The 60,948-nt window shown below is 42.4% G+C and overlaps 2 protein-coding genes and 2 long non-coding RNA genes across 7 annotated transcripts; 1 reads left to right on the forward strand and 3 right to left on the reverse strand.

The window, feature by feature from the left end:
* Window positions 1-1,602: 1,602 nt before the first annotated feature.
* Window positions 1,603-29,475, reverse strand: LOC129709964 (histone-binding protein RBBP4). 2 transcript variants are annotated; one of them, XM_055656682.1, is made up of 13 exons: window positions 29,338-29,475; window positions 26,891-27,031; window positions 21,097-21,241; window positions 19,358-19,503; window positions 18,662-18,835; window positions 15,582-15,697; window positions 13,648-13,808; window positions 11,626-11,752; window positions 10,591-10,668; window positions 9,744-9,820; window positions 6,756-6,813; window positions 4,633-4,743; window positions 1,603-2,119 (listed from the first exon to the last, which is right to left on the reverse strand). In XM_055656682.1, exons 1-13 carry the CDS (start codon window positions 29,351-29,353, stop codon window positions 2,054-2,056), a joined length of 1,416 nt encoding a protein of 471 aa, XP_055512657.1. In that variant the 5' UTR covers window positions 29,354-29,475; the 3' UTR covers window positions 1,603-2,053. The 2 variants fall into 2 exon arrangements, with proteins under 2 accessions (XP_055512657.1, XP_055512656.1); XM_055656681.1 differs by having other exon boundaries at window positions 21,097-21,244.
* Window positions 29,476-29,541: 66 nt separating this feature from the next.
* LOC129709967 (uncharacterized) lies at window positions 29,542-44,348 on the forward strand. The gene is made up of 3 exons (XR_008725604.1): window positions 29,542-29,679; window positions 33,536-33,665; window positions 44,019-44,348. It is a non-coding gene; the product is annotated as an uncharacterized LOC129709967 (long non-coding RNA).
* On the reverse strand, window positions 37,003-52,480 carry ccdc28b (coiled-coil domain containing 28B). Of its 3 annotated transcripts, none has more exons than XM_055656684.1 (6): window positions 52,261-52,480; window positions 49,932-50,098; window positions 49,153-49,316; window positions 47,294-47,448; window positions 44,645-44,667; window positions 37,003-42,743 (listed from the first exon to the last, which is right to left on the reverse strand). In XM_055656684.1, the coding sequence occupies exons 2-6, from the start codon at window positions 50,081-50,083 to the stop codon at window positions 42,674-42,676; spliced, it is 564 nt and encodes a 187-aa protein (XP_055512659.1). In that variant the 5' UTR covers window positions 50,084-50,098; window positions 52,261-52,480; the 3' UTR covers window positions 37,003-42,673. The 3 variants fall into 3 exon arrangements, with proteins under 3 accessions (XP_055512659.1, XP_055512661.1, XP_055512660.1); XM_055656686.1 differs by lacking the exon at window positions 52,261-52,480 and adding an exon at window positions 51,884-52,251; XM_055656685.1 differs by lacking the exon at window positions 52,261-52,480 and having other exon boundaries at window positions 49,932-50,199.
* A 4,615-nt stretch (window positions 52,481-57,095) lies between these two features.
* On the reverse strand, window positions 57,096-60,301 carry LOC129709969 (uncharacterized). The gene is made up of 2 exons (XR_008725605.1): window positions 60,083-60,301; window positions 57,096-59,080 (listed from the first exon to the last, which is right to left on the reverse strand). It is a non-coding gene; the product is annotated as an uncharacterized LOC129709969 (long non-coding RNA).
* Between the last annotated feature and the right edge of the window lie 647 nt (window positions 60,302-60,948).

The following is a 60,948-nucleotide window of genomic DNA, read 5'->3' on the forward strand; positions in this document are numbered from 1 at the left end:
TTCTATCAGGTCTCCCCTCAACCTCTGACATTCCAGAGAAAATAATCCCAAATTTGTCCAACCTCCTTATAGTTATACCCTCTAATCCAGACAGCATTTTGGTGAACCTTCTGCACTCTCCCAAAGCCTCCACACGCTTCCGGTAATGGGACGAGCTGAACTGCACACAATATTTAAATGTGGGTAAAGCAATATGATATACAGCTGCAACATGACTTTCTAGATTTGCCCCTCAATAACCTGAGATTGATACAATCAGCCCCAGATAATTTATCCACTTTAATGCTCTTCCTACACATCTTCCTTCTTGATCTCAAACTGCCCTAGCCTATTAGTCTACCCACACTGCCCTTGGTAAAGTGGCACCGAGACTACAACTTCTGACTAAGCATAAATTCCCTTCTTTGTAGTTACCCTTGTATCTAATATACATATGAAAAGTTTGTTTGCTCGTGTGTCAGACGACGTTCTGCCAGTGCCACATCTGTGCCTCTGCGGAGATTGTGTGCAGTGCATGCCTTGCCGCTGCAGGTCAGTAGGTAGGTGGGCTATTATCTGTCACTCTCCACAGTTGCACGTCAGTCACATATGAAAAGTCATAACATTTTTTAAATCTGACTTGCCAATGACATTTCATGACCCCTTTTTGCCATTCCCGACAGCAACGGTTCCCAATTTGCACACTCCTGACCTCCTGCCTAATAATGTTGCAACTTGCCTTACCCTCATTTAGAACTTTCCTAATGGATCCACACTATCTTAAACTGATGGGAGCTGTGATCACTGTTCCCAAAGTGCTCTTCCACTGAAACAATCACCCTGACCATACCGTTTCAGGAAACCCTCTGGATACACTTAACAAATTCTACCCCTTCATAGAGTAATACAGCATGGAAACAGGCCCTTCGGTCCAATTCGTCCATATCGACCAAGATGCCCATCTAAGCTAGTCCCATTTGCCTGCATTTGGCCCATATTCCTCCAATTATTTTCTATCCATGTGGCACCTCATTCCATATATCCAACACTCTCAAGTGAAAGCCTTTGAAGTGTGTCTAAGTCAATCGCACTGTGTAAGTGCCAGACGATATTGAGGATGTTAAAGATGCCTATGACACCCCTCTTGCTTTTGCATCTTTCCGTAACCTGTCTAGTCTCGACCCGATTCCTTCTCTCCAGAGATGCTGCCTTTCCCGCTGAGTTACTCCAGCAATGTGTCCATCTTCTGTTCCTCCAAACATCTATGCCAGCTGAACAATACTATATACTATTCTGATAACTGAAAAAGGATACATGTTTACAAAGCTGAAACCCACATGTAAAAAAGTTGAAGCACAATACTCATCATTCCCAACAGGTCCTAGATGAATTATCAATCTGGTCACCCACACTATATTCCCTTGCCTCCTATCCCAGTTTAGAATGTAACTGTAAAATGCAAAACAGAAGGGAAATAAAATGCCCCATAAACAGGACATTGATCCAACGGGTCACCATTAGATTAATCCGTAGCTGAGGAATTGCACTCCAGGAGTTTTTCTTTAGAACATATTTTACTCAATCCAATGCATGAACACAGAAAGATCACTACATCAAAACAAGCTGTAGAACACATGCAAAAAACTTGCATTTAATATTTTTGTGTAGAAAAACATATCATTTTTTATTGGGATTGATGCACATTATATTTAGCAAGACTCTCTCACAGAGAATATTCAATTGGTTTAACTGACTTGTATCTGTGAAGAAACAATGCAAACACTGCAGCATCCAGGTGCAAGCCTTTAAATACGTATTGTACACAACAGTCTGCGTTACTCAGTCAAGTAGAAATGCAGACAAAGCACGTTACTCAAATGGTTGCAAAATGGGACATTAGGCTTGTGGGGGAGAAGCAAACATTTTTTTTTAAAAAAGGTCCTTACTGGAGGACATACTTTTATCCAAACTCCTGCATTTGGAGATGGTAGTTACATACCGACAGCTTCTCCCAAAACATCATTAGCAGAATAGCATGTTTGTATAGAAAAAAGTGTTTGAAAGCAAGAAGCAACTACGAGCCTTGGCCTTCTGGGTCAGGGACTCCCTCTGGATCTTCATCATTGTAAATATTCTCAGCCTGTTGGAAAACAATCTTGTTTAAGCAGCACTAAAATCATGAAAGCAGAAATACAAAATGTCCCCAACTAATGAAACACATTGCTGCAAAAAACATCTACATTGTTCCAGTTTGCCACGAGACTTGAACTGTCAGAATGACAGGCCCAATGGCCAGTATCGCCAAGCCTTGCCCTAAGTAGCACCACATCCTCCACTATGTTGTCTATACTCCTGACGGCCTTCTGTTTTCAGTTACTTATTACTGCCACGATTCCCTTTACACCTTTATCGAGCATTTGATGTTCTTTGATATCCAGTATTACCTGGATTTGCCATCCTTCCCTTTCATCATGAAGGGAACATGCTGGCTCAGAAATGTCATGGTCTCACTTCTGAATGGCTCCCACTTGTCGGAATGACATTTATTTTAGCCCATGTCTGCCAGCTTCTGTAATGATATTGGAATAGGTCTTTCCCCAATTCAGGACTATCCTTATTCCTCTCCATTACTACATTGAAACTTAGATATCTATGAAATGCTTCACCTGCTTGTCCAGCATCATTTAGATGTGATTGACCCTAATTCCTATGATGCTGGTATGATTCCAGAACTTAACCTCACTGTACGAAATGACCTAGAAATATAGAAAATAGGTGCAGGAGAAGGCCATTCGAGCTAGCACCACCATTCAATATGATCATGGCTGATCATCCAAAATCCATTCCTGCTTTTTCCCCATTTCTATTGCTTAATTTACTGTGAAAAAAGCTTGTGCTTGACAGGCAAGAGATGCATGTATCAGATGTATTAGCAGTTTGTGTTTTTGGCAAACAGAACTCCCACGTATAATAATAATATTATTTGCTTTAACGTCAAGGAAAGCCTTCCCTTTGGAATGGGATCGTCATTTCAGTGAGAAACATGATCATTGGACACTAGTTTAGTTTATTGTCAAGTGTACTGAGGTACAGTGAAAAACTAATTCTGGGATCCAATCAAATGAACTGGATTTATGGATTTTATCAACACAAAACAAGAACCTGCTCATGGACCTTCGACAGGAACTGGGGGCCGAGTTATTCCCAGTCCAGAGTTGTGGAGAGTGGAGAGAGGGCGTTTTGGGAACAGCCATGGCCAGACTCGACAAGGATAAGGTGAAGGCTTCAGCAACAGGACGCAGTTCATGTTCCTGTCCAAGTGTCTTTTAAACATCTCCATTGCACACACCACGACACAACATCCTTTGTGTGAAGACATTTCCTGTCAAGTCTCTTTTAAATCTTTCACCTCCCACCTTAAAAATCTCTGCCGTCTATTTTTGGATACGCCTACTCCTAGAAAAAGACTATGATCATCCACCTTATCTCTGCTTGTAATTATTTTATAAACCTCCATAAGGTCATCCCTCAGTCTCCCACACTCCGGGGGAAAATGTCCCATAACAAGCCATGTAGTCCTGATAACATCCTCGTCAATCTTTTCTACACCCTTTCTAGCTTAACAACATCCCTCCTACAGCAGGGCTTCCAGAAAGGCACACTGAACCCCAAATGTGGTCCCACTAATGCCTTATACAGCTGTAGAACGACACTCCAACTCCTGTACTCAGCAAGAGTGCTACTTCATCACCTTGTGTCGCCACTTTCAGGGAACTGTACACCTGTACTCCTAGATATCTCTGCTCTACAACACTCTTCACTGCTCTACCATTTACTCATTTACTATGTAATCCTTGTCCTGTTTTGACTTACCAAAATGCATCGCCTCACACTTAACTTACATTTGCCATTCCTTGGCCCACTTCCCTTATTGATCCAGATCCTTTCCCCACTACAACACCAATTTATATGTGCGTGCATATACATGGTTAATAAATTTGTATGAATTTCTATAAATTTAGCATGCAAATTTACTAACCATGTATCCATTAAAAGTAGGATTAAAAAGGCAATGACAAAAAAGTGCTCATCCAAAAAGCAGATGGTGTAGAAGTTGCTGCCTGAAAAACTCATCATATTTAAAAACCCACATGAGCAGCTAAAGAGATACAGCCTGCTAGGTGACAGCCCAAGAATCAGTAAGTAGAACTGGGGTGAGGCTAATGGGTGATCAGTAACAAAATGCCCACATACTGCGCTCGTGACTTTTTAGATTCAGGTGTTTTTATTTTAGTTTTAGAGATACAGTCCAGAAACAAGTCCTTCGGCCCATCGAGTCCACACCAACCAGTGATCCCCACACACCAACACTATCCTACACATGCTAGGGACAATTTACATTTAAGCCACGCTAATTAACCTACAAACCTGAACGGCTTTGGAGTGTGGGAGGAAACCAAAGATCTCAGAGAAACCCCACGCGGTCACGGGAAGAACGTACACACTCTATACAGACAGCACCCGTAGTCGGGATCGAACCTGGGTCTCTGGCACAGTAAAGGCTGCAAGGCAGCAAGTCTACCTCTATGCCACAGTGCCGCCCAGACAAGAGAGAAAGTATTCTACATAAAGGAGAGAAGCATCAATACTCACCATCTGCCACACTTGCATAATGTTGTCTTCAGATACAGAGCAAATTACCCAAGGTTCATTTGGGTTCCAAGAAAAGTCTGAAATTTTAGCTGTGTGCCCACCATGAATGAACTAAAACACAAAGACAGATTATGTTTCATTTAATACATTGAGAAAAATCAGTATACAGTGCCCTCCATAATGTTTGGGACAAAGACCTGTCATTCCCATCTGGTTCACTTATCTTCATTGATGATACAACTGCTGATGGTAGTAACATAATGAATTCTGAAGTGTATAGACACATCCTATCTGCTCAAGTTCAAACAAATGCCTCAAAACCCATTGGCCAGCGGTTCATTCTACATCAAGACAATGATCCCAAACATACTGCTAAAGCAAAAAAAGGAGTTCTTCAAAGCTAGAAAATGGTCAATTCTTGAGTGGCCAATCACAAGATCTGAACCCAATTGTGCATGCCTTTTATATGCTGAAAAGAAAACTGAAGGGGAGGGGACTAACCCCCCAAAACAAGCATAAGCTAAATATGGCTGCAATACAGGCCTGGCAGAGCATCACCAATCAATCAATCAACCTTTATTGTCATCCTGCAAGCAACAGTTGTACAGTGCACCAGAGAAGACACCCAGCAACTGGTGATGTCTGAAGAAGGGTCTCGACCCAAAATGGTGCCTATTTCCTTCATCCAGAGATGCTGCCTCACCCGCTGAGTTTCTCCAGCATTTTTGTCTATCTATGTCCATGAATTGCAGACTTTAAGCTGTCATTGCATGCAAAGGATATGCAACAAAATACTAAACATGACTACTTTCATTTACATGACATTGCTGTGTCCCAAACATTATGGTGCCCTGAAATGGGGGGACTATGTATAAACACAGCTGTAATTTCTACATGGTGAAACCAAAATGTATAAAAAATACCCTTTAATAAAAGCTGACAATGTGCACTTTAACCACATGCGATTTCTTTCCTATTACAAATCTCAAATTGTGGAGTACAGAGGCAAATAAATAAATGATGGGTCTTTGTCCCAAACATTGTGTATAAAAACACAGATCAGTCTTTTAAGACAGATATTTTCTGCTCCTTGTTTATTTTGTTTTACCATTCCCTTACTTAGATGTTCGAGCAACATACCTGGGGGACTGTGAGAGATAGGCTGGTGCTGGCTTATCACAGACTGGCATTAGGGATAACTAACCCTAACCCTAATGCATGCCCCCTTCACCCAGTGACCTTTTCTAAAACAATAACGCTATGCCCAATAAAAGAAAGCAGTGCCTCTGCCCAAGTAAGTTTCAAGCTTTAAAATATTGTTACGTACAATCCAAGCGACTACTTGAATAGGTTGAGAACCAAAGACCTTCTCACCAGCTGGTGTAAATCCAATGAACAAACCATGTAAAATATTTCCATACAACGAAGAGAAACAGAGGACAGGTTTCCATTCAGTTCACATCTTTAATTTAACAAGGGATTTGCTCGCAGTTAGCTGCACATTGTGGAGAAGGTCCCATTGTGGTGAGTTGACAAACATCCTGGGTCTGCTTCATCCCTAGGAGGTTCTCGTCCTTGGTCACCAATTTCCTCACCTTCAGACAGGTTTAGGTGAGAGCACCCTCAGACATGGGAATAAAAAATACAAGGTAGGAATCTACCAGGACATCTAGGTACTGATCCTAGAAACAAGGAACTGTAGATACTGGTTTACAAAATAAAATACACAAAGTGCTGGAGTAACTCAGCAGGTCAGGCATTATCCTTGGAGAACATGGATGGATGACGTTTCGAGTTGGGACCTTTCTTCAGACTTATGTTTTGGGTCAGGACCCTTCGAGACATAGTCTGAGTTACTCCTGCACTTTGTGTCTTTTTTTCATGTAGTGATCATGTTGAAGCACCAACTCTTAGACACTTTGAAGAATAGGAACCTCAGTTCTGATGAGCTCCAGAATCAGACAGCCTGATTGCCCAGATTTTCACATAACAGAGGCACTTGTTACCAATTTAAACAACTGTTCCCGTTGCAGTCCACCACCCACATGGGTATAATTCTTGCAGGAGAATTAGAGATGGTTACAGAAAATCAAAAAGATTGTGCTGATAAATTTGAGACTGACCAACAGTTCTGGAGGACCATCTTCAGCATCTTCTGGTGACTGTTCCTCTCCAATTTTACTAAAAACAAAAATAAACAACACATTAATATTAATATTAACCGTACAAGGATACAAAACCTATAGTGTAGCAAAGAACTGCAGATGCTGGTTTGAAGGTAGACACAAAAGGCTGGAGTAACTCAGCTGGTCAGGCAGCATCTCTGGAGAGAAGGAATGGGTGGCGTTTTGGGTCGAGATCCTTCTTTAGACTGATGTCAGGGGAGGGGGCGGGACAAAGATAGAATGTAGTCAGAGACAATAAAGGCCCTGTCCCACTTACGTGCCCTTGGCACGCAAATTACGCGACCTCGTCGTCACATTGAGTCGCACGGGCATTGTGTGGCCGTGCGGGGCCGGTCCCACTGAGAAGCGCGGAGGGGTATGGAGTTGTGTGTGATATCGCGCGCCATTCCGAAATTTTGTAGCAAACGAAATCTTTGCGCGCCAACGGCCTGTCGCTGAACTGACGGCCAAAGTGGGACAGGCCCAAGACCCTGGCGCGACGCAACGTCTCACCTCCAACAGCAGCAGAAGCAGGCAAACGATCATCGAACTCAGCCTGGGGCTCACGGCCATTGCGCTGCGGATCCGCCCCCACTTCTACTCCCAGAGCGGGGCCAAGAAAATTGAAGGTAGACACAAAATGCTGGAGTAACTCAGCAGGACCGGCAGCATCTCTGGAGAGAAGGAATGGATGACGTTTCGGGCCAAGACCCTTCTTTCAGACTGAAGGGTCTCGACCCGAAACATCACCCATTGCTTCTCTCCAGAGAAGCTGCCAGTCCCGCTGAGTTACTCCTGCATTTTGTGTCCATCGTCAAATGATGTCACACGCTCCAGATGGCTGTGCGGAAGCATGAAGTCGCGCGGGACCTTCGCGCCTCAATTAGCGTGCCAAGGACACGCAAGTGGGACAGGGGCTTAAGACTAGCGGGAGAACTGGGTAGGGGGAGGGGATAGAGAGGGAAAGCAAGGGCTATCTGAAGTTGGAGAAGTCAATGTTCATATCGCTGGGGTGTCAACTACCCAAGCAAAATATGAAGTGCTGGTCCTCCAATTTGCGCTGGGCCTCACTCTGACTCTCAATGGAGGAGGCCCAGGATGGAAAGGTCAGGTTGGAAATGGAAGGGGGAGTTAAAGTGCTGAGCCACCGGGAGATCAGGCAGGTTAAGACGGACTGAGTGGAAGTGTTCAGTGAAACGATCGCAGAGCCAAAATGATTCGGTGTTCGTTTCACTGAACACCTCCGCTCAGTCCGTCTTAACCCACCTGATCTCCTGGTCACTCAGTCCGTCTTAACCCACCTGATCTCCTGGTCGCTCAGCGAGACCAAGCGCAGACTCGGTGATCGTTTCGAGTTGACGAGGGGTCCCACTCTCTATATTTAATCTTTTCCTCCTTATGTATTTATAACATCTCCTGGGATTATCCTTAATGCTATTTGCCAGAGCTCTCTCCTGGCCCCTTTTGCCCTTCTGATTTCTTTTTACTTTGCTCCTTAGTACCCCAAACTCCTCCAGCGATACACTTGACTCCAGCTGCCTATACTTGTCTCAAGTGTCCTTCTTATTCTTGACCAATGCCTCAATTTCTCTCGTCAGCCAAGCCTCCTTGCATTTGCCTGATTTGCCCTTCACTCTAACAGGGACATGCATATCCTGAGCTTTTGTCAGCACACTTTTAAAAACATCCCACTTGGCTGATGTTCATTTCCCCTCAGACAACCTGCTCCAATCAACTTGAGCGAGTCTTTCACTCACACCCTCAAAGTTTGCCTTTCCCCAAGTTAGCATTTTAACACGTGGGCCCTTAATCTTAAACCTAATCGAACAGTGGTCACTGGTCCAAAAAGGCTCCTCCACGAACACTTCATTCACTTGCCCTTCCAAATTTCCCAAGACTAGATCAAGTGTTGCTCTCTCACTTGTGGGACCCTCTACGTATTGCTGGAGAAAACTCTGCTTAACACCTTTGTGAAATTGCACCCCATCTAAACCTTTATATTGATTTTCCCAGTCAATATTGGGATAGTTAACTCATCCACACCACCCAAGATGTCTTCCTGAGTTAGCCTTTTTCTGCTTTGGCCCATATCTCTCTGTAAATTCACTATCCACACATCTGTCTAAATGCTTTTTTAAATATTGTATCTGCCTTGACAGTTTATTCTACATATTGGCCACCCTCTGTGAAAATCTGCCTCTTAGGCTCTTTTGAATCTTAAATCTAAGTCCATTAGTTTTACTCCTCAACCCAAAGAATGAATGACCACTCAATTTGTCTATATCTCTTTATTTTGTATAAGGTGTATGATCAACAAGGTCCCCCATCACTTCCCATGCTCCAGTCCCTTCCAGCTCAAGCCCTCTAGTCATGACTCGTCCATCTCACTGAATCGGCTCGCCAATCAACCACTCTTACAGACTGACCGCTTTTTTTTTCCACCAGTAGATGTAGAAATACAGAAAATACGGGCAGGAGTAGGCCATTCGAGCCAGCATCGCCATTCATTCAGCCATGGTCATCCAAAATCAGTAACCCGTTCCTGCTTTCTCCCCATATACTTTGATTCCATTAGACCTAAGAGCTATATCCAAGTGAAAACATCCAATGAAGTGGCCTCCACCACCTTCTGTAGAGTGCAAGAGTGTCATGAGACATAGCAATAGGTGTGGAAAGACATGCCTACGTAGACTGAGATACAAATTCACCACTTGCTCTATTAAAATATCATTACCTTATTGAAGGGAAATAGATCTGTCTTCACTTCCGGGAGAACAAAAAGCAAGCACTGTCCTCATCAGCATGACATTGTCAGCTGGAGTTATGCAAGGAACTTCCAGTTTCTCAAAACTAATATAAAAATCATTCAGTGGGATGAAGTTTGTGATTTGAACTGAGAACTGAGTTATAACTCAAGAGCAGCGTCACACAAAGAGAAATTCCTACCTCAAATCCCACACATTCAGTCTGCGATCTGTTCCACTTGATGCCAGGATAGTTTCATTGTGAGGAGACCACTGAACCTGATGGTATTAACAGAAATCACAGCATGGATAAATTCATTATTAAATTATCCAATTTTCCTAAAAGACCAGCGTTGTTTTAATTGGAGTTCAGGGAGGATATACAAATAAATCCATGATTTTACAAATGCAAGTAATGCTTGTTCCTAATAACTTCATTTCAGCCCATATCCCTCACTACATGTACACAGTGCAAAGTTGCCTTTGAACGCCACAACATGGCAAGATTAGAACGTGCCATATTAGTCACATTAAATGCTGGCTTGAAGGGACGTATGGCCCACATTTTATACCTATTGTCTATTCAGGATGTAAATGACCATGAACACCTGAGAGGCCAAACTTTAAAGGGACTTCTGCCTGAAGCTATAGTTGCCAGTAATCTTTTACTTCAGAGATACAGCGTAGAAACAGGCCCTTCGGCCCACCGAGTCTGTGCCAACCAGCGATCCCCGTACACCAGCATTAAACTACACACCAGGGACAATTTACAATTTTTTACCAAAGCCAACTAACCTACAATCCTGTAAGTCTTTGGAGTGTGGGAGGAAACTGGAGCACCCGGAGAAATCCCACGCGGTCACAGGGAGAATGTAAAAACTCCGTACAGACAGCACCCATCATCAGGATCGAAGCTGGGTCTCTGGTGCTGTAAAGCAGCAACTCACCGCTGCACTGCCCGAACCCCACCACATTGACGACATGTGTTCTTGGGTAATATATTTTACTATATAGGGTGTGCAAGGTAAAGGTAACAGCAACAGCTTTACCTGGAAAATCTCGTCCTTGTGAGATTCAAAGGAATGCAGTTTCAGTTTCAGATTTCTTAAATCCCACAATGCAACAGTCTGCAAAACAAGGCAATACATTTTAGATTACCATAAACCACAATATAGGCCAAAATTAAATAAAGGATATTTGTGAACAGAAATAATAAAATGACCCAAAGTAGTGCTTCAAGCTTTTCATAAAAAGTGTAACTAATAGATAAAGTTTGTTTTGAAGTAGTAGCAGGGGGTCACCTGGCAAGATGCCACAATAATGTTGCCATCAGAAGCGAAGGCATGGAATTAAAATGACATGAAACAAATGGATGTAAAAGGTCACTTTTCAAACATGAAAATCCATGTGGGCACTATCCAGAATTACTGCATTTATGAATAACTTGCACAAGCGATCCACAACTCTTCAAGTTTATATATTACTGTTGACATGGGAAAAGATAAATGAGTAAAACAATATGTTTTTTTATATAGCAGTCATATATACAAATCACCTGCTCCTTCATTTGCTAATTTAAGAAATCTGGTTGATATGGATCAGAGGACGTGGTAGAGGCCGGATTACTTGAAACATTTAAGACATTTGGACTAGATACATGGATTGGGACTGTTTAGGGGATATGGGCTAACTGCAGGCAAATGGAACTAGCTTAGGAAGACACCTTGATCGGTATGTAAAGTTAGGCTGAAGAGCCGTGTTGTACTATGAACATAATGGTGTTCATTTACTCCTTCAAAATGACACCACCTTTCTTCATAAATCACATTTTACCAAAACTTGTGTACAAACCCCGATTACTCACTTTCCCCATTACTGTTGGGGAATGATGAACAATTTGATGCACTTTTATTTACCCATCAAATAGAAAGGAAATCTGCATTTGGTAAATTCATTGATGCATAAGCAATTCACCATCTAAACAAATTTGAGAGTTATTAGTACAGAAAATATAAAATGTTTCATCTCGCTATCCTGTGGACTTTAAGTACTAAATAAAGCCAGTACGACCTTTAAAATCCCACCTTATCAGCAGAACCAGTTGCCAAGATGAATTCACTATAAGGATTGAAGGAGAGACAATTTACTTCTGCGGTGTGTGCATCAACTGAATGACTTGGTTTGGATGTGTTGTTAGATCTGGTATCCCAACTGGAGACAAACAAAAAATTGAAAGCCAAGTCAAATTTTATAATTTCTCCCAAATAGCAGAGCATGAAACTATAAATGTCCATTTATCTACAGGGCTAGCAACTTGGAACATGATACACAGAAAAGATCCCAAGCCCTTCGCTGAAGACAAAATTAAGCACGGGTTTTTAAAATGTTCATTAACTGCAGCACTATCAGATTTCTGTCAATTATTTTAGGTGAGCAATTAATGCTGCTGGCACAAACTTTATGGGCAAATACTTACCTCACTAAAACGTTTCAAATGTAAACAGAATTTTGGTTTTGACAGAGACAGGTGAATTCATAATGGGAGACAAAGAAATGGCAGAACAGTTAAACAAGTACTTTGGTTCTGTCTTCACAGAGGAAGATACAAACAATCTCCCAGAAATCTAGTGGGGACCGAGGATCTAGTAGAAGGGAAGAACTGAAGGGAATCCACATTAATCAGGAAATGGTGTAAGGTAAATCTTTGGGACTGAAGGCAAATAAATCCCCAGGGCCTGATGGTCTGCATCCCAGAGTACTCAAGGAGGTGGCCCTACAAATTGTGGATGCATTGGTGATCAGTTCCTGTGGACTGGAGGCAAGCCAATGTAACCCCACTTTTTAAGAAAGGAGGCAGAGAAAATGGAGAATTATAAACCCAGTTAGCCATATATCCGTAGTGGGGAAGATGCTCGAGTCGATTGTTAAAGATGTTACAACTGCACGTCTGGAAAGCAGTGAGATGATCGGTCAAAGTCAACATGGATTTATGAAAGGGAAATCATGCTTGACTAATCTTCTGGAATTTAAGAACAGTTTAAGAATAAGGGGTAGGCCATTTAGGACTGAGATGAAGAAAAAACTTTTTCTCCCAAAGAGTTGTGAATCTGTGGAATTGTCTGCCACAGAAGGCAGTGGAGGCCAATTCACTGGATGTTTTCAAGAGGGAGATAGATTTAGCTCTTAGGGCTAAAGGAATCAAGGAATATAGGGAAAAAGCAGGAACCGGGTACAGATTTTAGATGATCAGCCATCGAAAGGCTTTCTCCTGCACCTATTTTTCTATGTTTCTAAAAGCTGACAAAACAAAACTGGTTGATTGGCAATGACCTCAAAGAACAAATGCACGCTCAAATATTGGTAAATAATGAACTGCATTTCACTCTAGTCAGCCACTGTAATTTTAGTTGCCCTTCTGCTGGGTCTCACTAAATAGTATCCTACACAATCATTTCAGTTACAAGATAACCTATTGGTTTATTCATTCAAGGACAATGTTAGATTTGGTTATTCCCCAACTTTGTTTTTCATTTTCTGTCAACTTGTAGGAAATACCAATTGACTAGAGTGTAGCCAACAGTTTACAAAACGACAATTTCAAGACAGTCTTGAGAAAAGAAACAGAGCAATGGATTCAAGTGTGTGATTCAAATTGGGCCAGGGGCATTATCAAAAATGTCCTCTTTTCCTTATTCAGAGAGGCAAACAGTGCATCAAATGTGGCTCAGAATAAATTATAGCGAGAGATATAGAAGATACAAATAATTATATTTTAATTATTAGATTAACCTTTACTGTACAATACATCAAAATGCCTCAATGTTAATGAATAATCAAGCTATTTTCTAAGCTTAAGGCATACAAATCCACCAGACCCGATGGCCTTCAGCTGGCGACTCTTCACATATGTTACCCGAGGAATTCCAGCATTTACTATTTTATTTCAGATTTTCAGCATTGCAGTACTTTGCCTTCTTTTAATGTGCACTATAGCTACTGTAATTTATTTAAAATTGTCAATCAACAAGAAATAAAACAGTTGCACCATTAATATTTTTAATCTGACAATTTTATTTTAAATGACTCGTAAAAGTTGATGAACTTACATCATTAGTTTTTGATCATCTGCCACAGAACCAAACAGAGACTCATGTAGCAAGTGCCATGACACATCTTCTACCACTGCAGTGTGACCAGTGAAGATGGTTTTTGCATCAACTATTTTTCCTTCCTTAGGCACAGCACTGATGTCCCATAAACAGATGGTCTAAAGATAATTAAAAAAACAGCAACGTTAAACCTACAACATGATAAACAATACGTACAACATTGATAACCAATACATCTACTTCGGTCAGAAGGGTCCCCACTCGAAATGTCATCTATCCATGTTCTCCATAGATGCCGACTGACCAGCTGAGTTACTCCAATTTTTTGTGTCCTTTTTTATAAACCAACATCTGCAGTTCCTTTTGTCTAGATCTACTTCTTCAGACAGTTGAGATGATTTGGCATGCAACAGAAAAATCTATTGAAGCGTACAGCGGAGAGCACACTAACTGGTTGCATCACGGCCTGATTAGGAAATTTAAACACTCACGGAGAATATGGTACTTGGCACTGACTTCCCCACCGTTGAAGGCAGTCCCTCAAGAAGGCAGCTAACCTCAAAGCCCCACGATATTCTGCCCAGGATCTCTTCTCACTGATACAATTGGGAAGAAGGTACAGGAGCCCTTGACCTCCATATTCAAGAACTGCTTCTTATCAACTATTAGGCTCTTGAACCATTCTGCATAATTTTAACCATAATCCAATCTCGGCACCGAACCATAATGTACTTTGCACTACCATGTCTGCTCCATATAATTTGATCTTTGACTTTAAGCTGGTCAAGTTTACTTTGAATAACTGATAATTTATTGTAATGTTACTGTTGCAGTTAATGTGCCTGTAAGGTTGAACCAAGTAAGAATGTGATTGTTCCAGTCATATGACAAATAAACAGACTCTTGATTTAGTGACAACAATGATTTACGCTCTACATGTTGCATACAAACTTATATTCTTCAATCTCATTAAAGAAACAGAACACTAAATGATAAATGGCATTAAAATAAGCAGCTGACTCATGCCAGAGTCAGCTGCTTATTTTCACCCAGAGGGTTGTCAGTCTGTGGTAGTCTCTGCCTCAGAAGGCAATGGAAGCCAATTCTCTGGATGCTTTCAAGAGAGAGTTAGATAGGGGTCTTAAAGATAGTGGAGTCAAGGGATATGGGGAGACAGCAGGAATGGGGTTGTGGATGATCATCCATGATCATAGTGAATGACGGTGCTAGCTCGAAGGGCCAAATGGCCTACTCCTGCACCTATTGTTCATTGCACTGTGCAGATATTCAAGAATCAATTCTTTTCGCAGCAAACTATAATAGTCACATTTAAGAACCAAAATTAAGATGCATGGTCAGTAAATAACATGTTAATATATTTGTGGCTCCTCACATTAAATACTTCTGTAATTGCCGAATTGTGTAATAAAAGAGCAACATTATTTAGGTAGGAATTATTAGCTAACAAGAATTAAGTCATTGAATTATATGGAATATACAACACAAACAATTATTGAAGCATATTTATATCATTAGTATGAAGCACCCTGTAGTAGTAGCAGTTGAAATTGAAAGATACAGAATGGAAACACCGAATCCTGCCAACACTTTCACACTAGTTATCCCATCTTTGCATCCACTCCCTACAAACAAGAGATTAATTTACAGCGAGCAACAAACCCACACATCGTTGGGATGTGGGAGGAAGCCAGAGCACCCAGAGGAAACCCACAGTCACAGGGAGAACGGGCAAACTGTACTGACAGCATCCAAGGTCAGGATCGAACCCAGGACTCTGACGCTATGAGGCAGTGGCTCTACCAGCTGCTGCACTGTGCCACCCCATTACTAACAGCTATTCAAAGTAATATTATAAATTGATTACACCTTTTGCTCTCCATAAATCACCAAAGTGACAACGTAATACTTACATGATCATCTGAAGCACTAAGTAAATGGCCACTAAGATTCGGATTCCAAGAGAGCCCGTAGCCTTCCTTCTGATGTCCTCGCAACCGAAGATCTGGGTTGCATTCACCAGAGGGATCTATGTGGTAATAAAGCACAAATATTCTCCTAATAAACAAATCAAACACTAATCAAAGCATACAATTCTAATGTACGAGTCCATAACTTATGTAAGAAGGAACTGCAAATGCTGGTTTAAACTGAAGATGGACACAAAAAGCTGGAGTCACTCAGAGGGACAGGCAGCAACTCTGGAGGGAAGGGTCTCGTCCCGAAACGACACTCATTCCTTCTCTTCAGAGATGCTGCCTGTCCAGCTGAGTGACTCCAGCCTTTTGTGTACATCTTCGGTTTAAACCAGCATTTGTAGTTCCTTCTTACATAAGTTATGGACTTGGTACACTCGTTACTCAAGCTTTGTATCTATCTTAGCTTTTAACTTATTGAAATAAAGTTTATTTACAAGCGCAAATATCTTCGTGTTCTAATATCTGTAAATGTTAAAATTGTGCTAACTTTACGGAGAACAGCAAAGATGGATTGCTTCAGAGTTCTAATAAATAAAAGAAACAAAATATTATGAGCAAGGCCCGCCTTTACTGCCTGTCAAAAGGTGGCAGCCATAAAACACCTTGAACCACTGCAGCTCTTCTAGTTATTCTTATGCTGTTGTTGGGGAGATGGTTGCATGATTTAGACCTGGCGACAATGAAATACAAGCAATATATTTTCGAGTCAGGATGGTGTACAACTTGGGGAGCAACCAGCAAGTAGTAATGTGCTCATGTATCTGCTGCTCATGTCCCCCTTGTTCCATGAAGCAATGTCACAAGATCCACAATACATTCTGTCAATGGTGCATACTGCAATTATTGGGTTTAGTTGGGGTAGGCAATGAAATTTTAGGTTGGTGGTTGAAGGGTCCGTGAAGTGCGCTAATTTGAGCTTCGAGTGCTGTTGCAGCTGCACATATCCCGTTCATTGAAAACCATTGTGTCACACCCCGAGTGGTGCTATGATGATGGTGGCCACGAGTCACTCGCTGATGGATACCCAACCTTTCAAATATTATCGTTACACAGTATTTATCCTTTGATCCAATTGATTCATGACCATCGGCACAACCGCACCAGAATGTTAATGGCGGGGAACCAGGCAAAGGCAATGCCAGTTAAATTCACGTTTTGGTGATAGTCACTGCTGACCAAGTTCATGGCACAGATGATATTTGCCAATAATCAGCCCATGCTAGGTGTGACAGCATACAAGCATGGACTACTTCATATGTGGTGGAGTTGAGAATTGAATTGAACATTGTGTTCCCAGTCAGCATCCTTGTGTCTAATCTGAAGCTGTGGTAGGTTCATCTTTGATCACTACTGTGAGCAACTCATGTCCTGGGGCCAAAATGACTGACCTCGGATATCAAGCAGTTTCCTTTGTGCAAAGTCCGACACTGATCACAGGAACATTTCCCCATGCGCTCATTTTACTAGGAGAGTTTGAGTCAAGACTGTGCTGAGGTCTGGAGTTGAATGGTCCTTGAGAAATACTCAAACCATAACAGACAGGTTTGTCCTCCCAGAGGAACAATTGCAATGAACAACTCTGGTATATGGACTTTAGCGCACAAATAATTGTTGGTTAGCATGCAACAAAAGCTTTTTACTGTACCTCAATACACATGACAAGAAACAACTAACTTTTGTGTACGATTCTGAGAGTATGATCGTGTGACGCTATGGATTGATCAATTTGTAGTGCAGCTATCCAATTTAAATATAATTTCCAGAGGCAAACCTTTAAGATAAAGTGGGCTGGGAATTACTTTACCATGGTCAAATTCCATGTGAGAGTCTGCTTGGTTATATTCTTTCTCCTTTTGAAAACTGCAGCAATGATATAACGAAGTGGCTTGTTATGCTACTTTGGACATCATTCAGGCATCCATCGTATATTCTTGCTGGTCATATGATGGCCAGCAAAAATGGCTAATGAATTCCCCTCAGGGATACATGTCAACCAGATGAAATTAACAGCAATCTATATTCATTGTGTTCAGCAATCAGGAAGTTGAAGAGAAATATTACATATTCTGTTGTGCTGCTGCAAGTAAGAATTATTTTCTTCTATCTGGGTAATATGACAATAAAACACAGTCGACGCTTGAAGATACAACTGTGTTTAAAAGGCGTTTGGAAAGATACCTGGATAGGAAAAGCTTAGAGGGACGGGCCTAATGCAGGCAAATTGGATTACTGTCAAAATGGATATATGGCTGAAAGGGCCAGTTTCCGGATCTCTGGATCGTTATTCCAATTGCCTGGATTACCAGTTTGGAAACTAAATCACTACATCATGTCTGTACCCATTGCCAGGTTGTCATGGGCTATGGAGAAAAGGCAGGAGGATGCAGTTGAGAGACTAGGATAAATCAGGCTTGATTGGATGGCAGTGTAGACTCATGGGCAGAATGGCCTGATTCTGCTCTGATGACATGAACTGATGATCAAATATGATAAGGAAAACTGTACACAGAATTACTGTATAATGAGAGTCTACATCTTTAGACTCAGCCTGAAGTGCATATCAGGGTGAAATGACGCACGGCTGAAAGGCCATAAACATTTGACATCTAACTTGTTTCAACAGTGCCCTGTATTTTTTCTGATATTAGCGAAATGGAACACTTTCTACTAGTTATTAGAAACATAGAAAATAGGTGCAGGAGTAGGCCATTCGGCCCTTCGAGCCTGCACCGCCATTCAATATGATCATGGCTGATCATCCAACTCAGTATCCTGTACCTATCTTCTCTCCATACCCTCTGATCCCTTTAGCCACAAGGGCCACATCTAACTCCCTCTTAAATATAGCCAATGAACTGGCCTCAACCTTCTGTGGCAGAGAATTCCACAGATTCACCACTCTGTGTGAATGTGTCCAGTGAATTTGTCCAGTTTTTACTGGACAAATCAAAAAAGAGTTTCATAAAAACTGACAATGTTAAAGGCATCATAGCCCCAAAGGTTATACTGTTTACCTGGTTTGGAAGGATGTTTCGTATAGTCAAAGACCAACACATCACTGGAGGGAGTCTTTGTGGCAATGATACAAGGGTTCTGAGGCATGTAGCGAGCACGATTTACTTCCCCTTCATGATTTATTTTTATTTCGATTTCGATTTTTCCACTAACAGAACCAAATCCACCAAATTCTGCAAAAGAAACAGGTTAAACAGAAAAGACTTGCATTGTCAGTATATTAAACCCAACAGATAGTAACTTAAAGATCTCTTTAAATTAATAATGATGTTATCTTAAGCATCAGTTGATATCCCATAGTTTCAAGTGCCTTTTCACTGCATGTTGGCAAATATTAGGCGAAGACAAGATTAGACTAAGTTGACCTTGCCATTCCTCGACTTACATTTGAACTTGGCAGCAGTGGAATGCCAACACTCACAACCTGACCAAACGCACCAATGGAAAAGTTGCAGTCAACCCTTTTAATTGGGTTCTTATGACTGAACACATATAATACATGGACTTTGGCTACATTTGTTAGTTGAATAGTTGTGCAAAGGAACTAAATTGGTGGGAAACCTCTTCATCTTATTCTGTTAAGAGCATAATTGCAGGTTTTTCGATGTCACAACTCCAAACTCGATAAACACTGTCAGGACTATTTATACACACCAGAAATGACACACTTTGAAAAAGGAAAACAAAAATCATACCTCCCTTCTCACTATCATAATGTGAAGCATCAAACTGAGCATCATCGTTTGGTAGTTGAACACTGGCAATGACTAAATGGTTTTGTTCATCAGATGTATGGGTTCCCAGGACCAACCTGTGAACACTGTAGTCCTTCCCCTCAGGTCTGTAGATCAGTAAATTTTACATGACAGATTATCCAGCAAATTTGAGTCTTTTTAAATACAGAAAACTGTCCCATAAAATAAAAATTCACATGTACCCATACCACCCCTACTTTCAACCAGTTTTGCTAGCTTCAAAGTGACTTGGGCAGCTGTAAAATAGTTATAAACACACAACCCTCATCAACTTCCATAGATTCTATCACTTATCTACATACAAAGGATTTACAGCAGTCAATTAACCTACCGGCTTGCATGTTTTTGATATATCGGAGGAATCATCCCTCCGGGGATGATAATAAGTTTTATCGTATCTTATTAAGGAGAATGACATGGGGTCAGGAATAGAACCCAGTAAAAATAAAGAACTGCAGATAATGGAAATCTGAAGAAAAAAAATAATCCAGATGATCCTGGAAAAACTTAGCAGGTCAGACTACATCTGTAGGAAGGGAAACAGCTAAAGTTACAGGTCAAGGACCACTCATCAGAAGTGGGAAAGGGTCAAAGGAAGCTTGTTAACCTGCAGGTAGTGTGGGGCAGGAAGCGCAGGGTAGAACTAGTGAGATCATGGAGATGACTGGTCTCACACTCACTTGACCTTATATACAATTCTTTGGTCCATGTTTAGACCAAAGGCATGTAAGATTGGCACCAGGAAGTCCTGGTAAAAGCCAAAAAGACTGAGTGTAAGAATCAGGAAGTGATATTACATACAGCTTTACAAATCTTGTTGCCCATATTTGGAGTATGGTGTGCAATTCTGGTTGCCGCATTAGAGGAAGGATGTGGAGGTTTTGGAGAGGGTACAGAAGAGGTTTACCAGGGTGCTGCATGAATTAGAGGGTCAGGCTGTAATGAGCGATTGGACAAACTTGGATTTTTTTCACTGGAGTGTTTGAGAGTGGACATTATGAGAAGTATATTTAGGTAGACGGTCCGAATTTTATTCCACCCAGGCAGTGCATAGCTTTAAGGTGTGAGGGAAAAGATTTAAAGGGGTTATGCAAAGAAAGTTTTCTTCTTTAGCACAGAGCAGTAGCTGCTGTCAGGGATGCGGGTGGAAGCAGATACAATAGTGGAGTTTAAGAGGATTTTTGACAGGCACATGAATATGCAGGGAATGGAGGGATATGGATCATGTTCAGACTGAAGGGATTAGTGTAATTTGACACCGTATCTGGCAGTGACATTGTTCTATGTTCATCTGTCTATTACCGGGCTTTTGAAAGGTTTTTATCATTTCCCTCAAGTTCTCCAATTCATTTGCCGAACTGCTTATTGGGAACAAATTACTGGTGAGAGTACACATTCTACAAGCAACTGCAGATGCTGGACAAAATGTTGGAGTAACTCAGCGGGTCAAGCAGTACCCCTGGAGAGCATGGATAGGTGACATTTTGGGATGGGGCCCATCTAAAGAAGGACCCCGACCTGAAATATCACATCCATTTTGCCTGATCTGTTGAGTTACTCCAGCATACCTACCACATCCTTCCAGAAAGTGGAATCTAAAGATACATAGTGCACATGTTTATTTAATAAACAATGTTTAATACCAAATGACAGTTATTCCTCTTAAGCCACATCCATACCTGGAAACATCAGGTAGCCACTGTGCAGTCAGACTTGGCCATTCCAGAGCATGAGTCATAACCAGGTCATATAAGAAGGGAGTATTTTTCTTCCAGATCTTGTACTCTTCATTAATGACACGTTCTTCCACAGCATCATCAAAAGCTGCTGTAAATGCACAAATAGTCATTAACAGCAAACAAAATTTGAACACACAAACAATATCACTTATGTTGCTGCTATTCTACCACTGGACCACAATTTATTTCATACCAAATAGAAATTGTTTTACTTATAATAAAAGTAGTCACTGAAATTTACATTTTCGTCTCTTGGCTACATTATATAACTTGCATTAGACACATTAGAAAACTGCACATCTCCATTTGCCCATTAAACAGCAGCGTTTCCTCTAAATAATTTAGGATACCACGAGGGACACAGGCACAAGCAAGTGGAACTAGCTAAAGTGAAAGGGTTGCAACTTGGTCAGTATGAACACGTTGGGCCAAAAGGTCTGTTTCCATGCTGTATAAGTCTGTGATTCTTTGAGTTTTGATGTTGGCCAAAGCAACAGTGAAAGGATAGAAAATAGTCAGCTAAATGAATAACATTTAAATGTTAAAAAAATAAACTGGCCTACTGTTCATCGATATCTAAACATGGTGGTGAGGCAGATGCCTGGAGCAGATCATCCAGTCAATACCTTGACTAAGAATTAACTGCATATAAAAACTGGGAGCAAAAGTGTTTAATTTCTTTGCTTCCATTTTTTTTTAAATATAGAGTTAATTTGGATTTGGAAACCTCCCTCAAAACGGCATTTGCAAAACAAATGTTTCCAATCCACTGCACCAAGATGGACATTTGCAGAAAAGAGCCACAATTTATTCGGAAATATGCACGCCCAGAAATTTGACGTTTTTGACCCTCTCCACCATTGTCCCAGGATTGTGGGTCCTCATCCTTCCTCTAACAAAGTCCACAATCAGTTCCTTGGTTTTACTGATGTTGAGAGTCAGGTTTGTTGGTCAATCGGTCGATCTCATTTCTATCCTCTGACACGTCACTATCTGTAATTCGTCCAACAACAGTTGTGTCGTCGGCAAACTTGAAGATGGAGTTCACACTATGTCTGGCTACACAGTAATGGGTATAGAGTGAGTAAAGCAGGGAGCTGAGCACACAGCCTTGAGGTGCTCCCATTCTGATTGTTGCTGAGGATGAAGCTAGTCAATGATAGCCAACCAAAAAAAGCCCCCTTTATTGCCACTCTTTGCCTTCTGCCATCCAGCCAACCTGATATCCATGCTAATATCTGCCCTTTGATACCGTGGGCTCTCATCTTCCTTAGCAACCTTCCGTGTCGTGCCTTATCAAGGGCTTTTTGAAAATCTAGGAAAACAACATCTACTGACTCCTTTGTCTGTCCTGCTATTGCCAGCCAAGACCCCTTCACAAAACCATGCTGACTTTGACCTATTTTATCATGAACTTCTAAGTACTCTGTAACCTCATCCTTTGTTAAGGACTCAATAATTTTACAAACCACCGAAGTTAGACTAACCAGCCTATAGTTTCCACTATTCTGCTTTGCTCGGTTGTGCCGCAGGGTCATATTTGCAATTTTCAAATCATCTGGAATCTCATGACTCTAGTGATTCTTGAAACATCACTGCCAATCTGCCCAACCGAGTCCTTCACTGTCCAATGTGCTGACAGAACAGGAGCATCTGGGAAATCCAAGGGTGGAGGAGTCTGCTTCATGACCAATAACAACTGGTGTAACCCTGGAAATATCAAGATGCTTTCCCATTCCTGCTCGCCGGACCTGGAGCACCTGACAATCTCATGCCGCCCATTCTACCTTCCCCGGGAGTTCGGCTCAGTGATCGTCACAGCTGTCTACATTCCACCGCAGGCGGACACCGACATGGCACTATCGGCCCTACACGATGTGCTATGTCGACATCAAAACAAGTACCCGGATGCGGCTATGGTGGTGGCTGGAGATTTTAATAAATCAAATCTCAAGAAGGTCATGCCGAACTTCTATCAACACATCACGTGTGCCACCAGGAGGGAGAGAACTTTGGACCACTGCTACACACCATTCAGGAAAGGCTACAAGGAAACTACGCTGCCATTTTCCTGTTGCCGGAGTATAAACAGAGGATAGTTCGGGAAGCGGTAGAGACGAGGGACGTAAAGCGATGGTCCGGCCAGTCAGAGGCCATGCTGCAAGATGCACTGAGTGATGTCGACTGGAATATGTTCGAAGTAAGTTCCAGTGACGTCAGTGAGTTCGCGGAAGCAGTCACGGACTTCATCGCAACAGTAACCAACAACATCGTCCCCATGGCAAGGGTAAGCACCTTTCCGAACCAAAAACCCTGGGTAGACAGGTCTGTTCGTGTGGCCCTGAATGCTCGCACCGCTGCCTACAACTCGGGCCTGGCATCAGGAAACATGGACGTCTACCAGGCAGAGTCCTACCGACTGCGAAGGGCGGTGAAGGACGCAAAGAGAATGGTACAGAGACAAGATGGAGTTACAGATGGAGCAGCAGGACACCAGAAGCCTGTGGCAGGGGCTACGGATTGTAACCAACTACTGGAGCAACCCTCCCTCATCCGCAAGTGCCGGCATCTCCCTAGCTGATGACCTGAACTTCTTTTACGCTCGTTTCGAGAGGGGCAACACCACTCCAGGTCTGCCGACTATCGACAATACCGCCAGCGGGCTGGCTACTGAAGCTGAAGGGAGGAATGTGCACACATTCTCGCTGTCCGAGCACGACGTGAGGAGGGCTCTGACACGGGTGAACACGAGAAAAGCTGCAGGCCTCGATGGCATCTCGGAACCAGTACTCAAGTCCTGTGCTACGCAGCTAGCTCCAGTGCTCACTACATTATTCAACCTCTCCCTGGACAAGTCCGTGGTCCCTGCCTGCTTCAAAAAATCCATCATTGTACTGGTACCAAAAAATGCCCTTGTTTGTAGATAGGTGCTCTCTTACATTACTAGGTTGTAAAGCACCACTTCTCCACACAAAGGGAGTAGAAATCTAGAACCTTTGGGGAATAGACGAGATTGTAAAATTGGTTAGGCAAGGGTAGATTTAAATTATAAAGTCAGATGAATTCAAGATACACCAGCAATTATCCAATCCAGTAGCAGAAAAGTATAGCCTCCAAGCTCCAAGTTTTTAAAGAACAAAAAGTCATGGTTACTATCACCAAAGTGAACTCCAATGGACACTCCCTCCACCTGACCAGCTGCATTCCCCAAAATAAAGATCCAGTTATGTTCCTTCCCTCATTCATCTATTTACATATCAGGCTTCTGAACAGTCCTTCCTACACTAGGGTACTGGCAGATTCATTTCTACCCCATTGCTGACATTGGACTTTGGCTATGGAACGGAACTGATGCTCAACAATTCTGAGAACTATATTCTGCTCTCTGTATCTTCACATCTATTGTGAGTTTGACTATTGTAATTATGTAAAGTTTTACCTGATCTGTTTGGATGGCATACAAAACAAAGCCTTGGCACACGTGACAATAACACTAAACTTAAAGGTAGTTCTGCTATGAAGCTCGTTTTCATATCACCAATTGGATTTAACACGACTAATGAAATACTATTTGCAAGCCTAATTGTTTATAATACAACAGACAATAGGTGCAGGAGTAGGCCATTCGGTCCTTTGAGCCAGCACCACCATTCAATATGATCATTGGCTGAATACAATTCCAATCTAGAACTATATATCGAGACGTTACTTTTGAAATTGACAACTGGGGTAGAAAGTATAAAGGGAAAACATTTTTTCCTTGCAAACTCCCTGCTGCAATCAATGTAATTATTCCTCAAGATATAGGCGGCTAGTTTTACCACAGGTAGCTACTGAAATTGACAAGCACTTGCTTCCATTGTCACTTGTACAATGATACTCTATTACACAAAGCAACATACAGCCTTTAGCATTTAGCTGGCAGTATCATAAACAAAAAAAAAAAACTTGGTTCACTCGTCAGATACTTTCCCCAGCAACCACAAGAGAAACAACACCTGCCCTTACACCTTCTCCCTCAACTCCATCCAGGGACCCCATCAGTCCTTCCAGGCAAGACAGATTCATATGCACCTTCTCTAACCTCATCTACTGCATCCGGTATCCCAATGCAGGCTCCTGTACATTGACGAGTCCAAGCGCAGACTTGGCACAGCTTCACTGAACACTTGGTCTGCCAAGTGCGACTGGATCTCCCAGTTGCTGCCCATGTCATTCCCACTCTGATATTTCTGCCTGGGCCTCCTCTATTGCCAGAGGCCAAACACAAATTGTAGGAACAGCACCTCATATTTAGCTTACAACCCAGCAGAATGAACATTGAATTCTGTTACATTATTTAACTTCTATATACACTCCCCTCCCCATTGCACTATAACAAAAATAAATAAATAAATAGAATAGAATATACTAAAAAGACCCGTGGATAAAATAAGTGTTATTATGAGACTAAAGCTTTCTAGCCCATAACCTCCTGTTCCCCATTGACACAATAGTTATAATGCAACATTCTATAATGCTAGGTTCCTTAGGAATGCAACTATCGCGCTATAGCACTGCTATCTGTACTGCATTAAAAAAGCTCTCCTGCACATGATTTTAAAATTCTGCCCCCGCTGAGTCTTTAACGCTAGATTGTTAATTAATTGTTTCCCTGGATTGTTAGTTTTATTGAAGGCCTTGTTGATAAATTGACCAAATTGTCAGCTAACTTGGATAGACTTGGAATCTCCATATATACAAATCATTTTTAAGATAAAAAGGACATTTGCCAACATTTTTACAATTGAAAATTTCTGAAGAGAACATATTTAAAACCCTACCAACCCATCTCTTTCTCAATTTAACAAATCAAATCAGAGAGGGCCATACAACAAATTTACAAACCACTTAGATTTATGGGGATAGATATAAAAAGCTGGAGTAACTCTGCAGGACAGGCAGCATCTCTGGAGAGAAGGAATGGGTGACGTTTCAGGTCTAGACCCTTCTTCTGAAGAACCAGAAAAGTTACCCATTCCTTCTCTCCAGAGATGCTCCAGTCCCGCTGAGTTACTCCAGCTTTTTGTGTCTATCTTTGGTTTAAACCAGCATCGCTGTTCCTTTTTACTAATTTTAAGGGGAGATGCACATCATAGTATAATATATACAATATAAACCAGTGGTTCCCAACCTTTTTTTGGCCATGCCCCACCTAATCACCTCTAAAATCCTGATGCCCCCCCATGTGGTGAAATATAATTCTTATCATTTAAAAAGTGAACTCCGTTTCAGCTGAAGAAGCTTAAAAGGCCAATACCTTGTTGTAATAACTACACAATAAAGACCCTTTTTACCCCCAAAAAATTATTTACTCAAAATAACATCTGAAACATAAACTACATATGTTTACCTGATGGAAAATCCTAAAAAATAAAAATTGAAAATTTGGACCCAGACCTCAGTCGCGCTCAATTGCCCCCCTTAAAAATCAAATTGCCCCCCTGTGGGGCGTACGCCCCACGTTAGGAACCACTGATATAAACCATTTAAAGTACATTTTACAATGCTTAAATCAAGTAATCAATGTCATGAGGTGAATTATAGATGTGTATCGGGGCTTTGACTGGAATGGGGCTAGTGTGGACATTTCACATTATAGCTACTACAAGGCCACAATTTAATGGAGTCTCCCATGCACTTCTCTAATTCATCTCCTGACAGTCTGTTATTGTGTATAATATATACAAGGTACTTTTTTTTCCTCGTTTCCATTCATGACAAATGGCTGGCGTCGTGTCGAGATGAGTGGACTGCACTGGTGAGGCGGCCGTCAGTAATGATGAACAGTGGGTGTGTGACGTCACAGGTGTAACATCATAATGGGCATCTGATGCTAGAGGTGCAAAATTAAAGGAAAATAATCTGAACATCCTGGCAATAGTACATGCAGTTTATAGGGATACAAATTTACAAATTTGCTCTGCAATGGATTCTCATATCCCCTTAAAATAGAGTGTTGCTGAGCCAGAACCCAAAATGCCATTGCCATTCAGTCCATTATTCATGCTCAGGTTTTCATTTCTTTGGAGGAAGTAAGTTGCGGAAATGTGGAGGAAACCAGGGATTATATCTCAGTTAAAGAAACGAGAATGGTTGAAATGGTATTCCTTTCCACATTCCTCAAGGCACCTGCTGATAGCTTAAATAGAGGAGCACTAATAGCAGCAACATGTCACTCTTCCAACTGAGGAAGAAGACAAATAAAAGTGGGGAGACAGAAGTTCACTTTGAGTGGGGAGACAGAGCCTACTCACATTTTCATATTTTAGTTAATCACAATAAGAAGTGAAATGAAAATAAAGGTGATAGTTACCTGCATTGAAATCTTGGGACGCAACTTTAATTACAAAAAGGCAAGTTCTACTTTAATAAACAGACTAATACAAGTTTTGACAGTGAATATATTTTCAACTACCCACTAATTAGCCAGACTCTGGTGCAAGAAAAAAATGACTAATAATGGTCTAAAAGGACACAAGAGCCAATGAGTGCCCATTTCCCAATTTTGTCTCAAACAAAATCCAAACCAACAGTATGAGCATCATATTACTCTATGAGTACTAAGCAACTATCTCTTAAACAATGAGATGGTCCCAGCCTCTACTACCTTCTCTGGCAGCTTGTTCCATACATCCACTACATTTGCTGAACAATTGCATGATAGAACAACTGGAATGTAACCATTCCCCCAATACAAACCAAAACTGTTCCAGAGATGGGGCAGTTGAAGTTCCAACCTAGTTCCACACAACCTGACCCATGCTCTCCCCCTACATCCTCCGTGTACACTCCACCCAACATAATGTCCCAATCCTCACTTTGCCCTACTCCCACTACATACACCAACTTCTCCAAACCTACCCCACTATTCCTTATACTCGCCCCTTCACCAAACTGTTATTCCTGCACCCATCCATCCTCACCTTCCCCATACTTCACTTCACCCAACATGGTCCCAATACCATACTCCCACACCAATATCCTCCACCATATCCCTAACTGCACACCTCCACCCTACATTCCTACCTTCTACCTCCTTATCCTATCCTCAACTTTTCACTTCCTACCTTACCCACGTTCACCCCAATGCACCCACATACTGCCTGATGCCTTGCAGAAACAGCATCCCCATTAGACAGTCAATAGCAACCTTCTTCAAATCTCCACCAATGAATGCCACAGAACACCCACCTACCCTAACCACCCAATAGCATCCCTATGCTCAAACACACTGCTCAAGAACCATCACCACAGTATACCTCAACACACCAATCTCAACCCAATCTCTCCCCCAGCTCCACTGATCAGCAGTCCAGTTCCCAGCCATATCCCACCTTGCTCTTTCCCCAGCCCATCCTACCCTGGCCCTTCCCCAGTCCAGCCCCAGCGTTAACCCACCGTCTCCATACCTCTACTCAACACCCCAGTGCCAATCTTCCTAACCCCACTTTCTGCAGCCCCACTCCATCCTGCGACCGCACTGCTTCCACCACTCTCCCTCCAAGTCCTGCCCCCTCTCCTTCCTCCCAATTCTACCCTACCCCTCCACCCACCCCCTTCCCACTCACATCTCTCCAGCTGTTCATGTCCCCCTCCACTACCCCCGCCCCCTCCACTTCACTCCTCGCCCCCCCCCCCCCCCTCCTCCTCGCTATCCCCCCTCCTCCCCTACCCCCCGCCCCCCTCCTCCTCACTACCCCCCCCCCTCCCCCCCCCCCCCCCCCCCCTCCCCCCCCCCCCCCCCCCCCACCCCCCCCCCCCCCCTCCCCCCCCCCCCCCCCCCCTCACACTATCCCTCCCCCTCCTCCCCTCCTCCCTATCCCGCCCCCCCCTTCCTCCTCACTATCCCGCCCCCCTCCCCCCCACCCCCTCCTCCCTCACTATCCCGCTATCCCCCTCTATTCTTCCCCGCCACCAGGGACCCTCCGCGCCACCACCGCCTGAGCTGGGCCCACCCGCGCTGCTTCCTCAAGGACCAGGCCCGGCCGGTTCCCGCCCCCGGCGCCGCTGCCCACTGAGCCGGAGCTTCGCTCCGCTGACGGTGCCGGGTAGTGCGGGAACCCCGGCGGGTGGAGCGGGGCCACGGGCCGGACAGTGCGGGTGGAGCAGAGCCGAGCCGAGCCAGGCGGGGCCGATTACCTTCTTTATCCGCCATGCCTGCCGCCTTTGTGTCGGCGCCAGCTGCGCGTGCGCGGTCCTTTCGCGCGCCAACTGAACGTCAGGGCCTTGGGTGGCGGTGCGGCCAATCAGGGGGCGGCGCCCTGACCACCTGCCGGGGGCTGAAGCCGTGAAGCAGTGAAGCCGGCCTGGGCGGCGCCATGTTGAGCGTCAGCCTGGCTCCAACCAAAGATCCCATAGCGAAGCAAGATAGACCACACCTTCTAAATGCAACGTGCTGACGTGTAGTGCGCTACGCAACGGAGAGCAGAGCTCCTCTAATCAACGTTGTGGGGGAACAGGTATCAGGGCCGCCAACATTGGGTGAGAGTTGGGAGTGAGAAATAGCGAGGGTCCAAGCCCGAGGGAGCGTACCGACCGGGGGGGGGTGTCGGTGTCGGTGTCGGTGTCCCCCCTCCCATTGGTACCGAGCTTTTGAAATTGTGCAATCTGGTGCATATTGTAGTGAGTATTTTAACTTACACTTGAATGCAATATTTATGCTTTAAATTGGATTAGCTATGGATAAGGTTAGGCTAAATTACATTTCTAATTAAATACCACAGTAGAGCCCAGGCTCTGATCAACAGCACATGAATGATCTTAGTATACTAATGTGTGGAAATCAGATTATAATCAAACACTTGGCCCATGTTGACCAACCTGGGTCTCACTGCACACCTGGTACTACTCCTGACCCTGGCTCCAGTTGCATAACCTCTCTCATTCCTGACCCTGAGCAGCCTTACACCTGGCCCCCTACTCTACCCTGATCATAGCTGCTTACCTGCTCAGGTTCCCAGTGCTGAACACTCCCATTGTCCCAGCTTCGACTGCACACCTATTCCAGACCTTGACTCTGGATGCACATTTGGCCTTGCTCCTAACCCCCCTGTACTGACAATATATCTGGCCCACGCAGAAAGCCCCATATCTGACCCCCTGGACTTAACATATTACGTTAAGCACCTATTAAGTCCATAGGTGCTTATCTAATGTGGTAATCTTTTTATGGGGCACTTCACAGACCAATAACATTTGCTACATCCATTGGCTTTCTTGTTATCTAACATGCTAGTTACTTTGTCAAAGAAGTCATCAATTGGTTGTACACAATTTCTCATCCAAAAAATTATAGGGTGATTTCACGAAAGGTCACTGGAGCGTAGATCCGCACCCACGTGACCGAAAATCTCAAGTGGAGGACATGCTATACATCCGGTACATGTTAGTGAATGGGAAAACATGCACTTTCACACCCGTTAAAAACATCGAAAAAGGCCAGTTTTTGAGCTGCAATTTACTGTGCCAGTCGGGGTGACCGTGAGGCACAGCTACCTAAATTTACAGTCCAAAAAAAAGATAGAAACTGAGGTAAATTCAAGAGGGTGCTGAAGGTGCAAATTCAGCGGAAATGCTTATCGGACATTTGCCGTGGAGATTTAAAATCCAAAATATCGGGAATTATCGCGTTTACTCGCTGCATTTCATCAAAAGTAAGGCATTATTGACTTTTTTATCTTTATTGATGAAATGCAGCGAGCAAACGCGATAATTCCAGATATTTTGGACCTTTAAATCTCCACGGCAAATGTCCGCTGTTCTCTTCCGCTGGATTGGCACCTTCAGCTCCCTCTTTAATTTACCTTAGTTTCTATCTTTTTTTTGGACTGAAAATCTAGGTAGCTGTGCCTCACGGTCACCCCGACTGGCACAGTAAATTGCAGCTCAAAAACTGGCCGTTTTCGATATTTTTAACGGGTGGGAAAGTGCGTGTTTTCCCATTCACTAACATGTACTGGATGTATAGCATGTCCTCCACTTGAGATTTTCGGTCACGTGGGTGCGGATCTACGCTCCAGTGACCTTTCGTGAAATCACCCTATACTCACTTAGCTGAATAAGTATTCTGTTATACATTTCCTTCATTTTCCTAACAAACTGTCATGAAGTAATTTCAACCCACAATATTTTCAGTATTTTGCTGTCTTCCACTCAGCTGGGACTTTTCCCGAAATGCAAAGTCCAATAACTATATATTTAAGCAATATTATTTCTATTAAATGTGATCTTGAGAGTACATAACATTTTTTGTGGTATTCATAACACAACAATGATAAAAAGATGTTCAAGAAGGAACAAGAAACAAATGATAAAAAGATCTTTGTTTGATTGCACCTACCATCATGCATTATATTACATTATATTACCGAGGGCAAATTTTTGTTCCAATGCGTCCATTCCCAATTACTTTTACATTGAAGTGATTGAAATCAAAGTGAAGTTTAAATGGCATCAGATAAATAAAACCTCCAGAATGGATGATATTCATTAAGTGGTTGGTTGAAGTCAGTATCAACACAATCACTATATTAAACTTTGAATCTTCAGATGTCCTGGTTCAAGCTGAAACTAAAGACAAATAATAACCTCCTCACACATTCCCCTGCAAGTATCTCTGTCACTCCTTTAAAATATACTCCTTCTTTGAACAAGCTATTAAACATCACATCTGAATCAGTTTCCATCTGATTACACTCCTTGAGAATGTTCATCTATGTGTTCAATTAATAAAACAACAAGATTGGAGACGTTTCTATTCAACCTGTCAAATGAATTTTTTTTGGGGGGGGGGGGTCAGAAATAGTCAGTGAGGTAAACAAACATAATAATTGAGTGGCAAATGACAATAGTGCTACCTTCCCAATATTTAACTGAAGGAAATAATGGGTTATCGGGGCTGTATGGTGCGACAGACAGCCTGACACCTTGCATGTCATTTTAATATTACACTTATCCCATCCCCCTGGATATTCCGGATTAATAAATTAAGGTTTTGTCAACTAATTACGAACCAGGCTAATCACCATATAACCATATAACAATTACAGCACGGAAAACAGGGCATCTCGGCCCTACAAGTCCGTGCCGAACAAAAATGTTTTTCCCCTTAGTCCCACCTGCCTGCACTCATACCATAACCCTCCATTCCCTTCTCTTCCATATGCCTATCTAATTTATTTTTAAATGATACTAATGAACCTGCCTCCACCACTTCCACTGGAAGCTCATTCCACGCCGCTACCACTCTCTGAATAAAGAAGTTCCCCCTCATATTACCCCTAAACTTCTGTCCTTTTATTCTGAAGTCATGTCCTCTTGTTTGAATCTTCCCTATTCTCAAAGGGAAAAGCTTGTCCACATCAACTCTGTCTATCCCTCTCATCATTTTAAAGACCTCTATCAAGTCCCCCCCCTTAACCTTCTGCGCTCCAGAGAATAAAGACCTAACTTATTCAACCTATCTCTGTAACTTAGTTGTTGAAACCCAGACAACATTCTAGTAAATCTCCTCTGTACTCTCTCTATTTTGTTTACATCCTTCCTATAATTGGGCGACCAAAATTGTACACCATACTCCAGATTTGGTCTCACCAATGCCTTGTACAATTTTAACATTACATCCCAGCTTCTATACTCAATGCTCTGATTTATAAAGGCTAGCATACCAAAAGCTTTCTTTACCACCCTATCTATATGAGATTCCACCTTCAAGGAACTATGCACGGTTATACCCAGATCCCTCTGTTCAACTGTATTCTTCAATTCCCTACCATTTACCATGTACGTCCTATTTTGATTTGTCCTGCCAAGGTGTAGCACCTCACATTTATCAGCATTAAACTCCATCTGCCATCTTTCAGCCCATTTTTCCAAATGGCCTAAATCACTCTGTAGACTTTGGAAATCCTCTTCATTATCCACAACACCCCCTATCTTGGTATCATCTGCATACTTACTAATCCAATTTACCACACCTTCATCCAGATCATTGACATTGACAATTACAAATCAATAACATTAGGCAACTCCGAAACATGAAGCGCTGAGCATTGGGGTCCAGGACAAATAGACTCAGGAATAGTTGTTTCCGAAAATTATAACTACTCTAAATTCACACATGCATTGACTTCACAGCCCAACACCCGGACTTCCATCTGTATATATGTATATAGCGCCGCAGAATTGTGCACCTATCCCCTCCCCTTCTCCCTTCTGTTTTTTGTTTTCTGTTTCTTGTTTTTTGTACTAAATTATATGTATGCACTGAGTACGAGCAGCTTTTAATTTCATTGTACATGTATAGTGACAATAAATAGCATATCATATCATATCACAGACAACTGGCCTCAGTTCCCTGCTCACATCTGGTAATGTTCTCCGTCTGAACCAGGGGCCGCGGAGCGTTTTTGAAAGTGGGGGGGCTGAGCAATCACAGATCACTGGCCTTGGGGGTACCCAAGCTCACGGTAAGGACTTTTTGAAATTTGATGTATAACCCATATATTGTTATATCATATATATATATATATATGACTTGTGAATATGACTGTATATGTATAACTATATTATATAAAAATAATCTATATTACTAAACCTCTGATCTTGACCGCTTTTGGCCGACTGTGCTGCGATTTCCGAGAGAACGCCGCCACCTTTGGCCGTCATTTTTGGCCACCTCGCTCAGAGCCCCCCCTCCGCTGTATGAGTGCGGAGGATTTTTTCCGTCGATGAAAAATGAGAGAGATATTAATGTTTTTACAAAATTCCCCATTCTCTCTGCTGCCCCCGCTGGCAGCAGGGGGAGGGACTATAAAACCAGGAAGTGTCGTGCCTCACTCAGTCTCTGCCAGACCAGGAAGCGAGAAGGTCACGGCTCTCTGAGCTGTGAATAACACTGAACGCACGTCTACTCCACAGTGAGTCCCCTCAATGCGGCTGTAAAGTGGCTGCAGCCCTTTTTAACAAGTTTGTGCTCACAAAATGAATTTTGGTTGTCGGGTGTCTGCAGCCCAATTGTTTGCCTTGGCTTGGCTTTTAAAATCATTGCAACTGTTGGATTCCTGCCCAAGCATCCATACGGCCCACAATGTCTATACTAGACCTCTGGAAACCAGTACCTTCAGCCCGCAACACCCATACTAGTGCAACAGACAGCTCCCCCCCCCCCCCCCCCCCCCCACTGGCGAGCAGTATTGGAATTGGTGGACAGGTGGAATATTGCGTTGGTGACTAGCCCTCCCGTGTGATGCTGGGACCCAACGGGTCCCACTTAGTCTAGTATATTACTAAAAGTCTGATCTTGACCACTTCCTGTTCTGTATATTGATTTTAGAAAAAAGGCTGCCACTTATGGCTGTGATTTTAGACCATCTTACCCAGTCCCCCTCCGCTGTGCTGGACGAGGATTTTCCCATCGATGAAAAATACAAGTTATTGGTGTTTCAAAAATGTTGAGATTCTCTCTCCTGAAGGCCACGTCCCTTCCGGAGAAAGTATAAAACCGGAAGTGTTGAGTGCCTCAGTCAGTCTCTGCAAGATGGGGGAGTGAGAGGGTCACGCCTCTCAGTCTGAGCTGTGAATAACACTGAATACATGTCTACTAAACTGTGAGTGGTTTTACTGACCTATCAGTGCCCTTAATGTGGTTTGAACATAGTTTGGAAATGCTAAAGCTGTGTTGCCTCTGGTTTGGAAATGTTAAAGTTGTGTTGCCACTGGTTTGGAAATGCTAAAGCTGTGTTGCCTCTGGTTTGGAAATGCTAAAGCTGTGTTGCCTTTGGTTTGGAAATGCTAAAGCTGTGTTGCCTTTGGTTTGGAAATGCTAAAGCTATGTTGCCTTTGGTTTGAAAATGCTAAGGCTGTGTTGCCTCTGGTATGGAAATGCTAAAGCTGTGTTGCCTAATTAAAGTTGCCTTGCCTAATAAATGTTGCCTTGACTTCTATATAATTAAAAGTCTAATCTTGACAACTTCCTGTTTTCGCTTTATATTGTTTTCAGAAAAACCGCTACCACGTACGGCGGTGATTTTTGGCCATCTTACTCAGTCCCCCTCTGCTCATCAGGTGCCGAGTATTTTTCCCATCGATTAAAAATAAAAGAGTTATTAGTTTTTTTTAAATGTTGAGACTCTCTCTCCTGTCAATCACGCCATGAAGGCCATGCCCCTTCTGGTGGGAGAGGGGGAGAGACTATAAAACCCAGATGGAGAGGTGGAATATTGGTGGAGAGGTGGAATATTGCGTTGGGGGGCCATCCCTCTTGTGTGATGCTGGGACCCAACGGGTCCCACTTAGTCTAGTATATTACTAAAACTCTCATCTTGACCACTTCCTGTCTGCGTGGTAATTTGTTTTTTCGCCCCCTTCCTCACCATTCTCCTCTGCTGCAAGTCAAATAAGTTTTTTTCCAATTGTTGAAATAGTACAAAAGTTATGAAGGTTTTGAAGGTTCCCCCTCCCCCCCATCCACCCCTCCCCCACAGCCCTCCTCCCCCACACACCCCTCCCTCACCCTTGGGATTTAATCAGCTTTCAATTTAACTAATTTCAGGAGTACTTTTTGACAAATGGTCAGTTTCTTCAATTCCTCACTCTCACCAGACACTTGATTCTTAATATAGCCAATATGTTTGTTGTGTCTTCTGTGAAGACAGATGCAAAGCAATTCTCCCACCAATCTTACTGTCTCCGACAACATTCTATCTCTGTCCCACCTACTCCCCTGGTATCAGTCTGATGGGTCTCGACCCGAAACGTCACACGTTCCTTCTCTCCAGAGATGCTGCCTGTCCCGCTGAGTTACTCCAGCATTTTGCGTCTACCTTGATGCAAAGCAATTGTTTACTTTCAGTTCCACATTCTTATTTCCCATCATTTCCCATTTCCCAATAAGATTGTTAAGGGCTTGGACACACTAGAGGCATGTTCCCGATGTTGGGGGAGTCCAGAACCAGGGGCCACAGTTTAAGAATAAAGAGTAAGCCATTTAGAACGGAGACGAGGAAACACTTTTTCTCACAGAGACTGGTGAGTCTGTGGAATTCTCTGCCTCGGAGGGTGGTAGAGGCAGGTTCTCTGGATGCTTTCAAGAGAGAGCTAGATAGGGCTCTTAAAAATAGCGGAGTCGGGATATGGGGCGAAGGCAGGAACGGGGTACAGATTGGGGATAATCAGCCATAATCACATTGAATGGCGGTGCTGGCTCGAAGGGCCAAATGGCCTACTCCTGCACCTATTGTCTATAAATCCTATCTTCAGCCAGGATAGATCCACATTTGCCTTCACTTTTTACCTCCAAATAAATGTTCTTACAACCTGCTTTTGCATTTCTCATCAGTCCATTGCAATACTCTTTATCAATTGTTTTTTCCTCTGATGCCTAGTTCTAAATTATACCAAATTCACACATTAACTGTTGTTTCTGGCAATTTGAGAGCCTTTTCTTCAGATTTTAAACTATCCTTAGTTTCTGATGTTGGTCATGGAAATGTTTTGTGTCCGAGAGGAAATATTCATTTTGAAACTTGTGCAATACTTCTTTAAATGCTAACTGTTTCCTGACCCGTCATCTTTAAATGTGTTCTCTCATTCAACCTTGGCCAACACTCCACTCATAACTTCATAACGTTTCCGTTGTGTAGATTTAGGAAGGTTTCTTGCATTGAACCATGTCATTTTCATGCTAAATTTTAAATTATGCTCCTAGCACCCATGAACAAGAGCATCAATCTTTCTCATTGCAAGAGAAGGTCACCTATTAAACTAAAGGGTTTTAAAATTTAAATAATGCAAAAACATTATACATTTTATCCAGATCTTTTATTGAGTGTTTCACAGGAGTAAATACACAAGTGTGATGGATGGGTAGTTGGTCAATTGGTTGACTTTTAGGAGAAAATTTAAATTGATGCATTTATGGAGAAAATTCCAAATATGCCATAATTCTCAGAAAAAGAGTATGTAAATAAATAGAAACTATTTGACTCATGAGCCAGAGGACAGGATATGTGTTTGTTTGTAAGAACATCAATCTTTTGTATTAATGCAGTATAAGAATATAATATAAAAAACTAACATTTTAAATCAATTCTACCTAAGAAAGACTTTACAGAATTAGATTAATGCAAAAAAGAAAATAAATTGAGTAGTGTACCTGCTGCTTCTCTCAATATTCAGAAATATATGTAGACATTTTAGTAGAAAAACCTTAACTTTGTAAACCTGAGGGGTGAGAATATGAAACTTGCAGTGAATTGAGGGAAAGAAAAAATGCCGATACTTAAATCATTTTAATAAAAGCTTGAAAACATTTTAAGCACTTTCACAGGAATGACTCTGGATGAAATGTTTTGTGCTGATGCAGAGAAGATTAACATTGTCACATTTACAGCATACTTCCTGATTTGCTAACATTACTTTCTAAAGTTGAAGGTTCCTCTGTTGGGCAACCTTATACAGTGCCCTCCATAATGTTTGGGACAAAGACCCATCATTTATTTATTTGCCTCTGTACTCCGCAATTTGAGATTTATAATAGAAAAAAATCACATGTTGTTAAAGTGCACATTGTCAGATTTTAATAAAAGCCATTTTTATACATTTTGGTTTCACCGTGTAGAAATAAGCGAGTTCGGTATTATAACTCCGCATACCCAAGTCATGGGTCATTCGGGATAAACATCCTCGCCAGCTGAGTCTGTGCGGACCTGCGTATTCATTTCAATGAGATTTATAAATAAACTAGACCAAGTGCAGACCCGTTGGGTCTGCTCCCCCAATGGTGTGATCCCCCAACCCAATATTCCACCATGTACCCGTCTCCTCCAACGGAACTGAACCCGTTCCCAAATGTAAGATTCCAGCACTCCCCTGCCTCCCTCAGCAGTGGATTGGAAAAAAATTCCAATTGCACCTCCCCTGCCTGCTGCAGCAGTTCCAATTGCAATACCAATTGGCCCTCCCCCTCCTGTTGAAGCACTTGCTGTGATATCCCATTGAGGTGAAAAGTTCAGAGTGTTCCTGTCTTGCAACTTTGTTTTGAAGTGTGTTGGAAGCTGATAGGAAGGAGTGTATTGGGCATTGTGACATCACACGATGGAACGAATCAAAAGGCAGAAAGGCAGCCGGACGCCGGACGGCAGGCGGCAGCCACACAGTTTTAATATATAACTAGACCAAGTGCAGTTTTAATATATAATAGAATAGATAGATGTATCCAGCAGTCGGTCAAAGTGTGCTGCAGGCTGCACAAATCCACAACTGTATCTATTAAAATTATTGACTCAATACAGCACCAGCGTTGAATACGCAAGAAAGCCTGGAACGAACAATTATCAAATCTCTGGCATTAGCCCGAGTCACTGCCATTCAAATTCGATATTGATTTACACAAATTACAAGTTGTGTGGTCAACCAATTTGAGACAGTCCTTACACTCCTATCTAAACAACGTTCCTGGATTGAAGGAAACGAGCAGAATGTGCTGTGTGCAGGGTAGGTTGGAAAGTTCAGATTGGATTTGAACAGGCTGGTTAAACCTTCGAGGTGGGTTGGCTTAAATAAAGATGCTGTTGCTTTAACCTTTGGGGTTGGTTCCTGTCTGTCAGGGCACATAGTTGGGAGCCGGGTCCGGAATATAGTCGCTGCCTGCCTCAGACACAAATTATGAATAAAGATAAGAAAATGTTTCAAACACAAGTAATATTTTCTTATTCCAGTAGCAAACACATTAAGGATTAAATGAAAATAATAAATTATTTAACTTGTTGAACATCTCATAGTTGCTGAATAGATTAATGAACTGAACTAGAACTGGGACTGTGTAAGTCGTGTGTGAACAGCTGAACAAGAAAGGAAGCTATTGAGTTGACAGAATTCTAGATTAATTCCTTGGTAGAATTAGTTAATAATTTATACAGTTTATACAGCGCTGTGTTTGCTTTTGTTTAAATCTGAATGACCTTTGACAAATCCCATGATTCCTTGCATTTATCAAGATACCGAGCCTGCTTATTACAGCAGTGTTTATACATAGTCTCCCCATTTCAGGGCACCATAATGTTTGGGACACAGCAATGTCATGTAAATGAAAGTAGTCATGTTTAGTGTTTTGTTGCATATCCTTTCTATGCAATGACTGCTTAAAGTCTGCGATTCATGGACATCACCAGTTGCTGGGTGTCTTCTCTGGTGATGCTCTGCCAGGCCTGTATTGTAGCCATCTTCAGCTTATGCTTGTTTTGGGGGCTAGTCCCCTTCCGTTTTCACTTCAGCACATAAAAGGCATGCTCAATTGGGTTTAGATCGGGTGATTGACTTGGCCACTCAAGAATTGACCATTTTTTAGCTTTGAAAAACTCCTTTGTTGCTTTAGCAGTCGAAACGTTGCCTATTTCCTTCGCTCCATAGATACTGCTGCACCCGCTGAGTTTCTCCAGCATTTTTGTGTACCTTCTGTTTGGGATCATTGTCTTGCTGTAGAATGAACCGCCGGCCAATGAGTTTTGAGGCATTTGTTTGAACTTGAGCAGATAGGATGCGTTCATACACTTCAGAATTCATTATGCTATTACCACGAAGTTTAGGAATAAGGAGGAAGCCATTTAGAATGGAGACGAGGAAACACTTTTTCTCACAGAGAATGGTGAAGCGTGGAATTCTCTGCCTCAGAGGGTGGTGGAGGCAGGTTCTCTGGTTGCTTTCAGGAGAGAGCTAGATAGGGCTCTTAAAGATAGCGGAGTCATTACAAGTATAGTATGGTGCAACACAACTCTGGGAATGAACCGTTTCTGAACTGGATGATGGGTGTGTGGTGAGATCTTTCTACAGGCTATCGCTTGCTAACACTGGGCGGGAGTTATACTCCAGGGGTTTACACATCACCACTTCCTTCACTCTTTCCTTTTCTCGCTTTCTCTTTCTTGTGTTACCTTTCTCTTGCTAAATTAAAAAGTTGTACACGAAATGTATTATGTCTTATGCCACGGTTTATACTACTGTAGACTGCTTCTAATAAAAATACAAATAAAAATAAAAAAAAATAAAAATAGCGGAGTCAGGTGACATGGGGAGAAGGCAGGAACGGGGTACTGATTAGGGATGATCAGCCATGATCACATTGAATGGTGGTGCTGGCTCGAAGAGCCAAATGGCCTACTCCTGCACCTATTGCCTATACCATCAGCAATTGTATCATCAATGAAGATATGTGAGCCTGTACCTTCAGCAGCCATTTATGCCCAGCCATAACACCCCCACTACTGTGTTTCACAGATGAGGTGGTATTCTTTGGATCTTGGGCAGTTCCTTCTCTCCTCCATGCACTTGCCATCACTTTGATATGTTAATCTTCGTCTCATCTATCCACAATACATTTTTTCCAGAACTGTTGTTGCTCTTTTAAATACTTCTTGGCAAACTGTAACCTGGCTATCCTAATTTTGCAGCTAACCAGTGGTTTGCATCTTGCAGTGAAGTCTCTGTATTTCTGCTCATGAAGTCTTCTGCGGACAGTGGTCAATGACTAATCTGTACCTGACTCCTGAAGCGTTTGTTTCTGATCTGCCAGACAGGTGTTTGGCGATTTTTCTTTATAATAGAGAATTATTTTTCATCAGCTGTGGAGATCTTCCTTGGTCTGCCAGTCCCTTTGCGATTAGTAAGCTCATCTTCTTAATGATGTTCCAGTTTGGCTGATGTCTCTAACAGTTTTATTCTTGTTTCTCAGGCTTATAATGGCTTCTTTGACTTTCATTGGCAGAACTTTGGTCCTCATGTTGATAAACAACAATAACATTTTCCAATGGAAAGACTGGAGGAAGGACTAGGTGCTGAGAGCTCTCTTATACCTGCATTGAGGAGGCATTTACACACACCTGAGCAATTACAAACACCTGTGAAGCCATGTGTCCCAAACACTATGGTGCCCTGAAATGGGGGGACTATGTATAAACACAGCTGTAATTTCTACACGGTGAAACCAAAATGTATAAAAATGGCCTTTAATAAAATCTGGCAATGTGCACTTTAACCACATGTGATTTTTTTTCTAGTATAAATCTCAAATTGTGGAGTACAGAGGCAAATAAATAAATGATGGGTCTTTGTCCCAAACATTATGGAGGGCACTGGAGCCGGAATAAAAATTCAAGAACAGTAATTGTCAAATTGTGAATTGGTGCTGACCAACATTTGTGAAAAGCTCTGTCATTCAGTTGTGCATTGAGAGATTTTTGAAAGGGTTGGGCAACGTGGCAAGTCTTTGTTGGCAACGTGGAACAATTATTGCTCTGAACTGGGGCATCCCCCTCAAATCTTTCTTTGTTGCACTCACTAGTGCCTGAATAGTCTACTTGTCATGAGTCTCTGGTCCTCTCATCTCTCCCCACCTTTTCCTCCCATTCTCTGGCGCTTCTCACTACAACTATAGGAGGTGTAACACCTGTCTCTTCCACTCTCTCATGACTATTCTAGACCTAATCGGGCCTTTCAAGTAAGACAAAGGTGTATTTTCACCTCTCCCAACCTGGTCCACTGCATTCAGTGGTGGTGATGTGGTCTCCTTTACATTGAAGAAACAAAACCGTTTAGTCAGCTATTTAGTGGAGCACCTCTATTCTGTCCACAACAGTAATCTCAAAACATCATAGTAACTCTCCTTCACACTCTCATACAGACCTATCTATCCGTGGCTTAATTACAACGGAGAGGCCAAACGCAACTTGGAAGAATAACATTCCGCTTGGATAGCTTATAACCCAATGTTATGAATATTGAATTTTACAATTGCAGGTAACCCATAGCCTCAGTGTTATCGCATCCTCCTGTACTGCTGTATACTGGCTATATTCCCTTTCCCATCTGTCCTGATCCAAAATGTCCTCCTGCACGTTTTGCCTTCACTGATGCTGCTTTGATCTGCTGAGTTCTTCCAGCATTCTAGTTTTTGATCAAGATTCCAGCATTTGCAATCTCTTTGTCTTCTAGGTTTAAGGTGAGAGGGTGGAAAAGTAAAGGGGATGTGAGTGGGAAAGTTTTCCACACCGAGTGTTGAATACACAGGAGGCAGATATAATCCATGGCATTTAGGAGATATCTAGGAAGGCACTTGAATAAGCAAGGCATAATAGCAGATAGGCACAGTGGTAGCATTGACATGGTGGGCTAAAAGGCCCATTTCTGAGCTGAATTACTTTGACTGGGATGTGTTGCAGAATCACGTATAGGTCAGCATGTCCAGTGGTCACATATTGAATTGTATTGCCAAGTGTCACGTGAGTAAAGGAAAACACAAAATACAAAGCAGAGCAGGAGGAAAGAAAAATGACAATAAAAGTATGCATGTTGTGGAATCTTAGCACTTTTAACATCTGCTCCCACCTCATATGGTTTCTTTATAAAAAAAGATGCATCCTATCACTTTCTTCAGGCACTGCCTTCCTTGATCAATCTTCCCTTCGGCCTTTCGTGGTTATTTCTACGATGGAGATGATTTCAACTCTTCATCTTTTGGCAGTTCTTGATTTTCTGCCAAGTGTAGTTTTTGTCTTAATTTCTGTCAAGGATAATTTCTTCTTATCATAGAAAAATCATATACTAAACCCTTTAATCTCTTGCATGACCTCATTCCCACACCGGTAGGTAACTCAGTAGACAATCATAATTCCAGCTATGAAATAGAGCCACAAGAATCAGCCTGGGACATTGATTTTCCCTCAGAAGGAACACAGTAACTGGTGTTAAAATTCCTGCGTGCAGGAAAATAAATATATTTCTTTAGGATTCTTATGGTCATGACAAAGAGATTATTTCTGGAGTAGCAAGAATGTAAACATTAGTTGAGCAGTGGATTGAGAATCCCATATTGAACTTCTCATCCATTGCCAGAGTGAGCTACACATTCCATTTGGGTAGATTACAACCCCACGGCATGAACATTGAATTCTCTCATTATAAGTAAACTCTGACCTATTGAGTTCTTCCAGCACTGGTATTTTGCAGGAATATTGGGCACAGTTCTAGTTACCACACAGTAGGAAGGATATGATTAAGCTCCATCTAGTATTGCATCCTCCTCTTATCCATTTGTCAGCATAATTATATGCCTTGCTTATTCAAGTGCCTCTTAAATGTAGCTACTGTATCCGATTCTACCATCACCACCATCAGATATAGATTACCCTGTGTAAAAATAAACAAAATTCCCTTCGCATCCCCTTTAAAGTATCTAAAATTATGAGAGGCACAGATAGGGTAGATAGTCAAAACCTTTTACCAGGATGGAAATGTCCAAGCAAGAGGGCTTAGCTCTAAGGTGAGCGGGGCAAGGTTTTACACAGGTGACTGAGTGCTAGCCATGTGTGATGATGGAGGCAGCACAATAGTGACATTTAACTTGCTTTTCGGCACTTGGATATGCAGGGAATGGAGATTAGTTTAACAGGCCTGTTCCATCGCTGTCTTAAAACATTATTCTCACCTGAATAATGTAGTCTAAACAGTATTTTGTACGATTGCAATATGATGACCCAACCTTTATATTCTATAAGTCAACGTATGATCCCTTCTTCTCCATCCTATATTGCCACTTTCACCAACATTCATTGGCACCCAACCATTTACAGTATATCTTTTATTTATCTTCCCTAAATGCATCACCTCAGTCACATTTGATGTTCAGTTATGAGAAGAGACTGAAGTTTGTGTTTTTGCTTGTAACTGCTATGGAAAACCTGATAGTTATGACAGGCATTTATAAGTCTCTGCAGAGAGTAGTCCATTCGTCCAAACGCACTATGGGAACTACATTCACCCCCCTGCAGGACCTATACACCAGGAGGTGCAGATCCAGAGCCAGCAAGATAATGAAGGAACCCTACCACCCCAGCAACGGACTGTTCCAGCTGCTACAGTCATGCAAGCACCTCCGATGTCATGCTGCGAAAACAAAGAGGATGAGACGGAGTTTCTTCCCACAGGCCATTAGAACTGTCAACTCTAATCTCACCATTACTGTTGTGTCTTTTTTTCCCTAAAGTGTAAATACTGGTTCTGTTCTGTTCTGTTGTTTTGTACAATCCACAGGCATTGCCACTTTCATTTCACTCCACATCTTGTATGTGCATGCGACAAATAAAGTTGACTTGACTTGACTTGACTTGAAGAAAGGTTTCACTATGCCTTAAGTGTTTGAGATCAGAGGGTAGGTTTACAGTGAGGAGTAAGAAGTTTAGAAGAGATCAGAGGGATTATATTTGCACCAAGGAATCTGTAACACTCTGCCTGAAAAGATGGAGGATGCTGATAATTTACTACATTTAAGAAACATCTGGATGAGCACTTGAATGACCAAGATTTATAGTGGTAGGTATTTGAATATCAGCAGGGCTGTGCTGCAAGTTTGTAACAGATTAGATGAACATTAACAAAAATCATTGTAAAAGGATACATTGAGGTACTAAGCTCTTCCAACTGTAAATAGAAAAAATATAATTAATACAGAAAAAAACATAAAAAATGAATAGCACTCAAAGTAATCTCACTTTAATGCATTTCGTTGTCTCTGTACTGTACACTGACAATGACAATTAAAATTGAATCTGAATCTTAATGCCACCACGTCCATAGTGTGAATATGGCTTCTCCAACTAAAATTGGGAAACAATTTCAAATCACACTTTTAGCACAGCTATTGCTCCTTTAGCTTTCTCAAAAATGCTCAATGATGAGGTCTATAAACTCAGAGATTGTCCATTGGGAGATATGTGCCAAGACATTATGGTATAAAATACAACCGATGAACAGCAAGTCAAATGATCCAATCCATTCTTTCCCAGTGAGAGTGCAGTGCTGCACATTAGTTTATTGTTTAAAAGACGATCCACTTCTCACATTGGGGACTTTGATCAGCAGCTCAATACAAATAGTATTCACAGGTCAGCATATTGCTGACTACTGACGATACTCTGACCTATGGCTCTGCCCCCTACACTCAGCATCAAGTCCAAGGGAGGAGCTCGGAGCCAAGGAGACACCTGCTTAATCAGCGTTGGTGAACCACCCGGTGTAAGAATATTTGGTTGAAGGAGTAATGCACAAATGTCCCGCCCCCCCCCCCCCAAAGCAGAATCAGCCACCCTGCCCCAACCACACAACCCAAACCTCTAGAAGTGGGTTACAGTTGTGGGCTTCATTTTCTCCATTGGGTTCATTGGGAAAAACAGCGGGGATCTGTTGGATGGTGAGGGGGGCAATCTAGACATTTCTGCAGAGCATGAACTGACCTATTTAAGACAGGATTTTTTAAAAGGGCAATCACTCTTAAGAATTCTGTACCCCAAAGAACTCTAGACACGTAATGAATATATTCAAGGGAAAAGCTGGCACAACCTTGATCTTCAAATGGGTTAGGTCATGGCGAAGGGCTAGAAAGTAGAGTATTGAGGGCAAGATTGGACCGACTGTTGTCTATTGAATCACGGTGCAGATCCTTGTGTGCATTTACTGCAAGGCAGCAACTGAAACGTGATTTCATGTGCATTCTACAAGATGGTCTTATTGCTGGTTGACTCAAAATATTAAACTTCAATACATCTGACTAATATCTGCATATCATTCTGCTAAATATAACCAGTTTCATGACTGCTTGATTTCACCCAGAATGGATTTCAAATGTCCTCCAGGTTCAATCCATTTAGTAAGTGACTAAGTTTATTGGCCAAATATTCACATACAATGAATTTGCCTTGGTGCTCCGCCCACAAGTAACAACATGACATACAGTGACAGTTACGAATGACTCAGAAAACACTAAACATTAATAACAATAAAACATTAATGATAAAACACCATTGATCAAGCATGTGAACCAACAAAATACCAGATCAAAGGGAGGCTACTGAATTTTGGCTGTTGAGTAGAGCAACTACTCGTGGATAAAAACTATTTTTATGTCTGGCTGTGGCAGCTTTGACAGTCCGGAGTCGCCTTTCAGAGGGAAGTGATTCAAAGAGTTTGTGGCCAGGGTGAGAGGGGTCAGAGATGATCTTGCCCACTCATTTCCTGGCCCTTGCAGTGTACAGTTCATCAATGGAGGGAAGGTTGCAGCCAATAATCTTCTCTGCTGATCGGACAATTCACTGCAGCCTCCAGGTGTCGTGCTTGGTGGCTGAGCCAAACCAGACCATGATGGAGAAGGTGAGAACAGACTCTATGATGGCCGTGTAGAATTGGACCATCATTGCCTGTGGCAGATTGTGCTTCCTCAACTGCCGCAGGAAGTACATCCTCTGTTGTGCCTTTTTGACTGTGGAGTCGATGGTAGCCTCCCACTTAAGGTCCTTGGAGATGGGTTCCCAGGAACTTAAAAGACTCCACAGATGTGACTGTGATGTTGTTGATGGTGAGTGGGGTGAGTGGGGTGAGTGGGGTGAGGGGAGGGAGAACTCTCCTAAAGTCTACAATCAATTCCACTGTATTTAGTACAGGTATTGCGGGTTGCAAAAACATACGAGTAACATGAAATTCAATGTTGAAGCAAGAATAGGTTTATCTTCTGGGAATCCAGAGAATTACAATAAATCATCAAATTAATTGAACCTGTTGCTTGCAGCCATGTGGAAAAAATGCTACTTTAAAAAATATATTATTACGTGCACTATAGATCGAAGGCTAAATTCTGCATTCATTTTAAGAGGCAAAAACTCAATTTTGGTAAAGATGTGAACAAATATGCATATGTATGACTGGAAAACTGAAGGAGTAGGGGTTATAGGGTTATATAAATATAAGGGGCTGATAAATAATCTCAAACTAAAAAAAATTCCAATGTGATGTCATGGATGCATTTTTCTCCAACATCTATTAATTCTGTTGCTTCAAAGGTGTTATATTCCGGACGACAGAATGAAGAACTGGACTTACACACAGGTTGCCTGGATCATGAGAGAGAGAGATTTATTACCCAGCATTCCCTACATATATTGGAACACCAACTCATTAACATACACATGAATATGTCTGAAAACATTAAAGGTTATGTTCAGCTGTAGTCATTCTGCAGCATATACACCCTTACATCCGACATAAACATACTCACATTAATCAGAAGCTGTTCAAGATTCCTGTCTGACGCATTTTTTTTCTTATCCTCAGACAGCTCTTCCACATGGCTGTCAAGGCTGAAGTGCAAATGGGCCATTTTTTCCTGCATCTCTCTGACATGCTCCATCTGTTCAAAGGAGCACTCTTTTCCTAAAGAAAATGGAGTACTTTCCACAATTGAAAACATTGAACGCATGTAATTCAGAAAAACCTGCTGTGCTCCCAGTTCTGATTCCATTTTCTCATATACCGTGCCCTCCATAATGTTTGGGACAAAGACCCATCATTTATTTATTTGTATCTGTACTCCACAATTTGAGATTTGTAATAGGAAAAAAAAAATCACATGTGGTTAAAGTGCACATTTCTTTCTGGAGTGCTAGTATGGGTGTTGTGGGCTGAAGGGACTGGTTTCCAGAGGGCTAGTATGGACATTGTGGGCTGAATGGATTCTTGGGCTGGCGGCTCAGTCACTCAAGCCTGTTGTGCTGGCAGCCCACTCACTCACAGCTGGTGGGCTGGCAGTTGACTCACGGCTATTCTTTGAAATTCCATTTCAAGCAGGGTGCAAGGCCACCAAATTCAAGTGCAGTTTCATACCACTTCAAGCAGGGTGCAAGGCCACTAAAGACAGCGAGTCGTGACCTCTCCCTCCTCCATCTTGCAGAGACTGAGTCACGCCCACACTTCTGGGTTTTATAGTCCCTCCCCCTCCCACCACAAGGGGCATGGCCTTCATGGCATGATTGACAGGAGAGAGAATCTCAACATTTTTAAAACACTAATAACTCTTTTATTCGATGGGAAAAATCATCGGCACCTGATGAGCGGAGGGGGACTCTGAGTAAGATGGCCAAAAATCACCGCCGCACGTGGTAGCGTTTTTTCTAAAATCAATATAAAGCGCTAACAGGAAGTGGTCAAGATTAGACTTTTAATTATATAGAGGCAAGGCAACTTTAATTATGCAAGGCAACTTTAATTAGGCAAGGCAACTTTAATTAGGCAAGGCAACTTTAATTAGGCAAGGCAACTTTAATTAGGCAACACAGCATTAGCATTTCCAAACCAAAGAGTGGTGAGTCTGTGGAATTCTCTGCCTCAGAGGGCGGCGGAGGCGGGTTCTCTGGATGCTTTCAAGAGAGAGCTAGATGGGGCTCTTAAAAATAACGGGGTAACGATTGGGGATGATCAGCCATGATCACATTGAATGGCGGTGCTGGCTAAAGGGCCGAATGGCCTCCTCCTGCACCTATTGTCCAACACCATGAGTGTTGTCAATCTGTTTTATGCAAAATCAAAAAATTAGCAAGTTAGCTTGGGTTCTTTACAGACTGCCAGGAAGAGAAATGACACTAAGGTGTAAGGAAATGGCAGAGAAATTAAACGGGTACTTTGTATCTGTTTTCACGGAAGATGATTCAGAAAACATTGTGAATAGTGAGGGCTTCAGGATCAGATTAAACAGGGAAGAAATTAGAACTGTTGAAAATTGACTGGACTGAGAGGATAAATTACTCGGATCGGATTGCTTGTTCTGCGGGTTCTGAAGGGATGGTGAAAATGTTAATGCCATTGATATTTGAATAGTTCCCACAAGTCAAACTATACTTATATTTTGTTTTAAAGAATGAGAGAGAAATCAGTGAATTAGTGATGGCAGAAGTAGCTAGGAGATTAAAACATAATTGTACAGCTCACTGGGACATGTGTATTCCAGTCTCTTACAATTAAAAACAACTTCACATTTAACTTCCCAGTTGCTTTCTCAAATGCATATTTACTTTTTATATCTTGTGAGCTAGAAATTCATAAATGTTTAAATATCACATTTTTGTCAACCAAAGAACTCACCAAATGCTTGAAGATTGCCAGAGTGGAAATCATTCAGTAAATGCAGAAGGCCACTTTCCATCTCCCTCACATCAGAAACGTCAGTCAGGAAGGAATGTTGAATTGCTGCAGGCTTCAGCATGTTCTCAGCAGGTTGTAGAGTCTTTACTTTACCTTTATCTGCCCTGTTTAAATGGCCAAATAATTGTAGAGTTAAAAAAATGTAATAAATGCTACTGTTTCACACAAATAGATCCACCTATAACCTATGACGTTCTCGTCCAAATCATTGATGTAGATGACAAACAGCAATGGGCCCAGCATCAAAGCTGAGGCACCACTAATCACAGGCCTCCAGTCTGAAAAGCAACCTTCCTTCATCAATCTCCACTTCCTTCCATGAAGCCATTTTTCTATCCATTCAGCCATCTCTCCTTGGATCCCATGCGCTCTAATCTTCCAGCGCAGCCTGCCATGTGGAACCTTGTCAAATGTCTTGCTGAAATCCGTATATATACGTCTACTGCTCTGCCCTCATCAACCTTTTTGATCACATCTTCAAAAATTTCAATCAGGTTCATGAGACTTTGTTCTACTTGAGCCAAATCCAATCCACTGTGTGTACAACTCAGATCACAATCATCTGTGGTTCTGTTTTGCCACATTTAGTTTCCAATATATCACAGTGAAAGGCATAGTGATTGATCACCAAGTACAGTATACACTTGTGAAGTTGGATGGAACAGATTACTCAAGAAAATATACAATAAAATGACAGTGAGAGTTTTATTAGCACCAACCTTTTCAATTTTGACTTTAGTTTTGGCGATGAAAGCTGAGGTAACACGGGACACAAGGCTGAACTCTGACCGATGGGCACAGGAGATTTCCTGGGACTGCAGTGCTGGGATAAAGTCATCCTTGGAGTTTGTTTCTTTATTTTTTCTTCCATCCTCAGGTGTTTCACCTTTGCACGATAGATCAAAGTTGAAATAAACCAAGTGAACAAATTGATCCTTTTAAAGTTTCATCCCATCAACACCAAGATCTAGTTGCCACACTACAGGAAGGATTTGGTAAGAGAGTGCAGAGGGGATTCGCCGGGACGTTGCCTGAAACAGATGGCCGCAGTTCTAAGAGAGAACAGATTTATACAGGTTTACAAAATTATGAGGGGCACAAATAAGATAGACGGAATATTTTTGATGATTGAATCTTATTTTCTAGAATTAGAATGAGAGGGCACAAGCTGAAAGAAAGAAGGGAGAAATCTGTGCCATATAATTCCATGAAACATTCTGGACATATAATGCAATATGATAAATGTATTCTGCATCAGAAAAGTCTTTAAATAACAGTGAAACATGGATATAAAATGCCACGTCTTTTATTTCAATCTTACAGGATAAATTCTTAGATGATCTAGAGGGGAACAAAGAGAGTTCCACTGTTAAACTGGTGGTACATTTACACCACTGAAAATCAAACAACTGTCATGTCATGTCAGAGATGTTGCCTGATCTCCTTCTTCTTCTTGTTTATGGCGTGCACAGCCTAAAGTTGTAGGACAACTTGTTCTATTTGATCTTATTTGATTGTGCACGCCAGGTTGATTGCATTCGTTGAAACAGGGCGGACCACGTGAAGGTTACAATCTCTCACCCCATCTGATCTGCACTTTCTGCCCTTCCATGTAAATCTGCAGTTCCTTGTTTCTTCATTAAACTGGAAAGTGCAAAAGACATTTGTCAGGTCTGGAGGTCTGAGTTATAGGGAGACATTGCATAGGTCTGAAAGAGGGTCTCGACTGGAAACATCACCCATTCCTTGTCTCCAGAGATGCTGCCTATCCCACTGAGTTACTTCAGCATTTTGTATCTATCACTGAATAGGCTAGGTCTTGTTTTCCTAGTGTACGGGAGACTGAGGAGTGACAATACTATGAGGAACAGAGAAAAGGTGAACAGTCACAGCCTTTTCCAGGGTAGAGGGGTCTAAAACTAAAGGGCATATGTTTAAGTGAGAGAGGGGGGGGGGGGGGGGGGGTGATTTAAAAAGGACCTGAAAGGCAACCTTTTCATCCAGCACCGGAACAGGTCCTTCAGGCCAACTCAACCAGGATGCACACTTGCCTGTATTTGAACTGTATTCTTATAAACCTTTATGAAGTGCATATATGGACTGAGCTGCAGGTAGAGGCGGGGACAATTACATGGATAGGAAGGGTTTGGATATGCCGGCTATTTGGTCAGGTTAGGCCAAAGGGCCTGTTTCTCCATGATATAGCTCTGTGACTATGACCTCTTCCCCAGAGTCTTAGACAGCCCTGAAATGGGGGGACTAGGTATAAACACAGCTGTAATTTCTACATGGTGAAACCAAAATATATAAAAAATGGCCTTTATTAAAATCTGACAATGTGCACTTTAACCACATGTGATTTTTTTCTATTACAAATCTCAAATTGTGGAGTACAGAGGCAAATAAATAAACGATGGGTCTTTGTCCCAAATATTATGGAGGGTGTTGTATCTGTACACTGTGAATGGCTTCATGTATGTCTATTATCTGGTTAGCACGCCACAGAAGCTTTTCACTGTAACTCAGTACACTTGACGATAAACTAAACAAAACAAAATTAAGGCAGGAAGGCAATATGGGGAATGGGAAGGCAAGTTAAAATGATTCAGTTGGCCTTCGGGAACATCAGATGGAGATGAGGGTAGAGGAGGTGCGTATGAACCTGTCTCACCTGGAAGGGCTACAGCTGGGGTCCCATTTCCACATCTGTTTGAGGAACACACCTTCTTCCAGATGCTGTAACAAATTCTCCAACTTCAGTTTATTCTCTTTCTGTATAAGATCAGGACATTTCTGCCAGGCATCATTTGGCTGTTCTTTCCAAAGATCCAATAGCGGAGCTTACTATAGGAAGAAGGGTTTCGGCCCGAAACGTTGCCTATTTCCTTCGCTCCAGAGATGCTGCTGCACCCGCTGCGTTTCTCCAGCATTATTGTCTCCCTTACTATAGGATATTTGGTTCTTCCTGTGTGCGGTCCAGCCTCGTTCTTAGCAACACTTTACGCAGGAAATAAAACTGAACCTGGTCATAACTATTGTTTAACTCACCGTTTAGAATTCTCTCCGCAGCTGTAGTTTACTGTATTTATTCTCGTTGGGAATGACGGCTGATCGCAAGGGGATCCGTTTATTTCTTCAATGATCAAGGCCTCAGCAGCGACTCGGTCTCAATCTGAACCGCGCCTTGTCCTGACTCACAGCTCGTCCAAGTTGTGCGGAAGGTCGGGGTTTGGACCGGGGACGAACCGGCCCAATGGGAGGAGTCGCCGCGGACCTGGACCTGGACCGAACCTCCGACCCCACGAACAACGATGTTTCCGGCACTTTGTGTCTTTAACGCAGAGACCATGTAGACAGCGAGGGCGGGACCGTCCCGTCAATCAGCAGTGGGCGGGCGGGCGGGGAGATTGTGGACACATGTGGACAGAACTGCAGGTGCTGGTTTACACGGGATAGACACAAAGTGCTGGAGTAACTCAGCGGGTCAGGCAGCATCTCCGGAGAAAATGGATAGGTGACGTTTCGGGTCGAGACCCTTCTTCAGATTCCGGTGTGAAAAAATCTTTCCTCTCTTACCATAAATCGATGTCCTCGATTTCTCAATTCCTCACGCCGTGGGTAAAAGACTGTGCATGCACCCTATCTATCTCCCCACCATGATCTTACACCTCGATAACATCACCCCTCAACCTCCTGCACTCCAAGAAATAAAGTCCCACACATAGAATCTATGCCGAAAATAATGTCGTTAAACTGGCCTCCAATGCTTGCATGTCATTTGTATTCCGCCATTCCCTGCCTATCTGAATGTCTCTTAAAACCTCATTTCAAATCTGCCCCCCCCCCTTGGAGGGACATTCCAGACACCCACCACTAATAAAATAAAACTTCTCACAAGTCTGACCTAAAGCAACGCAGTCCTTGTAAATGTACCTCTGTAAACTGCTCAAGTGCGTAAGGGGTGGATGTGGGAATGGGGCAACGTAGAACTAGTGTGAATGGGTGATCGATATCAAGATCACTCGTCTGTTTCCATGGCCTCTAGTCTTTGACATTTCCATCCTGCGAATAAGGTTCTGACTACACCTCAATATTTTATACACTTCAATCACATTTCCTCAACCTCAAATACTCAAGAGAAAACATTCCAATCGTGTTCAACTTCCGGTAGAGACAGGTTATGGCACATATTAAATCCAATCTATCAAGCAGGCTTGATGCACTGCACTTCATCTCCCCAGCCCTGCACTCATCCCTGGAACACCTGGAGAAGGACATAATCATAGAGTGATACAGTGTGGACAACTTGCCCACACCGGCCAACATGTCCCAGCTACACTAGTCCTACCTGCCCTAGCTTGATCCATATTCCTCCAAACCTGTCCTATCCATGTACCTGTCTAACTGCTTCTTAAACATTGGGATAGTCCCAGCCTCAACTACTTCCTCTGCCAGCTTATTCCATTCACCCACCACCCTTTGTGTGAAAAAGTTACCCCTCAGATTCCTATTAAATCTTTTCCCCTTCACCTTGAACCTATGTCTTCCGGCATTAGATTCCCCTACTCTAGGCAAGAGACTCTGTGTGTCTACCCAATCTATTGCTCTCATGATTTTATACACCTCTATAAAATCACCCCTCATCCTCCCTTCATCCTGAGTAGAGACCCAGCCTACTCAACCTCACCCTATAGCTCACACCCTCTTGTCCTGGCACCATCCTCGTAAATCTTTGTCAGACTTGAAAAGAGTGGATGTGGGGAGGATGTTTACACTAGTGGGAGAGTCTAAGACTAGAAATCATAGCCTCGGAATTAAAGGACGTTCTTTTAGGAACGAGATGAGATTTTTCTTTAAAGTCAGAGGGTGGTGAATCTGTGGAATTCTTTGCCACAGAAGGCTGTTGAGGCCAGGTCAGTGGGTATTAAGGCAGAGGTAAATAGATTCTTGATTAGTACAGGTATCAGAGGTTATGGGAGAGAAGGCAGAAGAATGGGGTTAAGAAGGTGAGGTAGATCAGCCATGATTAAATGGAGACTTGATGGGCTAAATGGTCTAATTCTACTCCTATTCCTTTATGACCTATAGCTCTGGTGTCAATAGTATTATCCGCAAGCTCATCTCCAAACTTATGAAATGTGGAGTCAGCCGTCACCTCTGAAACTGGATCTTCAACTTCCTGACCAACGAACCACAATCAGCAAGGATAGGGAACAATTCATCTCCTACGATAATCCTCAACACTAGTGCCCCACAAGAATGTTGTTCTCAAGCCCCCTACTATACTACTTATGACTGCAACCAAATACCAAAGCCACCAGCTTTTCCACAGAGACTGTTTCCTCCAAAGATCCTAGAGGAGCAAGATAGACCACTCCTCCGAAATCCAATGGACTGGCGTGTAGTACGTGACGGAACGTCACGGCCGCCATTTTTCAATGCGACGCGCGACTTCCGGTATGCCACCCGCTGTGATCCAAAGCAAAGATTATATAGCTCCGCTATAATCTTTGATCCAAAGCAAAGATCCTCGAGTATCTTGTAGCGGGAACAGCCCCCTCCTTTGCGTAGTTTCCCTTGTATTGCTTTAACACACACTGCACAAAATTAAAATTAACGTATATATATTTTACATATTTATATGAATGTGTGTCTGTGTGTGAGAGGCAAGTTAGAGATAATAAAGTTATTCTCATGGATCAGAAGCAACTTTGATTTAAATAATCACTATTAATTTATTTGTCTTGTAAGATGATATATATAAACCATAAAGGCAATTATATATATAATTATATAGTAATAATAAATATATGCATATATATATTTATACACATACATATATATACACATACATATATACACATACATACATATATACACATACATACATACGTATACACATACATATGCACACATACATATGGATACATTTATATGCATACATACACACATATATAAACATATATATACATACATATATACACACACACATATACATGCATATATACACATACATGCATATATACACACATATATATTTATACATATGATCATTTTCCAACGATCAATAGATTTACGATCAGTTCCTGTGAATTGGAGGATAGCTAATGCTATCCCACTTTTCAAGAAAGGAGCGTGAGAGAAAACGGGGAATTACAGACCAGTTAGCCCGACTTTGGTGGTGTGAAAGATGCTGGAGTCAATTATAAAAGATGTAATAATGGGGCATTTGGATAGCAGTAAAATAATTAGTCCAAGTCAACATGGATTTATGAAAGGGAAATCATGTTTGACTAATCTTCTGGATTTTTTTGCCGCAAGGCTTGGTGTTGGGGCCGCAACTGTTTACCATATATATTAATGATTTGGAAAAGGGAATTAGGAGCAAAACTAATGCATACATACCTACATATTTAAATTCATCTGATAAGTTGGTCAAATAACATGGGCACCTTCTTGCTTTTTTTGAGACATGGATTTTTTAAATGTGAATGTCTCATAGCAACACATTTGTGGGTCAACAGTATTTTGTACCAACCCCCACAATTTCAAATAATTCTAAATTGAACTTCTTAAACAAGGAAAACAATTTTTATTTACATCATTTTGTGTGGCTGTCAAGGTAGCTGTGTTGACTGTAATTATGAGACTGCCGGGCAGTATCACTGTGAATGGCGGTGGCTGTGTGTTTTAATGCAAGTGTGAAAAGGAGAGTAAATTTAAAGAGACAATGTGAGAACCATCAGGGTTTCATCCAAGAACCAATTTAAAGGCAAGGTTCCATCAATTACAGTATTTTAATTGAAAATCTTACTCTTAATATTCTTCCTAATTAGGCTTTTTGTGTTCCCTCTTGAACCTTGTGTCTCCCAGAGCCTCTGGGGAGGTTCTGGAGATACAATAACCCAATCTTGAGGCAAATAACCATCTTTAAAACTGGCATTGCCTCTGCCTTTAATTCTACATTCTCCGAGGATGCTGGATGCCGCGACAATCTCTTGCAACAAGTACAGAAAGGCAGTCAGCTGCAAAAAGATCAAAGAGAGGAAAGAGTATGGAAGGGAAAGGCTTTTCAGAATCATAATCAGATTTTATTTGCCAAGTATGTTTTGCAATATACGAGGAATTTCATTGGCCAGGTCAGTCATACAATTAAAAGCAACAGCACTCAAAAACACATTTTAATACGGACATTCACCAAAGTGACTCCTACACATTCCTCACTGTGATGGAAGGCGAAATAAAGTTCAAGTCCCTTCCTTTTGTTCTTCCTCGGTCGGGGGCCTCAAGCCCCCCCCGTTCAAACTCCGTTCAATGGTGAACTCCTCTTGGTCTCCAGGCCTATAGTGCTGCACAAATCACTGCACCACATGCATCTATTTATTCATTTTTCACATGGTTCATGCAGCTGGATATTAACTTGCTGACATGGAAAGAGATGCAGTGAGCATTCAATAGTTCAGACTTCTGGGTGAATTAAGGGGCTGCTTGATGGGCTGAGGGTAATCGAGATTGGCTGATTGTCATTCTTTTGGAAGAACTGATGGAAGTTCTTATGGAAAAGCTGATGAATTGACTACGGGATGAGCTGGTGGGCTCGAGGATTGCTGGATGAGTGTTCTAGAAATATAGAAAATAGGTGCAGGAGGAGGCCATTTGGCCCTTCGAGCCAGCACCGCCATTCATTGTGATCATGGCTGATCAGCCCCAATCGATAACCCATGCCTGCCTTCTCCCCATATCCCTTGATTCCACTAGCCCCTAGAGATCTATCTAACTCTCTCTTAAATCCACCCAGTGATTTGGCCTCCACTGCCCTCTGTGGCAGGGAATTCCACAAATTCACAACTCTCTGGGTGAAAAAGTTTTTTCTCACCTCAGTCTTAAATGGCCTCCCCTTTGTTCTAAGACTGTGGCCCCTGGTTCTGGACTCGCCCAACATTGGGAACATTTTTCCTGTATCTAGCTTGTTCAGTCCTTTTATTCATTTAGATGTTTCTATAAGATCCCCTTGCATCTAACAAGAGTGTTTTATTGTCATGTAGAACAATTTCCTGCATCTAGCTTGTCCCAGATAGAACAATTAAATTCTTACTTTCAGCAGCACAACAGAATCTGTAAACATAGTACACTGTAAACAATATGATAAGATCCCCCCTCATCCTTCTAAACTCCAGTGAATACAAGCCTAGTCTTTTAAATCTTTCCTCATATGACAGTTCTGTTAGGTTATTTGATGGTTAGGACAGGTTTAGAGGGGTATGGGCCAAATGCAGTCATGTGGGACTAGTGTAGATGGGACATGTTGGCCAGCGTGGGCAAGTTGAGCTGAAGGGCCTGCTTCTACGCTGTGAGACTCTATGACTAGGTGATCTGTTGAGGCTGGTGGTATGCCATGAGGAACAATGGGCATGGACCTTTGTAAACCACCACCTGGTTGAGTCTCCTTGAGTCACCATCGGCATTGATAACATCAGTCAGGGGTTGATGATCTGCAAAAAACAAGTTGGTCTCATTCTTGTTCTCTCATGCGATACAGGCAGCAGCTCTGAACTGCCTGTGTTTGCCCTCTTGGCTGTCTTGTCAAATTACGCTGGAGATTAGAGTCACCCCTGAAACAAACAGTGCCTTGTGATCCACAGGGGAAAAATAAAATCTAAATGCAAAACAATGGATGGTTTAAATCAAAGAAAATGATACAAAGAGGCCATTAGAGCAATACCGATCTAGGAAACTGAGAGCAGATTTTACAATGCATTTAAACCTCTCCCATTTTTATGAGATGCATTCCTGGAATATGTAGGAAGTTTATTGTAACCTAGTGCCCTAGTGGATTAAGGGCGGCATGGTGGTGCAGCAGTAAAGTTGCTGCCTTACAGTGGGTGCTGTCTGTACTGAGTTCGTACATTCTCCCCGTGACTGAATGGGTGTTCTCCGAGATCTTCGGTTTCCTCCCACACTCCAAAGACATACAGGTTTGTAGGCTTGGTATAAGTGTAAATTGTCCCTAGTGTGTGTAGGATGGTGTTAGTGTGCGGGGATCGCTGGTCAATGCGGACGCGGTGGGCCAAAGGGCCTGTTTCCGTGCTGTGTCTCTGTAAGAAATAGAAGCAAGGATAAGCCATCTAAGTTCACACCACCATCAGTAAGATTATTGTTGATCCTGCAACTCAACACCTTATTCCCACATTCTCTCCATTATCCTTCATCCTTTTCGTATTTGAAAAAAAATATCTCTCCTTTCAAGGGCTCGACTTCCACCATCTCACGCGATAAAGAATTCCAAGATTCCCAGCCCTTGAGTGAAGAAACTGCTCCTTGTCTCATTACTAAATATCATGACCCATATTCTGAGACTTTGGCCCTCGTTCTAGATCACCAGACCAGCCGCAATCTCCACCCACGAGTCCAATCTAAACAGAGATAGACACAAAATGCTGGAGTAACTCAGTGGGTCAGGCAGCATCTCTGGAGAAAAGGAATAGGTGACGTTGCAGGTCGGAAGCCTTCTTCAGACTGCGTTCTGACACTTCTTCTTCTTCTTATTGCGTATGGCGTGCACAGCCTAAAGTTGTAGGACAACTTGTTCTATTTGATCTTATTTGACTGTGCACACCGGGTTGATTGCATTTGTCGAAACAGGGCGGACCACGTGAAGGTTGCAATCTCCCACCCCGCGTTCTGACACCAAAGAGCAAAATGTCCAACGTAGATACAATAATAAATATATCGCCATTTGCATTAGTTTTGTGCAGTTAACAAATCACAATTTCACACAATGTACATAAGACGGCAGTTATTTGACAAATACTCTGCAGTTCGGTGCAGGAGATCTTGTCGATGAGTATTCTGGACCCACTGTTGACATCTGAAATTACAGGAGATATCATTTAGGATTAACTAATAAGAAAAAAGATGATCATAACTACATGCCTGAACAATGGATGATATATCACTTAAATGCAATTGTTTTCAGTTGTGTGGAGATCTGTATGTTGAAGATGTATTTTGCCTCTAATATGTCAATTTACCTTAAATGTAGAAGAGCTTATTAAAATCTTCTTACAAAGACCATTAAGTATTTTCTTTCTATCCTCTTTTGGACCCAAGGCATAGCAGAGCTGCCAACTCTCACGAAGAGGTAAGGGAGGGAGAGAGGGAAGGGAGGGAGATCGAGAGAAGAGAGAGAGAGAGATCGAGAGAAGAGAGGGAGAGAGAGAGATCGAGAGAAAAGAGGGGAGAGGGAGATCGAAAGAGAGGGAGAGAGAGAGGGAGAAGATCGTGAGAAGAGGGGGGGAGAGGGGAGAGGGGAGAGGGGAGAGAGGGAGAAGGGGGGAGAGGGAGAAGGGGGACAGGGAGATGGGCGAGAGGGAGAAGGGGGAGAGGGAGTGGAACGATACCACATGATAACGCGCAGCCGTCCCATTGCGGCCGCCGCCGCCTAACCCCCCGACCCACCATTGCACCCAAAGATGATAGAGCAGAGTTGTATAATATTTGATTGCACCCTTCTTCACGGCGGGCTTGTGATCTTTGCTTGTGATGTCTCGACAATTCGAGGGACATAATGGGTAACAGCCGCCGCATTCTCGGACACGAATCTGAGCTCGAAAAATCCCGTGGTCACTGGGCCTGATGTGTCCGCGGGCCATATTGTGGAGACCAATCCCTTACAAGAACAAAACCAAAAATGTACAGAAGTGTTAAAATTGTCTTTATTATTATGGTAAGTAAAGATCTATTAAAAATAAGTCTAATAACTTTCTAATGTACCGACAAACCCAGTTTCCCAATGGCTGTTGATGGGAGAACAGAAAATAACATTTTCACGACAGAATATCGACTGAAAATAATAAAAATATTTTCTCACCTTTCTTTTTTATTGGGGAACCTAAAGAATGACAGGTCGGGTCGTTTAGATTTACGATTAGAATACTTGATAGCAGAGCAGTGAGATGAAATTTAGATAAGGACGCCATGACAGTGTGGGGGAAGCCCAATAAATGCCTCGAAAAATGGCGTCGACGATCACACACGTCATACTACGCGTTTTTCGAGGAGTGGTCTATCTTGCTCCTCTAGGATCTTTGGTTTCCTCCACAACTCCCTGGTCAATTCATCCCTTCCCACCCAAACCACCCCCTCCCCAGCACTTTCCCCTTTACCTCCTCCCTCGACTCTGTCCAAGGACCCAGACGTCCTTTCAGGTGAGGCAGAGGTTCACTTGCACCTCCTCCAACCTCATCTACTGTATCCATTGTTCCAGGTGTGGGCCTCTATATATCAGCAATACCAAGCACAGGCTTGGCGATCGTTTTGCTGAACACCTCCACTCGGTCCGCCTAGACTAAACTAAACATGTTCTAACCTAGACTATTCTGATAAACCTCATGTAACTAGTAGAGTGGATAAGGGAGAACCAGTGGATGTGGTGTATCTGGACTTTCAGAAGGCTTTCGACAAGGTCCCACATAAGAGATTAGTATACAAACTTAAAGCACACGGTATTGGGGGTTCAGTATTGATGTGGATAGAGAACTGGCTGGCAAACAGGAAGCAAAGAGTAGGAGTAAACGGGTCCTTTTCACAATGGCAGGCAGTGACTAGTGGGGTACCGCAAGGCTCAGTGCTGGGACCCCAGCTATTTACAATATATATTAATGATTTGGACGAGGGAATTGAATGCAACATCTCCAAGTTTGCGGATGACACGAAGCTGGGGGGCAGTGTTAGCTG

The sequence above is a fragment of the Leucoraja erinacea genome, chromosome 26 (genome assembly GCF_028641065.1).
Source record: "Leucoraja erinacea ecotype New England chromosome 26, Leri_hhj_1, whole genome shotgun sequence".
Lineage (NCBI taxonomy): Eukaryota > Metazoa > Chordata > Chondrichthyes > Rajiformes > Rajidae > Leucoraja > Leucoraja erinaceus.

Coding starts and splice junctions, on each gene's coding strand:
- LOC129709964 (XM_055656681.1), bottom strand. Junction 15,698..18,661: donor GAAACATCCTTCCAAACCAG/GTAAACAGTATA, acceptor ATTACCACATAG/ATCCCTCTGGTGAATGCAAC. Junction 9,821..10,590: donor ACAAGGACGAGATTTTCCAG/GTAAAGCTGTTG, acceptor TAATACCATCAG/GTTCAGTGGTCTCCTCACAA.
- ccdc28b (XM_055656684.1), bottom strand. CDS start 50,083: ATGGAAGAAAAAATAAAGAAACAAACTCCAAGGATGACTTTATCCCAG. Junction 47,449..49,152: donor TGGCAATCTTCAAGCATTTG/GTGAGTTCTTTG, acceptor CATTTTCTTTAG/GAAAAGAGTGCTCCTTTGAA. Junction 44,668..47,293: donor TTGAACAGCTTCTGATTAAT/GTGAGTATGTTT, acceptor TTCTATTTACAG/TTGGAAGAGCTTAGTACCTC.